Raw genomic sequence first — 65,218 nt, 5'->3', positions numbered from 1 at the left:
CGTGTACGTGTCAGTCCCAAACTCCCCATCTGTCCTTCCCCCCACCCTTCCTCCCTGGTAACCAAAAGTTCGTTCTCTAAGTCTGAGTCTGTTTCTGGTTTGTAAATAAGTTCATTTGTATTAATTTTTTTTTAGATTATGCATATAAGCAATATCATATGATATTTGGCTAGACACCATTCTAATCACTTTGGATGCACAAGTCTTTAGAGACAGATGACCATAAATTTCGTTAAATTATGTAACATGTTAGAAGTGTGATAAAATCCTAGAGAATAAAGGGAAAGTAAGGATAATGGGGGTGTTGGTAGGTTTGCAGTTTTAAATAGAGCAGTCTGGGTAGAATTCATTGAAAAGATAACATTTGAGCAAAGATTTGAAGTAGGTGACAGTTAGCCACGTATATTATGTGGGGAAGAACTTTCCAAGCAGAGGACACAGTCTGTAAAGGCCTTAAAGAGGGGGTTGCACCTGGCATATTTGAGAAATAGCAAGGAGATTGGAATGGAATGAGTGAGTAGTAGGAGGTCAGAGAGGTAATGACAGTGGGAATGGGGAGATCACAGGCTTCCTAGGCCATTGTAAAGATTTTGACCTTACTCTGACGTGGAAAACCGTGGTGGGGTTCTGAGCAAAGGAGTGGAAAGATCTGGTTCTTTTAAAAGGATTATTCTGGCTGTGTGTTGAGAACAGAAGAGGGAAGCAAAGATTGGAAGGCCAGTCAGAAGGCTGTTTTAATCATTTTCACAAGAGATGATGGTGGTGACGTAAGTATCAAGAAGTGGGTGAGGGACTTTCCTGGTGGTCCAGTGGGTAAGACTTCACGCTCCCAATGCAGGGGGCCCAGGTTCGATCCCTGGTCGGGGAACTAGAACGCACATGCATGCCGCAACTAAGAGTTCACGTGCCACAACTAGGAGTCCGCATGCTGCAATTAAAGCCCACACGCTGCGACCAAGTAGCCTGCATGCTGCAGTGCAGATCCTGGATGCCACAACTAAAACCCAGTGTGGCATGCATAAATAAATAAATAATAAATATTTAAAAAAAGAAGTGGGTGACTTGTGGAAGGATGGAGATATATATAATTATGAACCAACTAGATATGATCCCTGCTAATTAGGAGCTTACATTTCTAACTTACCCAGGAATTGTTCTTGATAGTAACCCTTGAATTTTCCTCAAAAGATTTTATTATGTTCTTTTTCAAAGTATAGCGGCCAGGGTGGGGAAAAACACTAAAAAATGTTTTACAAAAGTATACAGATATACAACCATAATGAGAGAAATAATTTATTTGACTCTGGAATTAATAATATATTTCCTAATAGCTTTTCTGGGTATACTTAATTGTGCAGTGCTAAATAAGTGACTTTGGAACAAATCTGCAGAATGCACCTATATTGTTCCTGAGTTTAGTCCTGCCTTGTGCTAGATCAGTTTTTAGATAGGTTTTTATTTCTTTTTTTTTAGGTTTTTATTTCTTTGAAGAGGTAGTATTTCCTAATGATTAAGAGCCTGGGCTCTGGAGTCAGACCATCTAGACTGAATTCTGGTTCTATACCTATAGAACTAGCAAGTATATATAACTTAGACTAATTACTTATCCTCTTTGAGCCTTGATTTATTTTGCTTTTCTAAAAAATGAGAATAAACATAGTACCTATCTTAGGGGGGCTATTTTGAGAGTTAAGTGAGTTGATACTAGACATATTTAAAAGGTAGAGTCAATAGAATTTCCTAACAAAATTTTCAGCCTGAGCAGCTGGAAGGCTGGAGTTGGCATTAACTGAGGTGGAAAGGTGCTAGTAGAACAGATAAGGGGGAGAGGATCAGTAGATCAGTTTTAACATGTAAGTTGTCCAAATGAAGATGGCAGACAAATATGAAATATTCCTCTCTCTGCTCTTGTTTATGCAGTGTATGGTCCAGCTTGCATTTAAGACATTGCATTTACATTTCTAACTGGTAAGTTACTGTGTTTAAACAAGAATATGTATCAAATGCATAAATTAGCATTAGAAAGTGATTTTGAAGATAAACTGCTCAACATGTATGTATGAGCTCCAACCTTTCTTAATTTCAGTAATATATGTTTCTTCACAAGTGGTTCTGTCTCCCAGTTCATCACTGGATATCCTCTCCCCTTCAGTTTGCTCTGATTTGTGTAAGTTTTATTTTTTTGTAAGTTTTATTTATTTCTTTATAAATTTATTTATTTTTGGCTGCGTTGGATCTTCGTTGCTGCGTGCGGGCTTTCTCCTTTTGCGGTGAGCGGGGGCCACTCTTCGATGCAGTGCGCGGGCTTCTCACTGCGGTGGCTTCTCTTGTTGCGGAGCATGGGCTCTGGGCACGCTGGCTTCAGTAGTTGTGGCAGACGGGCTCAGTAGTTGTGGCCCACGGGCTCTAGAGCGCAGCCTCTGTAGTTGTGGCGCACAGGCTTAGTTGATCCGTGGCATGTGGGATCTTCCTGGACCAGGGATCGAACCCATGTCCCCTGCATTGGCAGACGGATTCTTTACCACTGCACCACCAGGGAAGTCCCATAAGTTTTATTTTTATCTTCCAACGCAATCTCTTAGCCTCTTCCTAATCAGGGCTCAGAGTCTTTGCCCTGGTCAGTTTGCAATATTTGCTCTGAGGCAGGCAAATAGAGGCCCAGCCCCATGCGTACCCCTTACCCAAAGCATATCCACCTTAGAGGGCTCAGAGAAAAAACATTTAAGGATGAGGATAAGTGAACCTCACTCAAGATGTTAAGGTTGAATGGATTGTGATGGGGGCACGGTAATTGGAGTGCTTCTTCCTGCTCTATGACATTTTGGTTGGCAAGAAGAGGGTAGAGGGCACCTTTGCTTGTGAAGATGCAGACATCAGTGACAATTCTGTGCAAGGCTTTTGCCCCACCCCCAAGCCAAATGACCAATTAAATAGGCTCATGCTTTCAATTTCTACTGGAGCTCTTAACCTGAGATTCATAGGGCATCATATACAAAGGTATATGTGTATATGTATTTTTTCTCCAAAGTCCATAGGGTACATGAGGCTCTCTAAGGTGTCCATGACTCAAAAAGTTTAAGACACGTTGCTATAAAGAGTGCTAACATTCTAGTTTTTAATTAAGAGTAGCTATGCAAATAAGCCTTTGTTTTATTTTTCTGTAATTGGTTTTAAGTCCAGTAGACAAGCCCTCTCAGTAAAGACATTAACAAAGGTTAGAAGGGTACTTTGACAATAAACATTCAGAGGTGAGATCTAAAACAATTGGGGCAACTTTTCCCATTGACAAAGTGGTTTGATGTTGAACAGAGGCCACTGAATCTTTTTCTGTTGGTGATGATGTTTAATTTCTATTACATAAAATAAATACAAATTTGTACCAAGAACAGTTCCAGCAAAAAAGAGAAACATGCTGAATCTCATTCTCCAGTTGAATTGAGCTCTAGAGCTGTTACCCTGTGAGTTACAAATAATGACCAGCAGTGAAGAAAGAGTCAAAAACTAGTTATAGTTACAGATAGGGCATTAGAAGGATTGTATCTAAATCTGGGTAGGAGGTTGAGTGCTTTAAAAAGCTATAGTAATCATAAAATCTGGGCAAAGAAGTCTCATTGCAGGGGGTTTAGAAGATTCTCATGTAGCAGGTTTCCAGTCAGATCACTATAAAGAGGACCCACAGCAAGCATGTTTCAGAAAACTAACAAGAAATTTAACAAAGCAAGACACACCCACTGTACAATTGATTTTTTAAAATGGATATATATTAGTATGAACTATACAAATTACAAGATTCAAAGCAGTGGTGCAAATGCACTGCAAAATATGCGCAAAGGTAGTGACTTGGATGGAAATCTGTCAGTGCTATAAAAATACATACAAACAAAATAATTTTCCTTTGCTAAATCTACAAGGTATAAAATTAAGAGTATTTACATAATTGCCTACTAGATATGTGAAAAATATACCATGCTAGAACAATCTCGTTCCAAAGTTTGAAACATAATTTCTGTCAAACAAAAATATTCTTCATACAATGTATGAACTTATCAATAACTTTCTGGGTATAAAGTTGTTCTTTATGTGACAGTCAGATGAGGATCCCTCTGAATTATATTTTGATTAGAATTTTGTTTCACTGGGTACCTGAAAGAAGACAAAGTTCTTGCTTTAAAAGACTTGTTAAGTTCTGTCCCTCTTAATAATCATATCTTGTATTTAAGAAGAGTAAATGTGGTCAATCTGATTAAAATTGGGAGCTAGAACTTACCAGAGTCACCAACAAGTTTTTTGTCTTCAATTTTAATGATCAAATAATACCTTCCACGACTACTTGGTTAACGTAGAACCATGTGATACCATGTTGTAATAGAAATGTATCTTTCAAAGGCCTAATTTAACTTAACCAAAATAAGAATATAATGTGTTGTAGTAATATATTTCTTCACATTTGTTACAGGGGCCATACAACTCAAAGGGGCCAAGTGTGCTGGTCAGGGACACTCAGCTTTTACATGAATCACCACTGGTGGCCTAACCACGACTGCTGATTTATCTTCCTCTAAGTAATGCAAAGAGCTCGTGTTAAATATTTCTTTTTTTTAAATATAGGGAAACAGGTACAGGATGGTATTGACTACATTCTGTTTGACAGTTGGTTCTAAAGCTATGATTGGACATCAGATTTAAATTCTGTTCCTATACTTGATCCTTTAAAACTTGGTGACAATTCTGAATCCAACAACTGGGCAGAGGGTTTCTGGTAAGGCTGTCTTTGTGGGGGCCTCGGGCAAGGTGCTAGATGTAGGGTTTTCTGGAAAACAGCCCTGGGAAACAGAATCATGGCTCTCCTCTCCCCCACCAGGTCTAATTTTCTGGAATGGCTTTTTCATCTAACCTTTTTCTGTTTGATAAAACTCTTAATAATCATCCAGGCTTATCTTATGCTATACAGTGCTTCATTTCTAATTTAAATTCTTTTTTGCTATTCTTCTTAGACCTTTCTTCAAATAAGAGAAATACCACCAGCCACTTCCCGTACTTGAAGACAATCATTAGATTCTTTCCCAGGACCCTCACATCCATTAGTTTTTCACCAAAGGAAACAGCCAGTATAACATAATGTGCAGAACATAGATCTTGACATCAGACAGATCTTGCTTCAAATCCTGTTGTCAGTTTAGTGTGTGACCTTAAGCAAATTAGTTAAGCTCTCTGAGCCCTTCTAATTTCCTCATTTGTGAAATGAAGATATCTTCTTTGCATATTGTTGTAAAGATTGAGATCATGAATGTAATGCACCTACCATATACTTGCCTTACAGCAGATACCCATTTTGATTTGTAGTTCTGCTTTTCCTAAACTAGAGACAGTCCCTTATAGGAGTGAATATTCTAGAAATGAATGTTCTAGAATGAAACGGCACTATCCAGTTAAATGATGATTTGGCAACTCTTTCAAGTAAGGAAGTAAAGGAACCTAACTTTCAGTGCTGGGCTAGGCACTGTCTAGGGGCTTCCCATGCATCTGGGGGTCAGGAGGTGTACACTAGCTTCTCAGCTCCATCACAAATTCATCTGTAGGTGGAAACAGTAATTCCTTCCCTGCCTCATGGATTGACAAGACCAGAATAAGATCTTTGTTGTAAGTACTTTGAAAACAAAACGTTCTCTCTCTCTATGCTCAATATTGCGCTACGAGATCAAGTATCACTATTTTCCATCCTTTTTTTGTACTGGTCTGAGCTTATTTCCCCCCCAGAGTCCCTATGAGATTGACGTTGCTTCAGTTTTCTTTCTTTCTTTTTTTTTTTTTTTTTTTATTGCTTCAGTTTTGTAGGGATGAGGCACAGAGGCTCAAACAGGTGCTGGACTTTCTGCAGTGTGCTGGAAGAGGCCTCACTATTTTTAAAAGTGTTTTGTCCTAATGTCTAGATACAGGTAAACCTGCTGAGGAATCTTACCTGACATTCCCGATTACGTAATGCTCCATTTGTGTTTACGGTGAAATCAAATTTTGCTTCTTTTTCCTGAAAAACCAGGATGGAAATATGGATTAGGAATATATTTTTTTAATGTTGAAAAATAAAGGGAAATTTAAGAAGCACAGGTGGTTGGTTATACAAATGTGAAAGTCGCCAAAAAGCTGGTACCTGACTGGGATTAAACTTCGAAGTACTGTAATCTTTCTTCATCAAAATATGCAAAACAGCATCATGGATTGTTAAGAAGAATATTGAGTCCTTGACTTCATCATCAAAAAATTCACACCGTGCCAGCTTCTCAATGAAGTCATCTGAAGAGAAGAAAGAAAGAATAACAGGAAGAAGTAATTGTTTGGCTATGGGTTTCTCCTTGAGGTTGGGGATTTGAACTTACATTTGCAAATGTGCATTTCACTGATGTTTGGTTAAGTGTTTGGGGGTTGCAATGGTACGAAACCAGTGTACCATTAGTACATTGTCTTCTGGAACTAAAGGACACCTTTCTAAGAAAATTACACATATAATGTGTTCATGTAAAAACAAAGAAGGAAAAGGTTCAAATGAGAAAAACTTTTAGGCAGGAGACTTGTGAGTTAATCTCCCTCGTTAATGACTGGAGCATCAAATGTAGCTTATTACTAAAAGCTGAGATTCTGCCAAAATAGAACGTATACTCATGGACCAGTGCCATGGTTCTGGATTTACTAGTTACTGCTTTAGTCCATTTTCCCAAAGGTGCTGGGTACTATCAGAAAACATCTTCCTTGGCACCGTACATTACCTCTCCAGTCATCTTTGAGGAATTCTATTCTTGTAGGCACTAACCAGCATTGTTTGCACAGATAACCAAATATTACATCATGTCTACTACATGCAAAGCTCTGGCTGGGTAATATGAAGGATCAAAACCTAAGTTAGACATGAATCTTGTCCTGGAGTGAAGGTAGAGCTCTTATATACTATCTTAATGAAAGGGAAATTGTTGTAGAATCATAAAGGCAGGAAGCAATCTGATTTTTTTCTTTCATGTTTTTTTTGGGGTCTTAAATAATGCCTAGCACAAGGTAGGTCCTCAGATATTTGAAGAATGAATAAGAGAGGCACAGATCATGTGCTATGGAAATTCAGAGAAAGAAGGGTAAAGGTTGTTTCCTCTTGGCAGGATTCTGGGAAAACTTGATGAAGCAGTTACCGTTTAAAAGAATGCCTAGGATCTGGAGAAAGAAGGATGAAGAGAAGGTATGAAAGGGTGGAGATGGGAAAGTCTGTTCACAGGCAAACTTTCAATATTGACAAGACCTAGCAGTGTCTGAGGGAGAGGGAGAGAGGAGGGCATTGTGGTTGCCAGAACCCAGGATGCAGGTGGGTGGTGGTGTGCAGTGAGAGGGAAGGTGATGATCTTAGTTGAGGACCAAGAGGGATGCCAGGCAGCAGAGGCAGCAGGAAAGGACAATCTCAAAACACCTGGGATGATGGAGAAAGAATAAAATTGTTTAAGAGATTAAAGGGTTACTGAGATTAAGAGAATATTTTTAATTATACGGAAGCCTTGAAACTAGAGTATATCTGTAGATTTTATGGATAGGAGCCAGTAGAGAGCAAAAAATTAAAGATGCCAATTTCACGCCTCCCTCAATTTCACTTGTCCTCCCCCTCCCTAAAATGTTTTCCCCCAAGATACTGTCAAGGTTGACTCCCTCACTTCATTCCAGTTGCTGCTCAAATGTCGCATTACTGGACATCCTTGATCACCTGTCTAATATAGCACTACCCCTGTGGCTCTATGTCTCTTAACCCTGCTCTTTTCTTCACAGTGCTTATCATTACCTGAAATATCTTTTTATTTGTTTATTATCGGGCTTTCCCACTAGACTATAAGTTTCATGAGAAAGATTAATGGGATGAGTCCGAAAATGGGATGGGAGAATATTCTAGGCATGGACAAGGACACTGATTAGTTCTTGCAGAGGACTTAGATGAGAACTGATAAGGATCTGGATTAAGGCTGTAGAAATGGAGAGGAAGAGTGATTCACTTCATATTTATGGTGACTCACTGAATATAGAGGGATGGGGAGGAGAAATTAAAGACGGCTCCAAGGTTTCTACTTTGGGCAACTGGGTGGGTATGTGGTGATGCAGTGATCAAGATAGAAAAGGAGAAGGAGTAGTTTTGGGAGGGAAGGTAATATATTTAGTTTTGAATACATGTATCTTAGGTACTTGGAGGACATCCAGATGGTTGAATACAGGGTCTGTAGCTCAGAAGAAAGGTCTGGGCTGAAGATGTAGTTAGCAGATTCATTAACCTGTAGACATACTTGCAGTCATAAGCATGCTAAGAGATTGGCTTAGAAAGAGTTGATAGAATTAGAACCATAGGGTTTAGGTTTGAACCTTGGGGAAGACCGACTGCGGTGTGGAGAGGAAACAATGTCAGACACTGTGGAGCTCTGAGAGTGGTGGGAAAGGACTCAGAAGAATGGTCTTGCAGAAGTCAGGGAGACAGAGGCTAAAGAAAGGTACCTCAATGCTAAAGTAAGCTCCAAGAGAATGAGGCTGGGCTGGGGGTGGTTGATCTTGACAACCTGGACATCATTGATGACCTTGGCAAGGGCAACCTCATCAGTGAGGTGAAGCAGAAACCAGGTAATTATGGGCCGATGAATCGAGGGAGGTGAGGAAAAGAGAAAACAAGCCTACTTTTCTAGGAAGTTTAGGGTAAACAGTGGTTACATATTCACTCCTTTGCTGCCTGTTAAACTAGGATTCAAATTGTAAAGTTAATTACATATTGACACAACTCAAATATAAATATGCTGTTCCCTAGAGATTTCTATTGGAAATCTACAAAGTAGATTTCCTTCTTGGTGATCATAAAAAGTGCCTGTTCTTTGGAGAAGCTGTCTAGATTGAGAGCAGTGAAGAAATTGTCAGAATATAAAAACAAAACAACTTACCATCAGTTCCAACAATATACACATCTACCTGAATCCTGATAAATTCTTGCAAGATCTGTTAAAAAGAAAGTAGATCTTCCTTAGGGAACAGTTTCACTTGTCAGAATCATAAAGAAAACTATCATAATTATGTCTTAGGGTGATATGTTGCTTTCAGAGCCTCTTACATTTTGAAACAAGACAATAGTATAGAGATACTAAAGTTAATAACAAGGCTCTATCACAGAAAGAAAGAAATCCAAAGGAAAGAACTCTAAGGAAGGATGATGGGAAAATGTTCTGCCTTGACTCACAAGATGAACTCTGATTTAATTTTAAAAGTTTCTTCTATGGGATGATCTTGACTTAGAGCTTTCATCTATATAAAAGTTAAAAAACCCCATGACCCGTACACATTGTTCTTTTTATTCCTGTCCACAGTGCCTGGAGGTATCTAGCACCAATGAATCTTTATCTGTTTTCCTGGTCTTTAGACTAAGAACAAAGGCCAGTAGTGATATGAGAAAGGTCATATAAGGTTAAGAAAAGTATCTTGTACTGTTGATCAGTTTAGCGATCATAAATATCACTATTATCATCAGTAAACACTTTTAGAGCCTCTACTGGGCTGAAGTAAGAATTAGGACCTTAAGGAAACCAAGGAAACCTAAGGCAGAGTCCCCATCCTTTGTGCTATACTGCCAAGATCAAAACATAAACTTTTTGTGTATTTTCTCCTCCAAAGCTAAAATAGAAGCAAAGAAAAAGAAAAGGCAAGCAGTCTCAAAAGTTATGTGATGTTTAGATTTTTTTTAAAGATAGTTTGAAGGAAATAAAATTGATCCTATTTTTGAATTTTATATCCAGTTCACCTATACTTAATAGATCTTAGGTCAGTTTTTATGTAGGCAGATTTCTATAAAAAAAATAAGCAAAAGAGGGGGACTTGGAATTCTTAAATTCTCTTGATATCTGTTTCTGCATTTCTGTTAGAAACTCATTATTTTAGAAATGCTGACGAAACTGTGCAAAGAAAACAGCCTGCAACCTGACTGTTACAAGTTCCGTTTTAAAATCACATGTGACATTTATTCTTTTGCATATCTACTTAAAAAAAACCACACATTATTATATAGTCAAGTGAAATCTCACTGGCTTATGAAAGATGAGGATAAAAACAAAAGGCCACTTTTTTGTTCCACTTTTTCCCAAGACCTCCTCTATTTCAGGACAATTTAGATACAACACCCGCAAGGATTTGAAGGCACTGCAGAATTGGAATTTAATAGAATTATGAGCATTGTTGTCTATAAGCGTACATTAGAAATTATATGCAGTCTCATGGGAAATGCACCTTTAAAGAGTTCTCTGAACATGCCCCACCTGCACTCCCTCCATGAAATATTCTAAGATTAAAATTTACTTCTACTTAAGCATGTGTTATCTAAAGGAGCATCCTTCCACAAATACACCTTTTTTACCTTTAGTGACTGATTAGCTGTTTCCATTCAGAAAAGAGAAATTACCATTTTGAGACCCCTCATTGATGAAATGTCAAGAAATGACACTGCTGAAAAGTCAAGAATGAGGCTGTGGAGGTTGATTTTAGGGACCATGATGTTGAAAGGAAGATCAGCGTTCCAGTCTATCTGGAAGGGCAGGTCTGTTGTATTGATGGGCTGATCCAGTTCTTCTATATTATCATTGTCCAGCTCTTCGTCAGAATCTTTAAAGCCATCAACAGTACATATATATCCTTTCTGCAAGAGAGGATACTAATATGCATAAGAACTGTGACCAAGAAAAACACTGTAGGCAAAGATGTCACAAAAAAAGAAAACTACAGGCCAATATCGCTGATGAACATAGATGCAAAAATCCTCAGCAAAATACTAGCAAACAGAATCCGACAGCACATTAAAAAGATCATACACCATGATCAAGTGGGGTTTATCCCAGGAATGCGAGGATATTAACAAATATTACAAATTGAAGGAGAAAAACCATATGATCATCTCAATAGATGCAGAAAAAGCTTTCGACAAAATTCAACACCGATTTATAATAAGAAACCCTCCAGAAAGTAGGCATAGAGGGAACTTACCTCAACATAATAAAGGCCATATATGACAAACCCACAGCCAACGTCATTCTGAATGGTGAAAAACTGAAACCATTTCCACTAAGATCAGGAACAAGACAAGGTTACCCACTCTCACCATGCTTATTCAGCATAGTTTTGGAAGTTTTAGCCAGAGCAATCAGAGAAGAAAAAGATATAAAAGGAATCCAAATTGGAAAAGAAGAAGTAAAACTGTCATTGTTTGCAGATGACATGATACTATACATAGAGAATCCTAAAGATGCTACCAGAAAACTACTAGAGCTAATCAATGAATTTGATGAAGTAGCAGGATACAAAATTAATGCCCAGAAATCTCTTGCATTCCTATACACTAATGATGAAAAATCTGAAAGAGAAATTAAGGAAACACTCCCATTTACCACTGCAACAAAAAGAATAAAATACCTAGGAATAAACCTACCTAAGGAGACAAAAGACCTGTATGCAGAAAACTATAAGATACTGATGAAAGAAATTAAAGATGACACAAACAGATGGAGAGCTATACCATGTTCTTGGATTGGAAGAATCAACATTGTGAAAATAACTATACTACCGAAAGCAATCTACAGATTCAATGCAATCCCTATCAAACTACCAATGGCATTTTTCACAGAACTAGAACAAAAAATTTCACAGTTTGTATGGAAACACAAAAGACCCCAAACAGCCAAAGCAATCTTGAGAAAGAAAAAGGGAGCTGGAGGAATCAGGCTCCCTGACTTCAGACTATACTACAAAGCTATAGTAATCAAGACAGTATAGTACTGGGCTTCCCTGGTAGCGCAGTGGTTAAGAATCTGCCTACCAATGCAGGGGACATGGTTCGAGCCCTGGTCCGGGAAGATCCCACATGCCACAGACCAACTAAGCCCACATGCTGCAACTACTGAAGCCTGCGCACCTAGAGCCTGTGCTCCACAACAACAGAAGCCACCACAATGAGAAGCCCGCACACTGCAATGAAGAGTAGCCCCTGCTCGCTGCAGCCGGAGAAAAGCCTGCATGCAGTAACGAAGACCCAACGCAGCCAAAAATAAATAAAAGAAAAGAAAAAAGACAGTATGGTACTGGCACAAAAACAGAAATATAGATTAATGGAACAGGATAGAAAGCCCAGAGATAAACCCATTCACATATGGTCACCTTATCTTTGATACAGGAGGCAAGAATATACAATGGAGAAAACAGAGCCTCTTCAATAAATGGTGCTGGGAAAACTGGACAGCTACATGTAAAGGAATGAAATTAGAACACTCCCTAACACCATACACAAAAATAAACTCAAAATGGATTAAAGACTTAAATGTAAGGCCAGACACTATAAAACTGTTAGAGGAAAACATAGGCAGAACACTCTGTGACATAAATCACAGCAAGATCCTTTTTGACCCATCTCCTAGAGAAATGGAAATAAAAACAAAAATAAACAAATGGGACCTAATGAAACTTAAAAGCTTTTACACAGCAAAGGAAACCATAAACAAGATGAAAAGACAACCCTCAGAATGGGAGAAAATATTCGCAAATGAAGCAACTGACAAAGGATTATTAATCTCCAAAATATACAAGCAGCTCATGCAGCTCAATATCAAAAAAACCAACAACCCAATCCAAATATGGGCAGAAGACCTAAATAGACATTTCTCCAAAGAAGATATACAGACTGCCAACAAACACATGAAAGGATGCTCAACATCACTAATCATTAGAGAAATGCAAATGAAAACTACAATGAGGTTATCACCTCACACCAGTCAGAATGGGGTTCATCAGAAAATCTACAAACAATAAATGCTGGAGAGGGTGTGGAGAAAAGGGAACCCTCTTGCACTTTGGTGAGAATGTAAATTAATACATTCACTATGGAGAACAGTATGGAGGTTCCTTAAAAAACTAAAAATAGACCTACCATATGACCCAGCAATCGCACTACTGGGCATATACCCTGAATAAACCATAATTCAAAAAGAGTCATGTACCACAATGTTCATTGCAGCTCTATTTACAATAGCCAGGACATGGAAGCAACCTAAGTGTCCATCGACAGATGAATGGCTAAAGAAGATGTGACACATATATACAATGAAATATTACTCAGCCATAAAAAGAAAGGAAATTGAGTTATTTGTAGTGAGGTGGATGGACCTAGAGACTGTCATACAGAGTGAAGTAAATCAGAAAGAGAAAAACAAATACTGTATGCTAACACATATATATGGAATCTAAAAAAAAGTTCTGAAGAACCTAGGGGCAGGACAGGAATAAAGATGCAGACATAGAGAATGGACTTGAGGACACGGGGAGGGGGAAGGGTAAGCTGGGAAGAAGTGAGAGAGTGGCATGGACATACATAGACTACCAAGTGTAAAATAGATAGCTAGTGGGAAGCAGCCGCATAGCACAGGGAGATCAGCTTGGTGCTTTGTGTCCACCTTGGGGGGGTGGATAGGGAGGGTGGGAGGATAGGGAGGGTGGGATGGAGACGCAAGAGGGAAGGGGATATGGGGATGTATGTATACGTATAGCTGATTCACTTTGTTATAAAGCAACAACTTACACACCATTGTAAAGCAAATATACTCCACTAAAGATGTTAAACAAAACACTGTATGTCAAGGATAAGTAGTGAATTTCTGAAGCATAGATTCAGAGTTGGGTCAATTGATGGGATTGTAAACTGTTTTATTTGGAGAATAAAAAATTTCTTAGAGGCTTCCCTGGTGGCGCAGTGGTTGAAAGTCCGCCTGCCGATGCAGGGTACACGGGTTCGTTCATACCCCGGTCTGGGAAGATCCCACATGCTGCGGAGCGGCTGGGCCTGTGAGCCATGGCTGTTGAGCCTGCGCGTCCGGAGCCTGTGCTCCGCAACGGGAGAGGCCACAACAGTGAGAGGCCCACATACCGTAAAAAAAAAATTTCTTAGGAGAATACAATTTTAAGGAGACCCTTAAAAACATGACACTAATTGACACACAAAGTACCTTGTTTATCCGGCATTTCATTTAAAGGAATGGAACCAACCTCTTGAACTACATTTTACTAAGCTTTTAGGTATAATATGCAGAAATGTGGGCAAGAAGCTTACCAGTGTCACTTGCAACAGACCTTTCTTCTGCAGTTTTCGGATTTTCTTCAAAGCTTTGTTGCGCTTGCGAAGAATTCGAAGTGGACTAAAGCCAACCTGAAAAGCCCATTGCTGTGTTACAAGAATGCTGAATATTCTGCTACTTATATAGCATAATTCTAGTTAATGGCATAATTCTACTTATACAGCATAATTAAGCGGGGTGGGTTGAGGGATTGGGGCACATAAAGCAGATATTTGAAATAAAATTTACAAGTGGTCCAAACATCATCATTGAGAGCATTGTATCAGACCTATGGTCTGCTCAGCCTGTATGCAGTTAACATTCAAAAACCTCTGTACCATCCAGGTTTTATCCCTAAAGTATCCATTAATGGGTCTAAATTCTATTTGAAGTTTTTGTTTTTGTTTTTGGCTCACACAACCCTTAGGGAATTTTATTTTATTTTATTTTTTCTATTTGTTGAATATGAGTGGCATCTAATTAGTATCCTGCTTCTAGATACTTTTTATTCTATTAAAATTTGTATGATTATATTTTATAATATCTACTATTATATGTCTTATTTTATACTTTTAGTGTTAGATCTGAGGGTAACGTTCATTTTTCCCCTTTTCAAAACAAATGTGTTCTTATTGTGGTAATATTTAGCTCCAGAGTAATAAGTAAGGAGGATCAAATTATGTAATAAAAAAATCATTGACAAAAAAATGTAGTGAGATGGAAAGATAAGTGAAAAGGACAGTATCTAAAGGCAGATAGACAGTATGATCCCATTTTTGTAAAAAAAAAAACTTGTTGGGTAGAAAGATATTTGATGCATAACAAATGAGTAAAAATAGTTAGGGTTTAAGGCAGAAGCTCTGTGCAAGGTACAGAGTGGACCAGAAGGCATGTGAAAGAGTGAGTGCTGAGCTTTTGTTTCTTAACCTTAAAGTCTGCTTCTTTGTCAGCTTCTCTCCAGTCCACCAGGGACACTAGTTGTTATTTAGTGTTAAATATTCATTTATATTATATTTATTCATTTCACTTATAAGTATTCATTTGCTATCCTGAATCTCTTCAAGGATGCAGTCAAATATTAAGGACTCGTGTTGTTTCTGAAGTTGATTCCCAAAGAAAATCTGTAGGAGATCATCTATTGAAAACCAGCAGCCCAAAGTCTTGTGGTAAATCTTTTTACTTTACAGCAGAATTTAATAAAAAGGGTCTCTATATTGGACCTTATACAAAAAGTCTCAGGCTTCCTTGGTGGCGCAGTGGTTGAGAGTCCACCTGCCGATGCAGGGGACACGGGTTCATGCCCCGGTCTGGGAAGATCCCACATGCCGCGGAGCGGCTGGGCCCGTGAGCCATGGCCGCTGAGCCTGCGCGTCCGGAGCCTGTGCTCCGCAACGGGAGAGGCCACAACAGTGAGAGGCCTGCGTACGGCAAAAAAAAAAAAAAAAAAAGGTCTCATTTCCCAACATGTTAATGGACCCCTTATAATGTAGTTCCACCTGCCCTGGGACACAGGATACAAAAACACAAACACAACCCAGCCTCAACATATGTGAAATGAATGACACTCCTGTTACAGAACAAGCATTTCTTCCCTAGATATTCAGTGGAATTAAAAAAAATTAATAACCCCAAACCTTACAGCATCGATAAGTTTCTGCTTAAAGAAACTAATGTTTGCAAAGTAAATAGGAGATGGACATCTGAAAATCTTCACACCGTCTGGTTCATACATCTGTAAGGCAGAGAAGTCATAGTAGATGGTGCCCATTAGATTTATATTAATATCATTTAGCCAATCAAAGAGAAAAATGAGTTTTCCTTACTTCAGAGTAATCTTTTCTATTCTTATAGATGTTGCTCCTGCCAACGTTAGCCAGCGTGCTACACTTGGGACTGTAGGAAAAATCAAAACCAAGTGAATCATTCATGCATATACGTTAGGCCTATGAGGCTAACGTCGATGTTTTCCGAGCATCCCAAAGCAGGCTCACTTTTCCAAATTTTAAAGGTTGGGGAATCCTCACGCCATCATGCCCTGGAGGGCATACACCTTCTTTGACTGACCCTCCCACAGCTCCTGGAACCGTGCCTCTCCTCCCATTTACCACATCCAGTTTACAAAGCACTTCCATATGCTTTGCCATTTTGATTCTGAATATCAGTTAGTGGGTGAAATAAGGCAGATACAGTCACCTCGTTGTATAGATAAGGACATGGAGAAGTATCATGATTTGCCTATGACCACCCAGTTTGTCTCTCTGTTTGATGGGCCCCCAAGAAATGAATGAAAATATAAGTGAATAAACAAGTGCAGGAACATTTCAATGTAAATGTGTTCCGTCAGTTCAGGATCAACCTTAACTATGATAACACCTTCTGTTCTAGAACACCTTAGATCCCAACAAGCCTTATCTCTCTGTCACGCCATGTGATCCAACATAGGCTGAGTGACCACACGGTGGTGACATTACACGGCAGAGATTTAAGAATCCAAAGATGTTTGGACTGGAATTCTGTTTGGAATTCTGTTAAAAATCAAGAATTCTAAGTAGCTTTTGTGGCATTTCGGGATGAGAGGGGCCTTTGAGAAGTTTTCTAATCCAGCTCCTTGATTTTCAGGTGGGAGTCCAATCTAACAACCCATCCAGAAGAACAACAATGCTCCCCCAGACACGGAGAATCTCAGAATCTTCTCAGAAATGCTTTCCCATGTTTAACAAGTCTGAGACAAAGACAGTAAACCTGCTCAGAATAGAATTACCACCAGTTTACAACTGGGCAAACAGACTCAGAGATTTATGATTTCTTTGAATTGGTGTCAAAGCAGGGAGCAGACCAATAACTGGTGGGATCTGGCTGATGCTCTAAGGTTGGGCCATTCTTTCACCCTCAGGCCTTGGGGTGAGGCAGAACAGATTGGCCAATCTTCTCTTCCTTTTTTTTTTTTTTTCCTCTCGCTACACGGCATAGCATGTGGGATCTTAGTTACCCACCAGGGATAAACCCTCGCCCCCTGCAGTGGAAATGCGGAGTCTTAACCACTGGACCACCAGGGAAATCCCAGGCTTAGCCAATCTTGATAGATTTGCATACCTATCAACTAAACTGCTTTTCCCTTAACAAGTGACAGGTTTTTTTCTCCTCTGACCTGGGCAGGTCAAAGCCTGCAAGGATGCAGACCACAATGAGCACTTACAACTGGGTCCTGAAGACGATAGTCAGGAGCTGAAGCGCCACACTAGCAGCCAGGCCTAAACCGAGGCCCAGGACAACGGCAAAGATGAAGGTCATGACCCAAATTAGCTGTCAAAAGAAGGCAACACATACACCACCGTTTACTCTCATTTAAGTACAGTGTCCTAGGTCCAGAGCTATAAGAAAGCATGAACTTCTAGGGCCCAAAGCAGAAGTTGGGAGTGCACAGCAGAAGGGACCTGCCTTGAGGTCATTTCTGCTAGCTCAGGTTCTGAGCTGCAGAAACACAAGCAAATCTTTTCAAAAATCCCAAGAGAGTGTATCCATTTCTAATCCCATCCCTGGGCCAGTTAAGGAAATGATCGAATCTGTCACAGCGAAAATTCCAGAACCAGCTGCTCTTTGTCAAAATCAGCAAATTAATTGGTAGAGCCTGGACTAATCTCTTACTTTTGGTCCTCTGATTTAATTAAAGGCTACTGTCTCTACCAGACTCCTAGCATGCCAAAAAAGTGTTAAAATCCCTAACACTGATCTATCAGCAGCAAAACTAAACCAAGTGTGGTTTATTACTTTATGCTTGTTAAGTACCATAAGCTATGTTAACAAGCCTTTTTACACCACAGACTTTGACCCTGATATAATTAGAGACATGGGCTTCTCATTGTAAGGCATGCTGAGAGCGAGGGGAGCCTTTATAGAGTGTTTCCAAAAGGAACGTTCAGAATTTTTCTTCACAGATTCTCTGGAAACTAACATATGATGCAATGAAGAACAGAAGCAATGCATACCCTAAGATTCAGAGAGTTTCTGTGGTGTTAGAGGTGACTTCAAGAAGTTTTAGAACAGATCTAAGAAGTTCTCTCCTTGTGTTTCATGGACCATTGCCTACTTGTAAGTAGCTCATCCTTTTACATTAAAATCCCAGAGAATAATCATTAGAGTATGTAGTTTCAGGATAGCAAATAAAACAAACTCAGGTTATTTAAACAGACAGATAGAAACAAAATTTCACTTTGTTTGCAATATAAATATGCATTTTACATCAGCATTAAAATGTCATTCTGATTCCTCTCAAATACCATCGCCTCTACTTACACAATCATACTTATCCTTTCGCCACAATCTTCGTATTTCTGTGAACTGCATCAGCATTCCTTTCAAGTTTCCAAGGGCTAAAGCTGCCAGGACAGACTGTGAAAAACATAAAGAGCAGATGTACTTTGAGATAATCCAATAACCATAGAGAAGCAAAGGTGAAGGTTGTAAATAAGTGAGTCCTTTCCAGGGCCTCAAGGCCTATCAAAGGATACACCCTTTTCTGGTGTGCAATGCCATGCACGATACACCAGACCCGGGACTGTGAGCTGTCCCCAGCCATGATTTTGTCCCCACCACAGTGACAGGGACATGCCATAGATGATCTGATAGCATTTACTCACCTGTACCTTGGGTCAGAGAAAGGCAGATCTGAAGACCTATGACCAAAAGAAATTCTTCCCAAGCAGAGGTGGTCTAGTGTATGTCTATTTACTGTAGGTAGGGAGAGGGGGTTGCTCTTTGTTTAAAAATAAAACTTGGGGGGACTTCCCTGGTGGTCCAGTGGTTAAGACTTTGCCTTCCAATGCAGGGGGTGCGGGTTCCATCCCTGGTCGGGGAGACAAGATCATGTCTCGCGGCCAAAAATCCGAAATGTAAAACATAAGCAATATTGTAACGAATTCAATAAAGACTTTAAAAATGGTCCCCATCAAAAATATCTTTAAAAAAAAAAAGAAACTTGGGGAGCTTGGGGTCTTGGAATCAGAATTCAAACCTTGGATGATGATCAGTGATCATGTCATTTAGTAAGAGGAAGCCGAAGATCACAGAGAGGTTCGCAAAGATTTGACGCCGACTCTCTGGGACAGTGTGAACCCTATCTGTCTTGTTCCCTACTAGATCCCCAGAACCTACTGTGGTAAATGCACGTGGGAGGGGCTTCATAATTATTCAGCGAATGAGTGGGTGAACTAGTGAGTGGAAGAGGCAGTAGCACAGCCTCCTTTAAGAAGCCTGATGGTGATACTGCTGAACAGTAGAGTCACGAAGAGGGGTCTGGGTGGTCAGCTAAGCTCAAGTTTTTGTTTCATGGCATGCCAAAATGAGATAATTTGTCTTGCAGGAATGATGATAATTAAGGTGAAAAATGCTGAATGGCACCCTCTCTTCCTTATTTGGGTTTTAACACAATGGTAGGAACAGGCCCCCAACCCCTGCCCCCAATTCAGCTGTTCGATTCTGAATGGACTATGGAATTTGTATACTGACTACTTTCACACCATAAAAGAAATGTACAAAGAAAAACCAAACACAGTTGGTGTTTTCCTATCTCAAATATAGTTTAACTGATCTAGACATTTTTAATTTTCACAAGTTATGTTTATAATTTAATGCCTGACTAGTTCATTTACTCACTGTGAGAATACAGGTTGTTGTTTAGAAGACTAAATATTGTCTTAAGTGACTTTAAAAAGGAAATTACACACAAATGCACACCAGTTAAAAAATGGGGGAAACTGGATAAAGTCTGTAATCTGGTTAACAGTACTGTACTGATGTCAATGTACTCGTTTTGATATTGTAGTGTAGCTATGTAGTTGCCCTGCCCCCCTGCCATGGTAGCTGCGTGAAAGGTTCACAGTACTCTGTACAATAAGCCTGCTGCTTTGGGGGACTTTACTATAAAACACGTCAAGTACCACCTGCAGAAGAGACATATTTTTTCTTTTCATTAGGCATTATTTACCACCTGGTCAGTATTCCATGGAAAAACAACTTGAAAATGGGTAAACAACATATATATGTATAACCGAATCACTTTGCTGTACACTTGAAACTAATACAACGTTATAAATTAACTATACTTCAATTTAAATTTTTTTTAAAATTAAAAAAAATTGAAACATTTACAGTGAAATACATACACAATAGAGCACTTTAAAGAAAAATAAAGATTACAGAGCCCTGAGAAGCCATAGACAGGAAAAGGGGAATCATTTTACCAGGAACCAGGTATCCATACTGTAATTGATATAAAGGATTAATTGTAAACAAAATGCTTAGAACTCTGCTGATGCTTAGTAAGCGCTCAAGGGACGTTCATTCTTAGCTATCATGAAGGGTTATTTTGTCCTTATATGATAAAAAGAAGTAGACCAGTTATTCAGATGAAACAAAAACATTACAGACACAGTGGTCTAAGAAGGAATTGTCACATGGTTCCTTTACAAAGTAGGGCCTTTGATTAGCATCCTGGACAGTGTCACTGGTGTGGTTTATTCACAAAAGAGATAGGATTTTAAACAGCAATTGTTTTTTTAGTTTCTCCCAATTGAAGTGGGTGAGGTATAGCCCAGGGATACACATGGGAGGAAGCACACAGGGCAGAATTCTCTATTTCGGGGAGCTGTGTGTGCATTTATTTTTATTGAGATATACATTCTTATACACATTATTTCTTTGGTGGTGACTTTTTGACCCATTTTATGCCATTCCTCTGGAAATCAGTAGGTTAGCATAGGAAGAATGCATAATTTTAGCAAAGAGTACTGTGCACTGCTTGGCCACATTCGGGATAACTGCACTGGGACTCCAGAAACCTTGGACAAAACTCGTGTTCCAGCTACTAATCAACAAGGGAAAAGGCCTAGATAACAACCAACAGACTTTGGTGGGCTGTGTCCTATCTCTATGTCCTTTGTAGTCAGAGGTAGAATAGAATGTTTGTAGAATAAGAATAACAACAATAATAATCTTTACAATAAAGGCTAGCATTGGGACTTCCCTGGTGGCGCAGTGGATAGGAATCTGCCTGCCAATGAGGGGAACACGGGTACGATCTTTGGACCGGGAAGATCCCACATGCCGCAGAGCAACTAGGCCTGTGCGCCACAACTACTGAGCCTGCGCTCTAGAGCCTGCGAGCCACAACTACTGAGCCCGTATGCCACAACTACTGAAGCCCACGTGCCTAGATCCCGTGCTCCACAAGAGAAGCCACCACAAGAAGAAGCCCATGCAAGGAGAAGCCCACGCACCACAACAAAGAATAGCCCCTGCTCACCACAACTAGAGAAAGCCCCTGCACCGCAACGAAGACTCAACGCAGCCAAAAATAACTAAAATGTAAAAAAAGGCTATTATTTATTAAGTGTTTATCATGTGCCGCACCCTGGGCTAAATATTTCACGTGCATTATTTCATTCAATTTTTGCAACAACTCTGTGAGGTGGGGACTATTTCCCTCCCTATTTTACAAATGGGCAACTTGAGGTTCAGAGAGGTTAAGTAATCTGCCCAAAACACACAGGTAATAAGCGGCAGAGCCACTTAGAAGTACATCTACAGGACTAGAGCCAGTGCCCCCGTACTCCCTCAAAGTCAAATTAACACCACAAAGAACAAGGTATTGACCATCATCTGGTTTCCTACAGATCCTGTATTTTCTAGGGCCTGCTGTTATTTTTGTAACCTGGATGCTGCCACGGTGGACAAAGCATTAAACTACGCCCTCGAAAATTACAGTTCAGGAGAGATGGAGAGAGGAGCATGAGGTAAAGGTACAAGGTCAAAGTCTAGCTGTTGGCTCCCATCCAGCAATCTGACAGCTTTGGTCTTGGAGTCAAACCAAACTCTGGGAGCTGCAGGGCGTATTCCTAAGAACAGGTTGTGTGGATGATAGCACCATTCTCTGAATTCGATAGAGGCCCTGATGACCTCAACCTTTAAGAAAATCTTCACTTTAGTCAATCCATATCGAAGCTGCAGTGCCAGGATGCCTTCCTATGTAAACATTAATTATATCTGGGGCTACAAACATAGCGGTTGAAGAGGAGAGTTGATAAGGCAGAGTATGAGTTGCAAGGGTAGAGCTGTTGGATATTTGCATTCCTAACATTCATAAGATAGTGCCAGGAGAAAAAGAAATAGTTTTGGCCCATAGAGTATTGGCTAAGAAGAGGACCTGAGAGTTTGTAGATACTCATTTTCCCTAGTTTAGTTTGTGCTTCCTCAGTTTAAGAACCAGGGTCCTTGATTCATCACCCAAAGGAGAGAGATGTCAGTCCGAGAGAGGAGTGCTACCTTTTGCAGAGGCTCCAGGAGAAATCCAATGGCTAGGATGACAATCAGCACAATGACAGCAGAGAGAAGGCCAGCAACCTGTGAAGATGAGAACATTCTCATCACAGACTCAACTTTCCTCCCCGGATCCGCATCCCCAGTGACTCAAGCTAGGACGACCCTCACAGCAAAGATCCTCCAGTACCTGGGTTTTGCCTCCTGTACTCTCCTGGACCCCTGATCTGGAGAGGGCTGTACTTGCTGCAAATCCTCTGAACGATCCACCGAATATGTTACTCACTCCCAAGGCGATTAACTCCTGATGGGAGAACAAGGAAGAATCTTCTTTAGATGCGGCACCATTGATATTATGCATGTAGAATAGTATATAATGTTGCCTAATTAGACCCAGCGTCGGTTTATACTTACCTGATTGCCGTCAATGGGATAATCGTATTTGAGGGAATAGACGCTGGCCACAGAGAAGGCCACTGCAAAGCCAACAATGGCAATGCCAAAGCAGTCTCCGATGGTATCTCGGAAAGTCTGCACATTAGGTGTGATAGGGGCCTGAAACCTGAAATTGAAATTAAACAAGTCAGAATGTCACCAACCTGCTTATAAACCTTCCACGGTATCCATTTGTTCTCAGGAAAAGTGCAAATTCCTTAGCAAGGTCCCAATTACCCCTCCTCCACATCTTGCTTAATTACTACCATTTTCCCAGAATTTATACTCCAGCTATACCAAGCTTTCTTTGTTTCTCATCACCCATCATCTCTCACCTTGACAGCTTCTAATTTGCTGTTGCCTTTCCCTGAACCATTCCCCTCATCCCTATCCTTCCCTCCAGAAAGTCTTCTCTCACCCACAAGGCCAGGGTTAGGCAAGATTCTCTATGCTTCCCCATTTCTTGATGACTCCTGTTTCCATCCCTGCCCCTCTCTCCATCCAGACCCAGAGCAGGGACTGTAACTTGTTCATTATTCTATGACCAGGACCAACAATGGTCCTTCACAGCATATATCAGGTGGTCAGCAATTGTTGGGCAAGTCAGTGAATGAATGAATGCAATCTAGGCTGAGTTGTGCCTTTGGAGTATGACTAGCAAGAATTTAGCACCACTGAAAGCCTTGGAATCTGTTATCTTACTGTTGAAAAGCAATGCCGCCTGTATTTGATATGAGTGTAAATCTAGTCCAGTGATAGTGATAAATCTGATATGATTTTGCTAGCATAGCCACACTATAGTGTACACTTAGATCAATATAAGCTTTGTGCAAAATGTCTCAGATCCCACTTGTATTGTTACATTGGGTTGCAAAGTATCACCCATTATGCCTCCAATAGCTATCCGTGGATGAAGGCTCTTTGAGCAAACACAATTCTGAGAGAAGGAAAGCAAGAAATTCTTCCCTTCATTGATAATGATAACCTTTCATGGAAAACCCTTAGCAAACAGATGGGCGTTAGACTCTGCCCCGCACTCCACAGAACTTCTAGAGCCAACCGTGGCCCTGACAGAGGGGGGGTTTCCATTTAAAGTGAGATAGTGTCAGGGAAACATTCAAGTCACAGAGGATACTCCTGTGCCTGTGTCTCATGAACTTAGAGCAGTTAAATAATATTTACTAATTGCATTATAAAGTCCAAATATCCCAAAGTCAACATCAATTTACTAAAATGCTCAGCTCCTATAAACATCTGTTTCTGACCTAAAACTTATTGGAGGTAAGTTAATTGGGTCCATTCAACTCTTTTTTAATTGCTATTCATGTTTTGTGAATGTTAATAAATTTTTAGCTCTAATTTTGAAGAAGTACTATTATTTCATATTCTGCAGCTTTCATAAATCAGAAAGTTAGCTTGGAATATTATATATAATCTAAAACCAGTGGTACAATTATAATCTGCATTTTATACCAAAATAACCAGAAGCCTGCTATCATTCTTTTTTTCTAGCCTCTAATCACCATAGGCAGAGTGGTGTGATGGAGATTCACAGTCTGAAAACTTGATTCATTTCCTGGCTCTGCTACTTACCCAGGTTCCTCATTTGTAAAGTGATGATAATAACACTTGTTCTCTTTTCTTCATAATTTTTGTGGGAGGGTCAAATAAATAATGAATGTGACTACTGCTGACACACTGTAAAGTACAAAGTACCTGTAAGCTACTATTACAGGGCCCCACTGGAATCTGAATATATCCTTTGTGTTTCCTTTACTATTTCAATGATCTCTTTCCTTCAGCCAAGTTATTTGCATTCAGTGTATGTAGCTTCACAAAGTCACTTCTAAGGTGTCATATTCATTAATAACAGATTAGCAATAATTAGCAATCGTTACCTTCCGGTTATCTTCTATTTGCAATCATCAGAAATCTAAAATGCTCACTCGATTATCACTCAGAAAAAATGGGACTGTAAAAAGCATGTAGGGGCTTCCCTGGTGGTACAGTGGTTAAGAATCTGCCTGCCAATGCAGGGGACACTGGTTCGCGCCCTGGTCCGAGAAGATCCCACATGCTGTGGAGCAACTAAGCCCGTGCGCCACAACTACTGAAGCCCACGCTCTAGAGCCCGCGAGCCACAACTACTGAGCCTGCGTGCCTAAAAGCCCGTGCTCCGCAACAAGAGAAGCCACCGCAATGAGAAGCCCGCACACCGCAAAGAAGAGTAGCACCCGTTTGCTGCAACTAGAGAAAGCCCAGGCGCAGCAACAAAGACCCAACACAGCCAAAAATAAAATAAATAAATCAATTAATTTTTAAAAAAAGCTTGTAAAGTGCCTAGTACCTAATTTAGGTGCTAAATTAGGAACAGCAGTAATGCAGTTTGAACACTTACAGTAGGCCAGGCACTTCAGGACATCACACATATTAACTCACTTAATCCTTACAAGAACCCTATGTAATAACCTATGCTATTTTTAGCCCCATTTTTACAGCCAAAGACATTAAGGCACAGAGTTCATTTGCCCAAGATGAGGAAGTGAGTCTGAAGTAAATCCTAGGCACTCTGCCTCTAGAAAGCATGAGTTTGCTTACTGGGCTACACTGCCTCTCTGTAGAGTGTAATGACCTATAATGTGAGTTACCCCTTTCCCCACCCACACACACGATGGAAGGAGGTCCATTGACATTTAAAATATATTTACTAAGTAATGTCTCTAAGATTGTAACTCAGAATCCTTACCTTTTATTTCAAAACCTTTCTGGCAAGATCCTCTTTAATTTTGTATCTACTTATCTATCTAGTTTGTGTCTCCCAAGATGTTTAAATAAAGCATAATCGGGCTTCCCTGGTGGCGCAGTGGTTGAGAGTCCACTTGCTGATGCAGGGGACAAGGGTTCATGCCCTGGTCCGGGAAGGTCCCACATGCCGCGGAGCGGCTGGGCCCGTGAGCCATGGCCGCTGAGCCTGCGCGTTCGGAGCCTGTGCTCCGCAACGGGAGAGGCCACAGCAGTGAGAGGCCCACGTACCGCAAAAAAAAAAAAAAAAAAAAAAAAAAAGCATAATCACTTGAAAGTTGCAGAGTGGAGAGAAACACTAGAAATAGTCTTTCAGCTTCAGCCTAATTTCTCCCATTTAAGTTAAAAGTGATATTTGTGATCCAAATATTACAAGTGGTAACACAATTTTATCTGATGATAAAAATATTTTTTGCTTAAAAATATATATTTGCTTTTAATAGAATTTAGTTAGTTTTAAGTCAACAATGCAATGCATATACATGCTGATTCCTGGAATAATTCTCAAATACTCCTAAGCATGGGGAGGGAGGGAGGGTTTTTTTGTTTTTGTTTTTTTACAGGAATACCACCTTTCCTTGGTAAGCAAGTTGAAAGAAATTGATGCTATGGCCAGAGGGCAGAGAGAGGAAAGAGCACAAAACTGGATCTCCCTCCTCAATCCAATAAATGCAATGGAATACGTTTTCAAATTCCTTGTACAAGCTGCGCCTCCCATCCTTCTGCAGCGCTAAGAGTTGCTCTGGGCTTGTCTTGAATTTGATCTTCAGAGGGGACAGAGTGTGCCCATCTGGATTGCTCAAGCAGCGTGTGGCAGGTATTCCTTCAGTGTCTCCTTTGAACTGTTGGAACTTGGCTCCAGTAACCTCAAACAAAACATTACGTATTGTTTATAGTAATTTATGGCCAAGGAAATCTGGTTTCCCTCGGTTCCTTTTAAGGGAAGGAGCAAGTTTACTTTGCCTATTTTTCTATTTTCACTATCTCACTTTTCTTGCGTGTGAGCCCCTTCTGGTTTGTGAGTTCTTCCACACAGAGAAACTTTCTGATGTTAAGAACTGCACACCCTATGTCCTTTGTGACTCCCTCCTAGAAGGAGAGTAGTGAGCCCTCCTCCTGGGTGCATGATGGATGCCAGATACAGGGAGGGTTCTGAGCTGGATTCATGCATTTCAGCTTGAAGTCGTTCGTCACTACTGCTTACTCTCTAATTAGAGCTTGGAGATGCCATAATAAGAGAGACACTTACCCACTTTCCATCTCCCCAACCACGGCCACGTTAAACCTGTTTTTGAAGTCAAAGCCATATGACACAGCTGTTGCGATCACAGTCTGCAAAGTTGCAAATTGCCCAAGTTAGAAATGGGAGATGTAACTAAGAGTCTTGCTTTGAAAAAAAAAAATACCATTGCCAAAAGCCACCCCTTGACTTATTGAATAAGAATCTCAGCTCAGGTTTGGCTACTTTTTGAAAAGTCCCGAGGCAATTCTAATGTACCACCAAAGCTGAGAACCACAGCTCCATTCCAATGGGTCTCTCACTAGGATTCTCAGAGGTCTGCTCTCTGCCCCATCCTTGTCTTACATGGAAAGAATAAACCCCAAGTCATCAAAGCAAGTTATTAAATTCTGAATAAAGAGAAAACCATACTAAATATGATACCCAGAAACTGCAGAGAGGTCACCGGTCCCACTAAAGCCTCCTGATCTACAGACGGTGAAGGGCTTTAGACATAAAAACACAAGACTAACGAATTATGAAAGAAAGTCTTGAGACGATCAGTTACCATGATGAGTTCAATTGGAATGGGCACTGGAAGTTTGGCTTTGTAGCGCTGATTTATTTCTTTAACCACAAATACCACCAACAGGATAACCAAGGATGTCACAAGGTCTGCAATATTAGTCTTCTCTATTTGTGAGAATATGGAAGTTAGTACCTAGAGTATAAAAGTAAAAAACACCCAAGTGCTACATTAATGTGTAATTTGGATATAACAATTAATTCCAAATAGATAAAAATAAACATAGACGTGAAACGACTGACAGATTGATAGCAATTCCCTGTTCTGCTGTGTTAGCCACGAGTAATTGTAGAGACTAGCATGGAGATATGAGAAGCGTAAGTCAGCACAGCATTGTCACCACACTGGTTTAGGGATGCTCTTCGTCTAGTGCTGAATTTTCTTGCACGTTTTTCACATTTTTATAACTGGTCTCTTCTGCTCTTAGGTGTCGTTGCCATCTTTTTTATTTCACAATCAACACTACTGCTCTGTCCAGGGAATAACCTTTGACCTCTGGTAGTTTTTCTTAGCATGTATCCTCTTAATTCCTGGCTTTTTTGTTTTAATGTTCAGACCCCTCATAGTTCTTCGTTGACTCTGTCACTTTTGGAAACTACTTTCCTGGCTAGCTGTGCAGTTCTCTAAGCCAGTTGGGTGCCGTATCTGTGGGATCCAGACAGCTCAAGCAGGTCCAAACTGGATCCCAAATGGCTCCCAAAAGACTCCACTTCTGGAATAGCTCTGGATGGGAGTGAGAGAGGGCTGGTTCCAATTTGGAGGGAGTTTGTCTCTGATTCCCAAAGACTGTCTTGACAGAAGCACTAACAAGCCCAAAGTCAGTAAAAGGAAGGAAATAACAAAGATCAGAGTGGAAAGAAATGAAACACAGACTAAAAAGACAATAGAAAAGATCGATGGAACTAAAAGCTGGATTTTTGAAAAGATAAAAGAGACAAACCTGTAGCTAGCCTCAGAAAGGAACAAAGAATGAGGACAAAAATACATAAATTCAGAGGCACTAAGAATGCTCTCTGTTCTACAGAACATCCTTTAGAGGAGAGAAGAAAGAACCACTGTTCTATTTACATATTGGCCAATTTCCTTTTGTTTTATAAACAGGGATGCATAAGAGGCAGAACTTCAATTCTAAAAGAACAAGACCTGCTTTTTAGAAATAGGGAAGCACTTCCACTCAATCAGCACATTTCTTTCAAAATAAGATTTTGAGAAAGATTTTAAAGCTTGGGACAAACTTTTAATAATGGGCATCGATGTTTTTTCTTTTTAAAAATACTGAAGACTCAGATCTAAGAGAAGTGGTAGTTAATTTCTGTTATTCAAATCAGCTGATGTGGTATATGGTAGCTGTGGTAGATTTTCAGCATTGTTCTCCTTGCCACTTTTTCTTAATGTGAATACATTTCACAGCCCGTTGATTTCTTGGAAGTTATAGGTAAGTCCTGCAGCAAAGGCACAAAAGGAAAGTTCTCCTGGAAACATGATAGTGAATTTCGTGTATTTCCATATTTTTTAAGCAAAAGGAATACTTACTTTGAAAATTGAAAATGGATCAGCATGTGCTGGGACTGTCAGCTGAAGAATAAATTTGAGCTGGGAAACCAAAACGTGAACAGCGGCAGCTGTGGTGAAGCCACTGATTAAGGATTCGGACAGATAAATCACCACGAAGCCCAGCTGCAGAACCCCCATGAGCAACTGCAAAGAGAGAGAGCAGAGCCTTTGTTAGTGTAGATTCAGAGAACACCTCGGCAGACTGAAGAATCAGCTACTGTAATGATGCAAAATGTGGAGGTCAGCCTCCACCCCTGTGTCTTGAAGAAGCAAGTGTTGTTGACTCCTGGAAAACCTTCCATGCAAGGTACCACCCTCTGCTTCCCTCCCCCATCCCAACACCCCCCACCCCAAGGTGGAATGTTACATGGTGTTCCAATAGCACATCAGTCCAGTATACTCCCAAGAACTAACAGGTTTCTTCTCTTCCCTCTTTTGAAGGTGCGGTATCTTTAGGAGACTCACCCATAAACCTTTCATAGCAGAATCTTATCTAGCATTAGCCCTCATAAATTTTCCCGGGGAATTTTCAGTTACCCTTTACAGCTGCTGTCGCATGCATGGGCGAACGTCCATTCAGATTCCCTCAAACAAGTTGCTTGATTTTTGTTAGGAAATACGTAACTGTTCATGACATCAAAAGTGCTTGATTTTAAATGAGGGCAAAAGCGGTTCATTCCCCCAAAGCTTCAGGATTTTGCAAGAAAGTAAATGGATAGATGCTTGGCCTACCTCTCCACTCCTGACCCCGGAATGCAAACTGAGCTGTGAGTTTGCAAATGCACTAGGATCAGAGATGCACTCGGACTCCATTGTTGAACTGACCCCACTGTTGGTCAAGAAGACCCACCACTTATGTCTTGGTTTGAATTGACTCTTTTTTTCTTTTTCTTTAAGGAATGGTCTTAACTAATAATATCATTAGCCATAAACTTAGGCAACATCTTGAGGAGTCTGACATTTTCACTATCTAACATCTTGAGGATAGGGACATTTTCATAATCCAGGCATGGTGACAGGGGTGTGGCTTGGGAGTGAGGCTTTAAACCCCTCCATAATCCTTTTCAGCTTTCTCCAAATCTTTGACATGGACAATTCAAAGCGCAAACGCCCATCCCTTCGAAATAGACTGTAGTCAATGAGGAATTAGAAAGAAAAAGTTCCCAAGCTGCCAGTTTCTCTATTGCATAGAGTTCTGTTTAGTGAGTATATAAATTCCCAGGTATATTATTGAATTCAGCATTTCACCTGTCACCACATGTGCCTCCCCACTCTTATTTTTTCCTTCTCTCTAGACCCATGTTCAATCATCTTTGCAAAGTAGACCTGCCCTTCCACTTCTGGCTGTGGTAGGTGACTCTTAAATTATTTCCAATGGGCTATTGAAGGAGGCATGTAAACTAACAGGAAGAGTCGGGAGGGGTGGCAGGAAGGAGAAAAACCACAAAGATGTGTACCAGTCAGGACACATAAATTGGGGAGGGTAGATTCTGTGACAGAGTACTCACCTGGATGATTCCAGAAAGAATTGTGACCGTTGCAGCCACCATCACCTTATGATCATCTAGTGATGAATCATTAGCCACTGAGCTATTAGTGACTGTCGGATCAGCTGTATCAGCTATTGGGGTTAATCTCACAACTACTGCTCCCACCATCATACTGAGAACTGGAAATGGACCTAATAAAAGAGAGGGCGAGTTGTAGTCATTATGTCTCCCTATAACACAGTTGTCTTTCAGCCATAATGTAGCATATGAAGAGACTGCTGTCTGGAGTTCTGGTCTACTTCCCCAAGCCCCAGTCCTAATTCTTACAAGAAACTATGACTCCTCTCCTGGATTCTGCACAATTTGGAATTGATGCAATGCGTGGCTAATGGCATTCATAAAGAAAAGCAGTGTAAGGATCAATTAGCCCAGTAGTTCACTTACCCACTGATATGTGTCTAGAAGTGCCCAAGAAAAAGTAGATTATGACTGGGAAAAAGGCTGCATACAACCCATAGCTTGGGGGGATGGTGACCAGCAGAGCAAATGCTAAACCTGTAAATACACAAGCATCAGGGTCCTTATTTCATGCAAAGGGATCATAGAAGTTTTCATTAGGCTCTTCAAGTATTTAAGATTGTACCTTAAAAATTATTTTATTAACTCAAATGTATCAACGATGTAAATGTAAGAGCTAAAGCTATAAAACTCTCAGAAGAAAACTTAGGTGTAAACCTTTGTGACCTTGGATCAGGCATGGGTTTCTTAGAAGTGACACCTATAGCATAAGCAACCAAATTAAAAACAGATAAACAGGGCCCCATCAAAATGTAAAAATGTGTGCTTCAAAGGATACTATCAAAAAAGTGAAATGACAACCTACAGAAAGGGAGAAATTATTTGCAAATCGTATCTTGGATAAGGGTCTATTATCCAGAATTATATAATTAACTTTTGCAATTCAACAATAAAAAGACACATAACCTAATTTTAAAATGTGCAAAAGATTTACACAGACATTTCTCCAAAGATGTACAAATGGTCAGTAAGGACATGAAAAGATGCTCAACGTCATTAATCATTGGGAGAATGCAAATCAAAACCACAAAGAGAGTCCATTTCATGCTCACTAGGATAGCTAAAATAACAAAGGCAGACAATAACAAGGGTTCACAAGGATGTGGAGAAATTTGAACCCTCACCATTGCTAGTGGGTTATTAATGACACAGCAATTACACTCCTAGGTATATACCCAAGAGAAATGAAACATGTTCACACAAAAACTTGTGTACAAGTGTTCATAATAGTATTATTCATAAAAGCCACAGCATGGAAACAACCCAAATGTCCATCAACTCATGAATGGACAAAATGTGGTATATCTATACAGTAGAATATTATTCATCCATAAAACGGAATGAAGTACCTGTACATCATGGATGAAACTTGCAAACATTATGCTAAGTGAAAGAAACCAGACACAAAAGACGACATATTCTGTGACTCTGTTTGCACGAAATGCTCAGAATAGGTAAATCCATTGAGACAGAAAGTTGTTGCCGAGGGATGGATGGAGAGGGGATGGGAAGCGATTGCAAGAGATTTTGGGGGATGGTTGTAGTGAAAATGTCTTGCAGTTAGTGGTGATAGTTGCACAACCTCGTGAATACACAAAAAACACTGAATTGTGCACATTAAAAGGGTGAATTTGGGCTTCCCTGGTGGCGCAGTGGTTGAGAGTCCGCCTGCCGATGCAGGGGACGCGGGTTCGTGCCCCGGTCTGGCCAGATCCCACATGCCTTGCAGCGGCGGGGCCCGTGAGCCACGGCCGCTGAGTTTGCGCGTCCGGAGCCTGTGCTCCGCAACGGGAGAGGCCACAACAGTGAGAGGCCCGCGTACCGCAAAAAAAAAAAAAGGGTGAATTTTATGATACATGAATTATATCTCAAAAAAAAAAAAGAAGTTACCTTGCAGTACAGCCACCAGCCCTGTGCTGATTCCAGAAACAATGTCACTGAGGAGCCATTCCTTTATGCGGTACGCTGGCAACCAAGATGCTATGGGGAACAAAGAGAGGGCAATTCTCTTGGCCTTTTGTGCAGAACAGCTGAAAACATTGAAAGCCACCGTTCAGTTATTAATATCCAATTTTAAGTTTAGTACCTATTGTACATGGAAAATTGGTAAAGATAATATTATTATTTCACTAACTTTCCCACTAACATTCACCTCCTTACCCATATCAACTGCCCCCAAAGGATTGACCACCACCAAAGGATTTTTTGTTTTAAGAAAAATGTTGCTTTTCTTTAGCCACGATAGAAATTATCTGTCATCCTCAGCTTGACTTTACAACACTTTGATGGAGAATTTTCCTCTGTCCTCATCTATCAGTTCTCTGGTATGGAGAGATTGTGTTGAGAGCCAAGATTGGTGTTCAGTTTCAGAGACTACTTTTCTAGCCCTGGCAGGAAGTAGGAGGTTTGGAAACCAAAGATAAAAAGACTTTGGAGAGGGGGGAAAAATATTTGAAAAAAGAAACATTTTAAATCTTTAATAAGTAGCCAATTACAAATATCTGTTTGAAAAAAAAAAAAAAACTTTGGAGACTGTGGGCTATAGCCGAAAGAAGAGCTTGGAAGCTTAAAAATTTCAGAGAAAGTGTTTCATTTACTCCTAATGCCAGTACCTTAAAAAAAATATCTTACCGGAACCACGTTTTGAGATGATCCAGAAGTGTCTTATGATGTCTGTGTTTCTTCTTATGTTCTTCGTCAAAAGCCTTTGTGGAATACACTGGCCTGGCCACGACGTACTGATTCCCGATGGGTTCAATCATTGTGCTTTCTCTGACCGTTGTGGTAAGTGGAAGACCTTTGGAACTATGTGGCAAACCCTTCTTGCCTTTAGCAGGTTAAAAATGCCTGAAACCAAACAGAGCTTGCTTCTTAAATAACTCGGAGATAATGTGATGCAATTTACAGATGAGTGAGCTCTGAACTGAATGTTACCACCTTTTGAGATCAAAAGAGGCTGGATTAAGGGACCTAGATTGTATTTTGCGACTGTGATAATCGCTTTTTACTGCAAGAAGCTGGACACAGCTCCTCTGGGTAAGTAAACAAGGGCTTTGATTGATTTATTTTTAAAAGATTGCCAAAAAGCAATAGAAATTGACTCAGTTTACTAACCAGTGAGTGCATTTTTGACTTGTAAAGCGAGATCTCAAGAAAGGAATTTATTAAAAAAAATTTTTTTCAGCAATGTTTCCAAAGTTATGGCACTGGAGGTACTGGGACAGGTTAGATTTAAAGTCTGTTCATTGCCCCTAACTCTAGTCAAGCCTGTTCCATTTGACCCATCAGAATTTTTGTAATACATTATAAAATGTTTTTAATTTGTGAAATTCAAGGATATTGCCCATTTAAGGTATTTTCTTATTATTTCTGGGAATTAAATAGAGTTTTATCATTTGTAGTTGAGGAAACTACTCAATTTACTTAACCTTTTTGAGCTTCATTTGTATACTTGGAATAATAATACTCGTTACAAGGGGATGATGAAAATTAAATGAGAATGTTTTCACAGCATCTAGCCTTGCTTCAAAGCACCTAGCACACGACAAGCATTCACTAAATGGTAGTTCTTATTCTAACTATTTGCATTTTCTGCACAAGACTGTTAATTTCTTGGTTCTTATCTCAATCCTTTTTACTACAGTTAAAAGACCAGTTTTGCAAAAGTTTTTTTATGCACATTATCTATTTAGCCCTCACAATTCTTTGAGGCAGTTACTATTATTATTCTTGTCATCTTCTTACAAATGAGAAGATAATAAATAGCATATGAAAGTCTCCATAAAAATCTAAGAATCTTTTCCTCAGGTCATACAGCTAGTACACTGTCAAAAATACGACTTCTGTTTTCAGACTTTGCTGTTTCTTCTACAACGCGCAGCTTCTCTTTTGTCCAGTGTGAACAGAATTGAAGAACCTTCCAACTAACTGTTAGCATTTTGCCCACTAATCTTGGTTCTGTATCATAGTTATTAATTGAATTATCTCAAACTAGATTGTACCTTGTTACATGGTGCTTTTCCAAAGCTCAAGGGATTTTTAGCATGTTTGCAGAGCTCAAGTTATAACCAGGAATCAGATGCTGGCCTCAATTTCTGACCCCACCTGATCTCTCTTTGGCACCCATTTCTTTCCCCACCCCATTCCCTAGCTTCCTCCAACGTCCTTTCTACTGACCTTCTCTGACCACAGTGTGGTGTTTCTGCCCCAGCCTCTGGCTTGACCTCCAGCATTTGAGACCCCGTGAACCTTGTTATGACTGTGAGACCGCCTTTGCTATTTTTCTGAGCCTCCTCCAACCCCAAGCTGCTTGTCCCCCTTGCTTCTCATTTCTATTCCCGCTCCCACCTCTCCACACTCAATTCCAGGTGTTATATCCCACTAACTATATAGTACTTTCCATTATCAAAAGAACTTGTACGTGAAGGTGGGGGTTGGCTTACTCATTGCTGTGCATAGCAAGGATTTTTGTCCTTGTTTGCCAACTACCAACCATATGGTTGGGACGTTTACACGAGATCTATCCCACCTTAGTGACTCTTGACACCTTAGGTCTCTTGCAAAGGCTGTCTTCAAGAAGAGCTTTAATCCTTGAGGTATGCAACCTAGCCAACGTTATTATTATTATTAGGCCGTGCTGAGCAGCTTGCGGGATCTTATTTCCCCAGCCAGGGATTGAACCCTGGCCCCCATATCAGTGAAAGCATGGAGTCCTAACCACTGGACCGACAGGGAATTCCCCAACCTAGCCAATTTAGGATGAAGATGACTCGGGTACTGTGCATTCTATTTCTGGCGGATGCTGCCGTGGACAGAAAAAAAAAAAAGATGCTGCTATTTTGTTACTTTACTCATATTTTCATCAAGTTGTTCACGGAAACTCATTAGTTCTCTTCCTTAAGAAAAATCCTGAAAGTGCTTTTTTTTCTTCCTTTTCTGCTGCACATTTTCTCTCTGCTAAGTCACAGCCTAATTTTTTTGGCCAGTGACAATGATGGCAGATATAACTATATCTCTATGAAGCTTCCTTCCCTGAGGATGACCATGCCCTGGTTCTTCAGTGGATCAAAGGCCTGAGCCCTGGCCATCCTGCCACAGCCTGGGAAATGCCACCACCTCATGCCCAAGCGCTGACTACAAGGGGAGTGCTCGAGGGCCGGCGTCAGGGTGGCTTAAGAAGTCTTTCCAGAATTTAGAGCGAGAGAGCTTGAGGGCCACCATTCCAATCTTGTGGTTTTCCCCTAGCTGCCATCACTTCTCCCAAAAGCTACTGCCTCATATTCCACATGTAACCAGGGACTTCCCTGGTGGCCCAGTAGTTAAGACTCCATGCTTCCAAAGCAGAGGGAACTTAAGATCCCACGTGCCATGTGGCACAGCAAAAAAAAAAAGCTTTTAAGAAAAAATATTCCACATGTAACCAACCATCTGAGCCACTAAATCAACCACCCCAATGGTGCCTGTGCTGAGAAAAGCTCCATGTACTCATAAATTAATGTCATTCTCCAGTTCATCATTTCTGGGATTCTTGAGAATGACCTACTTTAGTTAGGAATTCAAACGTGATTTTTCTTAACTTAAAAAAAAAAAAAAACCTGAACATGTTACCTTTTCCCCAGAAATTCTTGGAAAACGTTTTCTTGGTTCCTAGAATGAATTCCACTTTCAAATATTACACCCTCATTAATGTACACCTTTTCATGTTCTGTTTTATCTTCATGCCTCAAATTTTTTCTGGGTTTCTTAGGGCATCAGTGGCTTTTGGGGGATTGAAATTCATTCCCAGGCACTTTTCCTCCTAATAATTTTTGAACTTTAAGCCTTGTTTGTGTACATTTCCAGTCTTGCTTCCTTTCCTATGATGTGTTCTTTTAAATTTTTTGGCCTTTATTACATATAAATTACATACATAGACACATGCACATACATACATATACCTACATATCTTGGTCCTGTGACTTAGTCATACACGTTTGTCTTTCTCTGCTTTTTTTTTTTTTTCTGAGCAGAAATTTAGTCCTGGGATTAATTCCTGAAGTTCAGTTTTTTCTATTTTAACTATTCTGATTTATTAATAACATTTTGATACTTCTAGGAATTAGGGATAGTCATGCGCATTACCCATCCCCCTAACCCCTCTGAGCTCCACCCATCTGCACCCTGCAGCACAGCACTGAGTGTCACCACCTGGCTTCCAGCTACCTGGGCACCTCCATTCTGCCTGCCCCACTCCCCTGAGAAGTGTCGATGGCCATGACCTTTGCATGTCTCAGCATTTATCCATTCAGTGTTCTAGTCTTTCAGGGGTCTGCCCCTTCTGTGGGAAACTAATATGAACCAAGATGCTCATAAGCAATGCTAGTATTTTTCTTTAATTGGTGGTAACTTGAAACCAGGAGGGAAGCAGGTGTGCAGAATATTTCCCAGCCCCTCCCCAGTCACGGTAGGTAACCTCTACCACCCTGGCACAAGGTTGGCTCTCAGTGACTCCACCCCTCCATCAGACCTCAAAATACCCCTGTGCCAGTCGGTGGAAAACCAGAGGTAAGCCAGACCTATTTCACGAATTGGTCCTTGGACAATGGGAAAAACAGCCGTGTCTTGATAGCTACATCTGGGGGAGAGATGGGAGAACAAGCAGACTAACGGCTCTGGTGAGCACCTTCAGAGGTACCCCACTCCACAGCCAAAAAGAAACCAGAAATCAAGGGCACGTAGATCCACATTCTGGATGATGTCAAGCTGAATGGAAGCGGGGAGATAATGGCAGCAAAATCGTAGAGGGACAGAGCGGTGGTTAGGAGTCACTGGGCTGGGGATGAGTGGGAAGGATGCAGGTGAAGAGAGCTCAGGGCGGAGGCTGATCCTGAGGAAGAAAGGTCAGAAGGGTCAGAGGTGGGGCAGGCTGTACTTTCTAGCTAAATGCTGTGGTTCTTGTGTGCTTCAGCCACTTTGGAAACACAGTAAGGTAATTAATTAAGCTATGGTATAGATGTGAAGTTGAATCTGGTAGCTCTTTGGGAGAAATAAATGTGTCCATTATCATTTAGAACATAAAAAGCACTCCTGTTTTCCTTCCACCCTTGAGTCATGATCCTTGGAAAGCTATGAGCATCTCACAAACCCTTCCAGATTGCTTTTGAAGCCAGAGTCTTCCCCTGAAGAGGGAATATGGTGACGTAGAAGGCAATTAAAGGTGGTGGGACTAGAATGAGAATCCTGAGGGTGTGGGGCAGTATCTCCAAAGAGTCCCAAAGGTTTTTTTTTGCCACAATAATATGGATGATTCACACAGCTCTAGTTCAGTGTCCATAGTGGGCGAGAACATAACAGGTATTTTGTATTGCTTATTCAAGAAATTTGCGTATGTGACACAGATTTATAGTGGTCTTCTAGGAACTTAACTCAGTTTTATCTTAATCTTAGTTCAGGCACTATAGTTATTATTGACAATTCTTTTTATTGGCAATTATTATTCTTGACCATCTGCTGAAAAACTCAGTCAAACCTAACTGAGTTGGGAGATGCAACAGAAAAGAGTGGGAATTGGGCAGCTAAGTAGACCTGCCTTCACATCCTTGCTTTGCCATTGCTTCGTTGTGTTGCTGTGGGCAAGTGCTCCAAGCCTTAGTTTTTCTCATGGTGAAAGGGGATGTCATTACCTCCCTGGTAGGACTGTTGTCCAGACTGAAAGTGAGGTACGTAAGGAGAGACTTCTTAGCTTTAATTGCACAGATAATAGTTTCAGGATGGAGTTTAATAACTGGGTAGACCTTACATGACAGTCAGCTGGAAGCTGTCTGAAAATGTTAGTGCCGCCATCTTTTCTATAATTTTGTGTTTATTCTGGACTTCTCCAGAATTCGAGCTTTTCCATTCCCACCCATTTATTTTAACATCATGTTAAAGCATCTCCTATCTAAGCTTCTTAGCATGGTATACAAGGCCCCGCATATCTTGGCTCCGGCCTACCTCAAGACCCTTCACTCCTCCTTCATAATTACAGCAGTTTCTTAACAAACCATGATATTTAACACCCCCTCCCCTCATTCCTTTGCATGCATTGTTTTCTTTATCTGTGTTCTCCTCCAACACCTGGTAAATTCCAACTCATCCTTAAAAATACTCAGCTGTCCCTGACCATTGATTTGTTCCTTTGTTCCTTCAACAAGCGTTTATCATCCTATTGTTTGTTAGGAACCCTGCTCCTAAGACAATGCTGTAAAGCCTTCATGGAATCTCCTAAAAAGAGTTAATCATTTCCTTATTGTACACACCTGGTGTGTATTTCTCTCCCATAGTGTACTGTATTGTCATTATTTGTTGATAAGTTTCTCTTTCCAATAAGACTCAGTTCCTCAAGGACAAGGTCTAAATCTTAATCATTTTTTCCGTTTTGCATAGTACCTATACCATAGTAATTACTCAGAAAGGCCTGTTGAAATAAACTGAACTATAAGCAAAAGATATAGAAATGATGTAGTCCTAAATTCCAAAGTTTACTTGCATAGAAGGAGGGCCCCAAACGATTGGTACGGATAACAAATTGTAAGCAGAAGGGATGTGAGTGTGGGTTGGTGTTGAGGAAGATTTCATCAAGGGACTGTGGGTCTTGAGTTAGACCTTAAAGAACAGGTAAGTTTGAAAGAGATGATGAGAAAGCAGTGGGGGATGAACACATCATGTTCAAAGGCTAGCGGCCAAATACTGGGACAGAAGACTTTGTTGGCCAAAAGGCTGAACTGCTAGAGAAATGTTAAGGTGTGCCATAGGAAGGAATCTCAGACCCACAAGGCTCTCAAAATAATAAAGAGAATCCTTTGACTTTCTCTAAGGCCTTGCATCTTCCTAAGCACTTTCACTTTTCTCTCTTGACTGTTATCCTGTGAAGTAGGCAGAGAAGGTAGGCGTTATTATCACCAATTTACAGAGCAGGAAATTGAGGTCAGAAAAGATATAAGACTTCCCAAGTCTCACAGCTAGCAAGCGACAGGGCCAGGACAAGAAGCCAGGTCTTGTAAATGATTCTCTCCAATCCACACTCTTCTCTGCCTTTTGATGTGGGGATGCCCATAAGCCGTGATCCCCAAGAGAGACAAGAGAACAGAGCTCCAGACGAGGTACCTACAGTGTGCCCTTGTGCAGAAGAGCCCCTCCTGCAAGGCTCCTGCTCTCAATATCACGTACACAAAATGTGAGCCTGGGTAGCCTGGAGTTCAATCTCACTGAAGTGAACCGGTTTATTCTCCCTTTACTACTCAACAAAGTGAAACAGAGGCTAGAGGAAGGCTCTTTTCTCCTTGTTTGGAGAACCAAGGACCTCCATCATGGAGAGAAGCTGGACCAAGTTATTACTCATTTATTCTAGTAGTTAAAAAACATCCATTCTCATTTTGTGAACTGTTTTGTTCCTTAGTGAAGTATAAGCTATTTAGTAGCTATTGAGACATTTGTTCATTTATTTATATACCTACTCATTCATTTTTCCAGGTGGAGGAGGCAACGTGTGTGTTAACCCCCTGTAAACTATTTAATACTTTTGTCTGAAATCAAATAGTTGCTTCCTTATTTCTTAGTAGGAATGATCTTCATGTGGCCAATTTTCACTACACTGTTTCTCTGAGTGACACATTTTCTTTGGAAAAGAGAACTATCTAATCCAAAGATTTAATAAGTTGTTTTTCACACTCACGTTTAAAGAATATTGTGTAATCTTGTTTTTTTGGCCCCACTGCATGGCATCTGGGATCTTAGTTCCCCTACCAGGGATCAAACCCGTGTCCCTTGCAGTGGAAGCACAGAGTCCTAACCACTAGACTGCCAGGGAATTCCCTATAATCTTCTGACATTTTAAAGAATGAAATAAATTTTCCTGTTAGGACTGGTAATCCATAGGAAAAGTACTCCTGCTGGTATGATATTACTCATGGCATGTGATATTCTGCTACTTTCCAGTGGCAACTTTTTTCTCTTTCTTTTTTACTGTCTGTCCTACTTGTTTCTATTCCCTTTTCTCCCTGCTGCCACCCCGCCCCCGCATTCCCTTCTTGGACTTTCTGGAGTGTCTGGCAGTTAAATCCCTCACTTTTGGACCAAAAGTCTTTTCTCAATACCTTCTAACAGATCATTCTATCTCCTGGAAAAAACCTTTCCTAAAATGTTGCTTTATTTGCCAAACTTCAGAACAGATGGTCTACTAATAAAGTCAGGTTCGAGTGCAGAATTAAAGGAATATGTGAATAATGAATGCAAAAAACCCTGCTATCATTGAAAGGGCTATTTAAGCCCTAACAGTGCATACAAACATTTACTTGGTCATATCAAAATCTACTCAGGTATTTACATCACATTCTAGGGCTCCAGACTAACATTTTTAGCCTACTGTTAGTGGTATCATTCAAAATTTCCTGCTCATGGAATACACTCAAGAATGCAACCCTAACTTTTGAATCGGCTTTGATCAAAAAATATAACATTTGCAAGAGAAAACCAGTTTGAGTAAAATGATCATACATTTGTTTCCTACCTGATACACACTCATTGAGGTCCTTCAGCGATGGTGGAAAATAGCCCAGTTCTAAGAGGCAGTGTCCATCCACTTAGGTCTATAGGTTCTGCACGCATCCATATGTATAGAGACATCTATATATAGGTTATGTAAAGCAGTGGGGAAATCACCTTTCTGTCAGCTTTAATAATTAACTTTCATTAACTTTTACAACAATGGAAAGACTCCAGTGTGGTCTTGACCTTTGAGACTCTGATCAGCAGATGGGATGATGACAACAGCTTCCTCAAGTTCCTTGTGGGATTATACCTCTCATTGCACTTGTATGTGTGTGTGTGTATTTCACTGGTCTGCAGAGATTTGCACAGACTATGTGTACATAGAAGTAAAAAAAATATCTCGGGCTTCCCTGGTGGCGCATTGGTTGAGAGTCCGCCTGCCGATGCAGGGGACACGGGAAGATCCCACATGCCGCGGAGCGGCTAAGGCCCGTGAGCCGTGGCCGGTGAGCCTGCGCGTCCGGAACCTGTGCTCCGCAACGGGAGAGGCCATAGCAGTGAGAGGCCCGCGTACCGCAAAAAAAAAAAAATCTCAGCAAGGGTTATCTTCCTGACATTTTACCTACTAGTTTAGATGGGAGTTGAGAGGTGTTATTTCTTCGCTGGATCACTCCAAAGAACGCTCATGAGATGCAAAAGAGCGGTGCACAGCCTAACTCATGGTGTGATAAACGCCCTTCTTAGGAAGCTCTCCTAACTCCAGGCCACAGACCTCTGTTTTCCCTCTAATTTCTGCCCCGACCACAGCTCCTGCTAAGGGCAGCAAACCCTACGTTGCTAACTCCAATGAGTGTTTTTTTTTCCTTTTTTTAACATCTTTATTGGAGTATAATTGCTTTACAATGGTGTGTTAGTTTCTGCTTTATAACAAAGTGAATCAGTTATACATATGTTCCCATATCTCTTCCTTCTTGCGTCTCCCTCCCTCCCACCCTCCCTATCCCACCCCTCTAGGTGGTCACAAAGCACCCAGCTGATCTCCCTGTGTTATGCGGCTGCTTCCCACTACCTATTTTACGTTTGGTAGTGTATATATGTCCATGCCACTCTCTCACTTTGTCACAGCTTACCCTTCCCCCTCCCCATATCCTCAAGTCCATTCTCTAGTAGGTCTGTGTCTTTATTCCTGTCTTACCCCTAGGTTCTTCATGACATTTTTTTTTTTCATCTTACTTAACCTCTTAGCATTTGACTGTGCTGACTACTCATCCTGGAAAACCTCTCTTTTAAAAATGTTAATTTTTTAAATCATACCTCTCCCCATTTTCACCTCATGCTTCTTTGCCAACTCCTCCTCTATCCAGCTCTTTTTTTTTTAGGCATTCCCCTCTGTCCTGGACTCCCTTCTTTTCTGGTACCAGCTTGAGTCCTCGGACTCTTTATTCAATAGAAACTGATGAGGCCAGACGAGAAATTCAGGCAAGGCTTTACTGGGGCCCCTGCTGCAGCAGTGTGAGGGAGCAAAAACAAGCAACAGGTTCCTTTGCTCGCTCCCTGAGGAGGGTGGGCTGGGTCCTTAAGCGGGGCGAGGACAGGGCTCAGTTGGTGAGTCTGGGTCGGACGGGAGCGGCGGCTTGGGTGGTCAGCCCATCCCCATGGGGGTGCTGTGTGCAGGGATCGTGTGCAGTACCCTGCTTTTATTCCCGGCACCTCAGAAGTGGCAGTTGGTTTGTGGCCTTTTTGTAACTTATTGTTCATAATTTACCCCAACTGCGCATGAACGCAGTTATTTTTAGTCCCTTATGTTTGCATTCTATTGCTGGAGGAGACGTTCATCTGGGTGCAAATGCAAGCACTCTGGTAGATACGGGTCCCAGGTCCCAGCCTATCTTATTCTCTCTCTTTATCTTCTTGCTCTAAGAGTCCCGTGGCTCCCAGGGACTTTCAGGTTTCTAAGTCCAGCCCTCCAGATCCACATATTTAACTGTGTACCCAATATCTCTGCTTAGAGGCCCCACAGGCCTCTCAATCTTGACACGTCCGGATCTGAACTCTTGAGGTTTCCTCCCAAATCTGCTTCATCTCTAGTTTTCCCCATTCTAGTAAAGAACCCCACCCCCCAACTCATGTCAGAAATCTGAGAGTCATTTTGCCACCTTCTCTTACAAACAATCGCCCCACCCCCAGCCAATGCGTCATCACCAAGTCCTGCTGAATCTACCTCCAAAATATATCACAAATTTTCATCGTACTTTTGCCTCCCTAGCCTAAGTCACCACCATCCCCCGCAAGAGCTTCTTGCCGCACTTCTCGCTTCCTCTCTTAGCCCTCCCAGTCTCTTTACCACCCAATAGTTAGAATGATCTTTTCGTGCTGGGACTCTTCAGGGAACTAATGATGGTACTTAGGAAAAAAGAACTCCGAAGTCTTGCATGATAACCTCTTGCCCAACTCTCCAACCTCATCTGGCTCTGCTTTGCCTGTTGTTTTCTTCCTTCCAACCATAGTGGCATCTTCAGTGCCCTGAATTTGCCCGCCCCTTCCAGGCATATTTTCCTCTGCTTTAATGCTCTCTTCCCTCCCTGTCTGGCTGTTCAATATCACTTCCTCAGAGAGAAGCACTTTGACTCCCAAATCTAAGTGAATTCCTCTTGTGGTATTTCTCTCATAGCGTCCTGTACTTTCCTAAAGTATCATCATAATTAAAAAATAAACTGTTATTTTTGCAAGTACTTGTTTAATGTTTGGCTCCCTCATTCGAATAAAAGCTCCATACAGGCAGTGACCTTGACTGCCTTATTCACTACTCTGTCCCCAGTACCTAGAATGAATCTACCACAGAACTGGTTGAATGACGGTTAAATAAGAGAATTATATTTGGTACAACAAAATTCCAAAACAATTTGGACCAGTCACCAGAGTTTATTCTAAATTAATCTAACCTGTATTTTTAAATTTGGCTCAAACATATACTAACTGTGTAACTGAATTAGTTGTGTCATCATTTAAAGTACATAATACTGCTGTTTTTAAAGAAAAATGTACAGTGTACAAACTACTATATATGAAATAAATAAGCTACAATATATTTTACAATACATATATTGTATGTATATGAAATATAGCCAATATTTTATAGCTATACATGGAATACAGCCTTTAAAAATTGTGAATTACTAAGTTGTACACCTGAAACATATAATATTGTACATCAATTATACCTCAATAAAGAAAAGTACAGCATTTATTCAGACCTACTGTGCATTGATCAAATTGTGTTTTTAGGTTTCTTGCTGAGAGAACTGGAAAACGTTGCATATAAAGATACAATTTCAGAACCATTGATCAGATGAAAAATTATTTATTTTAGAACAAATAAGAGAGTTTTGAAAGGTTTATGGATACAAGCTGAAAAAAGGCAAATCAAAAGCATTCCTGTATACCAACAATAACCAAATTTAAAAATGTAATAGAAAGATACCATTGGTAATAGCAACAAAAGATACAGAGATAAGTAGAAATAAATTGTTTTTTTGAATTTTATTTTATTTATTTTTTATACAGCACGTTCTTATTAGTTATCCATTTTATACATATTAGTGTATATATGTCAATCCCAATCTCCCAATTCATCCCACCACCACCACCCCTGCCACTTTCCCCCCTTGGTGTCCATACGTTTGTTCTCTACGTCTGTGTCTCAATTTCTGCCCTGCAAACCAGTTCATCGGTGCCATTTTTCTAGGTTCCACATACATGCGTTAATATACGATATTTGTTTTTCTCTTTCTGACTTACTTCACTCTGTATGACAGTCTTTAGATCCATCCATGTCTCTACAAATGACCCAATTTCGTTCCTTTTTATGGCTGAGTAATATTCCATTGTATATATGTACCACATCTTCTTTATCCATTCGTCTGTCAATGGGCATTTAGGTTGCTTCCATGACCTGGCTATTGTAAATAGCGTGGCAATGAACATTGGGGTGCATGTGTCTTTTTGAATTATGGTTTTCTCTGGGTATATGCCCCATAGTGGGATTGCTGGGTCATATGGTAGGTCTATTTTTAGTTTTTTAAGGAACCTCCATACTGTCCTCCGTAGTGGCTGTATCAATTTACATTCCCACCAGCAGTGCAAGAGCGTTCCCTTTCCTCCACACCCTCTCCACCATTTGTTGTTTGTAGATTTTCTGATGACGCCCATCCTAACTGGTGTGAGGTGATACCTCATTGTAGTTTTGATTTGCATTCTCTAATAATTAGTGATGTTGAGCAGCTTTTCATGTGCTTCTTGGCCATCTGTATGTCTTCTTTGGTGAAATGTCTATTTAGGTCTTCTGACCATTTTTTGATTGGGTTGTTTGTATTTTTAATATTGAGCTGCATGAGCTGTTTATATATTTTGAAGATTAATCCTTTGTCTGTTGATTTGTTTGCAAATATTTTCTCCCATTCTGAGGGTCGTCCTTTTGTCTTGTTTGTAGTTTCCTTTGCTTTGCAAAATCTTTTACATTTCATTGGGTCCCATTTGTTTATTTTTGTTTTTATTTCCATTACTCTAGGAGGTGGATCAAAAAAGATCTTGCTGTGGTTTATGTCAAAGAGTGTTCTTCTTATGTTTTCCTCTAAGAGTTTTATAGTGTCTGGTCTTACATTTAGGTCTTTAATCCATTTTGAGTTTATTTTTGTGTATGGTGTTAGGAAGTGTTCTAATTTCATTCTTTTATGTGTAGCTATCCAGTTTTCCCAGCACCACTTATTGAAGAGACTGTCTTCTCTCCATTGTATATCCCTGCCTCCTTTGTCATAGATTAGTTGACCATAGGTGCGTGGGTTTACCTCTGGGCTTTCTATCTTGTTCCACTGATCTATGTTTCTGTTTATGTGCCAGTACCATATTGTCTTGATTACTGTAGCTTTGTAGTATAGTCTGAAGTCAGGGAGTCTGATTCCTCCAGCTCCGTTTTTTTCCCTCAAGACTGCTTTGGTTATTCGGGGTCTTTTGTGTCTCCATACAAATTAAAAAAAATTTTGTTCTCGTTCTGTAAAAAATGCCACTGGTAATTTGATAGGGATTGCATTGAATCTGTAGATTGCTTTGGGTAGTATAGTCATTTTCACAATATTGATTCTTCCCATCCAAGAACATGGTATATCTCTCCATCTGCTTGTTTCATCTTTGATTTCTTCATCAGTGTCTTATAGTTTTCTGCATACAGGTCTTTTACCTCCTTAGGTAGGTTTATTCCTAGGTATTTTATTCTGTTTGGTGCAATGGTGAATGGGATTGTTTCCTTAATTTTTCTTTCTGATCTTTCGTTTTTAGTGTATAGGAATGCAAGAGATTTCTGTGTATTAATTTTGTATCCTGCAACTTATCAAATTCATTGACTAGCTCTAGTAATTTTCTGGTGGCATCTTTAGGATTCTCTATGTATATTATCATGTCATCTGCAAACAGTGACAGTTTTACTTCTTCTTTTCGGATTTGAATTCCTTTTATTTTTTTTTCTTCTCTGATTCCCGTGGTTAGGACTTCCAAAACTATGTTGAATAACAGTGGTGAGGGTGGGCAACCTTGTCTTTTTCCTGATCTTAGAAGAAATGCTTTCAGTTTTTCACCATTGAGAATGATGTTGGCTGTGGGTTTGTCCTATATGGCCTTTATTATGTTGAGGTAGGCTCCCTGTATGTCCACTTTCTGGAGAATTTTCATCATAAATGGGTGTTGAATTTTGTCAAAAGCTTTTTCTGCATCTATTGAGATGATCATATGGTTTTTATTCTTCAGTTTCTTAATATGGTGTATCACATTGATTGATTTGCATATATTGAAGAACCCTTGTATCCCTGGGATAAATCCCACTTGATCATGGTGTATGATCCTTTTTTTTTTTTTTTTTTTTTTTTTTTGCGGTACGCGGACCTCTCACTGTTGTGGTCTCTCCTGCTGTGGAGCACAGGCTCTGGATGTGCAGGCTCAGCAGCCATGGCTCATGGACCCAGCCACTCCACGGCATGTGGGATCCTCCCAGACCAGGGCACGAACCCGTGTCCCCTGCATCAGCAGGCAGACTCTCAACCACTGCGCCACCAGGGAAGCCCAGTGTGTGATCCTTTTAATGTGTTGTTGGATTTTGTTTGCTAGTATTTTGTTGAGGATTTTTGCATCTATATTCATCAGTGATATTCGTCTGTAATTTCCTTTCTTTGTAGTATCTTTGTCTCGTTTTAGTATCAGGGTGATGGTGGCCTCATAGAATGAGTTTGGGAGTGTTCCTTCTCTGCAGTTTTTTGGAAGAGTTTGAGATGGATGGGTGTTAGCTCTTCTCTAAATGTTTGATAGAATTCATCTGTGAAGCCATCTGGTCCTGGACTTTTGTTTGTTGGAAGATTTTTAATCACAGTTTCAATTTCATTACTTGTGAATAGTCTGTTCATATTTCCTATTTCTTCCTGGTTCAGTCTTGGAAAGTTATACCTTTCTAAGAATTTGTCCATTTCTTCCAGGTTGTCCATTTTATTGGCATAGAGTCGCTTGTAGTAGTCTCTTAGGATGCTTTGTATTTCTGTGGTGTCTGTTGTAATTTTTCCTTTTTCATTTCTAATTTTATTGATTTGAGTCCTCTCCCTCTTTTTCTTGATGAGTCTGGCTAAAAGTTTGTCAGTTTTGTTTATCTTCTCAAAGAACCAGCTTTTATTTTTATTGATCTTTGCTATTGTTTTCTTTGTTTCTATTTCATTTATTTCTGCTCTGATGTTTATGATTTCTTTCCTTCTCCTAAATTTGGGTTTTCTTTGTTCTTCTTGCTTTAGTTCCTTTAGGTGTAAGGTAGATGGTTTATTTGAGATTTTTCTTGTTTCTTGACGTAGGCTTGTGTTGCTATAAACTTCCCTCTTAGAACTGCTTTTGCTGCATCCCCTAGGTTTGGATCATCATGTTTTTGTTGTAATCTGTCTCTTGGTATTTTTTGATTTCTTCTTTGATTTCTTCAGTGATCTCTTGGTTATTTAGTAGTATATTGTTTAGCCTTCATATGTTTGTGTTTTTTACGTTTTTTTCCCCTGTAATTGGTTTCTAATCTCATAGCTCTGTGGTCAGAAAAGATTCTTGTATGATTTCAGTTTTCTTTCATTTACTGAGATTTGATTTGTGACCCAAGATGTGATCTATCCTGGAGAATGTTCCATGTGCACTTGAGAAGAAAGTGTAATCTGCTGTTTTTGGATGGAATATCCTATAAATATCAATTGAATTTATCTTGTCTATTGTGTCATTGAAAGCTTGCATTTCCTTATGAATTTTCTGTCTGGATGATCTGTCCATTGGTGTAAGTGAGGTGTTAAAGTCCCCCACTATTATTGTGTTACTGTTGATTTCCTCTTTTATAGCTGTTAGCAGTTGCCTTATGTATTGAGGTGCTCCTATGTTGGGTGCATATATATTTATAATTGTTATATCTTCTTGGATTGATCCCTTGATCATTATGTAGTGTCTTTCCTTGTCTCTTGTAACATTCTCTATTTTAAAGTCTATTTTATCTGATATGAGTATTGCTACTCCAGCTTTCCTTTGATTTCCATTTGCATGGAATATCTATTTCCATCCCCTCACTTTCAGTCTGTATGTGTCCCTAGGTCTGAAGTGGGTCTCTTGTAGACAGCATATATATGGGTCTTGTTTTTGTATCCATTCAGCAAGATTGTGTCTTTTGGTTGGAGCATTTAATCCATTCACATTTAAGGTAATTATTGATATGTATGTTCCTCTTGCCATTTTCTTAATTTTTTTTTTTGCGGTATGCAGGCCTCTCCCTGTTGTGGCCTCTCCCGTTGCAGAGCACAGGCTCCGGATGCGCAGGCTCAGCGGCCATGGCTCACGGGCCTAGCTGCTCCATGGCATGTGGAATCTTCCCGGACCAGGGCACGAGCCTGTGTCCCCTGCATCAGCAGGCAGACTCTCAACCACTGAGCCACCAGGGAAGCCCTGGGTTTGTTTTTGTAGGTCCTTTTCTTCTCTTGTTTCCCACTTAGAGAAGTTCCTTTAGCATTTGTTGTAGAGCTGGTTTAGTGGTGCTGAATTCTCTTACCTTTTGCTTGTCTGTAAAGCTCTTGATTTCTCTGTCGAATCTGAATGAGATCCTTGCCGGGTAGAGTAATCTTGGTTGTGGGTTCTTCCCTTTCATTACTTTAAATATATTGTGCCACTCCCTTCTGGCTTGTAGAGTTTCTGCTGAGAAATCAGCTGTTAACCTTATGGGAGTTCCCTTGTATGTTGTTTTTCCCTTGTTGCTTTCAATAATTTTCTTTGTCTTTAATTTTTGTCAATTTGATTACTATGTGTCTTGGCATGTTTATCCTTGGGTTTATCCTGCTGGTACTCTCTGTGCTTCCTGCACTTGGGTGGCTATTTCCTTTCCCATGTTAGGGAAGTTTTTGACTATAATCTCTTCAAATATTTTCTTGGGTCTTTTTTGTCTCTCTTCTCCTTCTTGGACCCTTATAATGTGAACGTTGTTGCGTTTAATGTTGTCCCAGAGGTCTCTTAGCCTGTCTTCATTTCTTTTAATATTTTTTTCTTTATTCTGTTCTGTGGCAGTGAATTCATCCATTCTGTCTTCCACTTCACTTATCCGTTCTTCTGCCTCAGTTATTCTGCTATTGATTCCTTCTAGTGTATCTTTCATTTCAGTTATTGTATTGTTCATCTCTGTTTGTTTGTTCTTTAATTCTTCTAGGTCTTTGTTAAACATTTCTTGCGTATTCTCGATCTTTGCCTCCATTCTTTTTCCGAGGCCCTGGATCATCTTCATTATGATTATTATGAATTCTTTTTCTGGAAGGTTGCCTATCTCCACTTCATTTATTTGTTTTTCTGGGGTTTTATCTTGTTCCTTCATCTGGTATAAAGTCCTCTGCCTTTTCATTTTGTTTGTCTTTCTGTGAATGTGGTTTTCCTTCCACAGGCTGCAGAATTGTAGTTCTTCTTGCTTCTGCTTTCTGCCCTCTGCTAGTGTTAGAGGGTGTCCTGCAGAGGCAGGGGGGTGGCTGTGGTTCACCATAGGGACAAGGTCACTAGGAATAAATTTTAATCTAAAGACATATAAGAACTTTATGGAGAAAATGGCAAAACATCATTAGGGGATGAAAAGGAAATCTGAGAAAAATATGAAGCCATACATCTTCATGGATGTGAGGACTCAGTGTCATGCAGATGTTTTCCCCAAATTAATTTATTACATTAAATGTTATTGCAATAAAAATCTGAAAGTTTTTTTTATAGGACTGGAAATACTTATCATAAATAAAACATGTATGGAAATACTTGTATGGAAGCACAAAGAACCAAGAAAGTCAAGACAATTTTGAAGATGGAAAAGTGGGGAGACTTACTCTGCCAGATGTAAAGCTTTATTACAAAGTTTTAGTACTTATGACAGTGCTTTATTTGTGCTATGGGAGACAAATATACCAATGGAACAGAACAGAAGGCCCAGAAACATATTGAAATTTGAGATATGATTGATGTTGCATTACAGCTGTGAAAGGATGGACTATTCAGTAACTGGTACTGAAAGAACTGGTGATCCACATGGAACAAATCAAACAGATACAATTTCATACCATACACACACAAAAATTTTCAAGTTTCCTAAAGATCTCAATGTAAAAAGCAAAATTTTTAGAAGACAAAGTAATACCATTATAACCTTAGGCTAACAGTATTTCTTAAACAAGTCACAAAAAATGTGCTCATCATAAAGAAAAAGATTGATAAATCCTGCTCCATTAAAATTGAAACATGAAATACACCTATAACAATAGTGAAGACCAGCTCCAAACTGGATATTTGCCCCAATTAAGTCTTAAAGGATTAATGTCCAGAGTATATAAAGAACTCCTACAAGTCTATAAGACAAAAGGCAAAAACTCAATACAAACTGTCAACCTACAGAAAACTTGAAGTGCCAACTAACATCTGAAAAGATGTTCACTAGTAATTTCACTAGTAATCAGACTATTTTTTTATGCAATCACATTTTTAATAACAAAGATATTGTTTTTAATATGGTCACATATACTTGGCTAAGTCCAGATCTTAAAAAACAAAAGTATCTAGCCCAACAGTACAACCATACAGCTTTGTACAGAACATTCCATAAATCAACAGAAAACACATTTGAGTACAAAAATAAATATTTAAAGAGAATCTCTAAGCAGCATTTTATTTCTGCAAAACAGGCATATAGTACTGATTAAAAATCTACAAGTGCTTTTACTTTACAAAAATACATATAGACTAATTCATTAACAATGACCTGGTAAACCTTCTTAATAGACTAAGTCATTAACAATGACCTGGTAAACCTTCACTTCAATCTGAATGATTTATAAGCTAAATCTTACAACCACAAAAAGGTTTTTATTTGTATTAAGATGTTACCACTTTTGACCAAAAACAAAAAAAAAAGCTTAAAATATTTTATATTTCAAAGGAAAATTAGCAACATAACTGCACAATATAGTCTATGATGGTTTTATTTAATGTGAGGGCTACTCTATTAAAAACTGGTGCTTGCTGTTGTGTTGCCAGAGGCAGGAACACAGCAGAACACTGGTGCTTCTCCCACAAACTCTTGTCGACCACAGCTTCATAAGGACACCTGGGCCCCCATCCTCATTCAAAAAAATACAGCAAAAGAAAACCGACCCCAAACAATGTTAGGCTGATCCTATTCCATTCCTAATGTGCAGAACTCCAACTCTGCTGGACTGATGTGAAGTCCACGGATACATAATTTATTCACTATCTCTGCATTGCCCGGAAATATTTAATCTTCCGTTTGTACTAGATTAGTTTCTTATTCCATGAAGCTCTGAAAGATGGAAGAAAACTGGACCCAGCATTTAATATGTTTCACTTGATTCTAGATTTAAAGATAATTAAAATTAAAAAGCATTTCTGAATAATGACTCAAGTTTTGATTCCTAGAAAAAGGAGCATAACAAGTATTCATTCTAATGAGCATTTAAAATTATTTTTGTTTAGTTTCATAACTTTCTTTTTTTTCTGTTTTTTAATAATATCTTTATTGGGGTATAACTGCTTTACAATGGTGTGTTAGTTTCTGCTTTATAACAAAGTGAATCAGTTATACATATATATATGTTCCCATATCTCTTCCCTCTTGCATCTCCCTCCCTCCCACCCTCCCCATCCCACCCCTCTAGGTGGTCACAAAGCACCGAGCTGATCTCCCTGTGCTATGCGGCTGCTTCCCACTAGCTATCTACCTTATGTTTGGTAGTGTGTATATGTCCATGCCTCTCTCTCGCTTTGTCACAGCTCACCCTTCCCCCTCCCAATATCATCAAGTCCATTCTCTAGTAGGTCTGTGAAGAGTCATGTACCAAAATGTTCATTGCAGCTCTATTTACAATAGTTTCATACCTTTCTGAAAAGGATGTGCTCAAACATTTTAATTCTATTTGGAAATATAGTAAGGATAGCAAATAAACACACTACTTGTGAAAACTACATTACATTAGGAAGAGGATCACTTTTAAATTATTTGGGGAAATGTCACTGCTTTAAGAAAAAACTATAGGGGCTTCCCTGGTGGCACAGTGGTTGAGAGTCCGCCTACCCATGCAGGGGACATGGGTTCGTGCCCCGGTCCGGGAAGATCCCACTTGCCGCGGAGCGGCTGGGCCCGGGAGTCATGGCCGCTGAGCCTGCACGTCCGAAGCCTGTGCTCCGCAACGGGAGAGACCACAACAGTGAGAGGCCCGGATACCGCAAAAAAAAAAAAAAAAGAAAAAGAAAAAACTATGAAAACCCTGTAATGTATATTTGAGTACATTTTAATGAACATTCAATGTTAACTTTTTTCAACAAAATACTACTGAACTAGGTATATCAAGTAAATCCAGAATTAGTTGGTTATTTTGTGCTTTCCAAGGGTTAGACTTTCTAGTATATTTAATATTTTTCTATTTTTATAAACTGGATCTGGCAGACATGTTATATTCCTTATTGTAGGGATAGGTATATCTCTTAAAATAATAGCATTTCATGTTTCTAACCCAGAAAATTAAAGTTATGGCAAACTCATTTTTTTAATTCCCACAACCAATATCCATATCTTACTGGTATAAAGCATAGCCTGCTGGAAAATTCCTTATGGTAAACCAGAGTATGTAATGGAGTGCATCCATATTTATCCTATCCAAGGAGGTTTACCAGGTGGCCTGTCAGGAAGACTTCATCATGTGAGCTTTACTTGAGGTGACCCACAGCATGGGCTCCCCAAAAGTCGGTATGAGAGCAGGGCTTAACTTGGTGTATATGCTCTTCATACGGGGCTTATCTTGCTGCATTTGGCTATATGGCTAGATTCTAAAATACAAAGTAATTGCTGAGAAACAAGACAAAGAGTTACTTTAAAAAAAACCCACAGGCCTTTAGGAAAATTTTGCTTTTGAATACAGAAAAAGCATTTACTTATGTGAGTCCAGTAGAAGGTACTGTTTTCTATACAAGTAAGCATGTCCGCACTTTTACCCAAGTAATTTCACTAGTGATTTCACTAGTAATCAGGGAAAAGTAAATTAAAACCACAATGAGATCCATTTCACACCTGTCAGCAGGTATGAACCTATAACTAGATTTGGTGGACCCTGAGCTTATGCAATTGGTAGGGCTCATTTTAAGAAAAAGAATACAAAATTACAAACACAAAGTTAGCTATGGGCCTTTTGAAGGGGCCCAAGCTAATGAAAGGTCCTTAAGCTTCATTTGCTTCATGGTAAATCTCTTTTGCCTGAAAATGCCAAAGGTCACAGAGGAACATATGCAGCAATTGGAGCTCATACTATTGGTGTGAGTGTGAATTGGGGCATCACTTCAGAGAGATGCTTGGCACTGTCTTGTCAAGTTGAAGATACACGTTTTCTAAGACTTGGCAATTCTACTCTTAGGAATACATCCTTAAGAAACGTTGACTTGTGTTCCAAGATGTTCATAGCAGCAATGTTTGTAATAGTGGTTAAAAAAAAAAAAAGGGTGTGTGTGTGTGGGGAATATCCTAAAAGCCCACTTACAAAACAGTGAATAAAGAAATTATGCTTTGTTCATACAATGGAATTCCGTACAATGATGAAAATTAATGTATCAGAGCTGCACGTAACAACACGAACTCATCTGACAAGCACAAATCAAGTGAAAAATATTATGAAAGAAAACTTACACATGATTCTGTTTATATAAGGTTTAAAAACATGCGAAATGCTTATGATTCATACATACACAGCAAATGTATAAAAACAAGCAATAGAATGATAAACAAGAAATTAAGGATAGTGGTTACCTCTATGGTGAGAGGGAGCAAATTAGCTGGGGGGTGGGGACTGTGAAGAGGGCTTCAACTATATCTGTAATATTTTTTTCTTTCTTACTGCAGATTTCTTTCTTTTTTTCTTTTAAAATATGTATTAGTTTTCCAGCACCACCTTAACGAAGTACCACAAACTAGGTGAACTAAAACAACAGAAATTTATTCTCGCACAGTTTTGGAGGCAAAAAGTCCAAAATTAAGGTGTTACAGGGTTGTGTTCTGTGTGAAACTCTGGTGGATTGCCTCTTCCAGCTTCTGGTGGATGGCAATCCTTGGCATTCCTTGTCTTGCAGCTGCTTCACTCCAGTCTCTGCCTCTGTCATCACATGGTGTTCTCACTGTGTGTCTCGGTCTTCTCCTCTTTTTTTTTTTTTTTTTGCATTACGCGGGCCTCTCACTGTTGTGGCCTCTCCCATTGCGGAGCACAGGCTCCAGATGCACAGGCTCAGCGGCCATGGCTCACGGGCCCAGCCGCTCCGCGGCATGTGGGATCCTCCCTGGCCGGGGCATGAACCCGCGTCCCCTGCATCGGCAGGCGGACTCTCAACCACTGCGCCACCAGGGAAGCCCTCTTCTCCTCTTTTTTAAGGATGCTTGTCATTTTGGATTAAGGGCTCATCCTATTTTCTATGACCTCATCATAACTAATTACATCTGCAATAATCCTATTTTCAAATACTGGTCATTCTAAAGTACTGGGAGCTAGGACTTGAACATATCTTTTCAGGAGGCGTGATTCAATCCATCACAAGATATCATTTCCATGCAGTGAAACATAGAGATCTAAAATGTATATTTTGATGTGTTTTGACAAATGCGTATACCCATTAGTATTAGTTTTCGACTGATCCTGTAACAAGTTACCACAAACTTAGTAGCTTAAACAGCACAAACTTATTATCTTATACTTCTATAGGTCAGAAGTGTGAGATAGATCTCACTGAACTAAAATCAAGGTGTTGATTGGTCTGTGGTCCTTTCTGGGGCTCTAGAGGAGAATCTATTTCCTTACCTATTCCAGCTTCTAGAGACCACCCACATTCCTTAGCTCATAACTCTTCCCTTCTTCTTCAAAGCCAGCAATGTTACATCTCTCTGCACTTTCTTCTGTTGTCAATCCCAGCCAACAACCAGAGGCAACCTCTGTTCTGATTTCTATCATCTTCAATTAGTTTGGCCTGTTCTAGAACCTCATATAAGTGGTACATACAGTATCTTCTCTTTTGTGTGTAGCTTGTGTCTCATTGCATAATATTTTTAAGGTTCATCTATGTTGTACATGTATCAGTCACCCATTCTTTCTTCTTGTTCAGTAGTATCCCATTGTATGACTATACCAGCATTTGGTTGTGCATTCTCTTTCTGATAAACATTTGGGTTTTTCCCGTGTGGGACAATTATAAACTTTCTCACACAAGTCTTTTTTGGAAACATGTTTTTAATTTCTATCAGGTAAAAATCTAGGCAAATTGGTGACTCAGGGGATAGAAATATATTTAACTTTATATTAAACTGCCAAATTGTTTTCCACAAGTGGTTTGACCAATTTAAATTCCCATCATAAATGTATGAGAATTCCAGTTACTCCTCACCTTTGCCAACATTTGGTATTATTGATCTTTTCAGTTTTAGGTGGGTATTTGTTTTATTTCTTAAAAAAAAAAAAAGAAGCAAAATTTTTTTTCCCCTCAAACAACAAAATAAGGAATATTCCTCAAAAGGTTTGCCCAAGTTTAGAGTGAAGCTCTGTTGGTATATATTAGCAAATTATTTGTATGACCACCCTATGATTATAACTTAGAGGCACTCTTAAAAAATTAATAACAGTTGATCCTGAATATAACAAATGTATTGATATTTACATATACCTTAGGAAACCAATCTTTTACCTCCCATCAGGTTTTATCCTCATAACGGACCTGATGCCTTGAATTAAATACTTCTCTTGGTTTTTCAACATTCTCCCACTTTCTGAAGACGGGCTGTGTTTTATTTATTTGCCTTTCTATCCCTAGTACCTAGCACAGTGCTGGGAACATAGCCAGTGCTCAGTTAAGGCTGCTGAATGCATAAACAAATAAGCATACTGATATAAAGCATAAATATGAAAGACTAGAGCTACTTATCTCTCTTTTAATAGAAAACCAATTTCAGATTTGTGCTTAAGTCATAATTTGGCCACAGTTACATATTTGGGTTGAGATAAAATCTTTTTTTATTCTAGTTCTAAGTTAAAGTGAAAGAAATTTGCTTAAGAAGAAAATTAGCATTTGTAAAAAAAAAAAAGCAGTGATTTGTTGTTTCTGTTCTCTGAAACCACCAATTTTCTAGCCACAAGGTTGTTTCAGGTGTGATACCTCATGACTCATAACGCTTTTGAGATGGCTATTTTTATATTTAGTAGCCCTGTATCACCCTATTCTACAACACCAGAAGGCATGGCCTTCCAGCTGTATTGAATTCTACTAGAGGTAAAAGCCTCTGGATAAAATTTTCATGAGTCAAACTCAACCTAAATGAAACCAGCAGTGCCTGTCTGATACCTCTAGATCTGTGGTTGGGATTCAGGGACTCTGTTAAAGTTCTGCAAAAATGTGTATGCATGTGTGAGTGTACAAGTGTGAATTTTTCAGGGAAGATGGTCCAGTTTTCATCAGATTTTCAAAAGCCAAGAAATATGAAAAAGTATAGAGCAGAGTTCACAGATTTAATAATGTGGCTACATTGATTTGTCAGTTATATCAATTTGTGCATAACAGTAAGTTGATTCATTAAATTAAATAATTAACTTGATTTTTCTTCTTCTAAGTTGACCAATCAAGTGTTTGCCTGAATAAATCAAACAAATTCCTTGGCATAATGCAGGTGCATCCTCAGTTATCACTGACAAAGTGGGAAGAAATTACACCAGGAGGCAAATCTCTTGGTCATGGAGAGAACAACAAAAGTTCACCTCCCTGAGATTTACCATTATGTGTAGATGTCAAATCATACTGATTTTTCTAATAGAACCCAGGCTGCCTTTCCAAAGGTCCAACTGGCCCATCTAGATCATCTTTTTCTGTTTCCTTGAGGAGTTAGGAAATGAGACAGTTATTCTTTTGTATTTCATAGAGACTGACCCCCAAAGGATTCCAATACATCAAAGAAAATAATTTCTAATTTAATATGAATCAATATATTAATCCCTCTTAGAGTCAAGATGAGACCAGACCCCAGAGGGAAATTCAAATTTTAGAACAGAGAGAAAAGAGTAAAGCAAACTAGTAATTACCAATCAGATTTAGAAAAGAGTACAAAGGGAAAGAAGAAGCCATCCTATAGAATATACTCCTTTGGAAGAGTTTGGATTAGAGTGACCTAGAAGAGGCAAGGTCATCCTCAGATATAAATGGGGGGTGGAGGGTGGTTGAGAAAGGGAGTGGGAGGTGATTTTGAGACATTTGCAGGAAGTACACTTTGTACAAACTTGAAAACAGTCACCTAGGGTTCATGACTCTCATTCCAAGCATAAGTCGCATTTCCTTTATTGTTTGTTATTTCAACTCGTTTTATTATGTGTAGTAGTATAAGATTTCTTATAGCAATATTGGAATGGAGGATTGCATTTTATGTGTTTAAATATAACATTACAACCTTCTGTCCTCATCATTCTCTGCCTCCCTCCCAGTCCTGGTCTTCATTTCAGAGGTGGGACTCCAGGAAAAGAATGAGTGTGCAGAGTATACTGGAATGGGATGAGCGTACTGGTCATTTGGAAACTACATTCTACTTTATTATCAAGATTATATAACATTTTGGAAGTGAGCCAACTTCATCTTTGGGGGAGTTTAAAGAGCTGGCTGGGTTTTGTACCAGCTTCATCATGGTGATGGTTTTCTAGTAAACAGTCAACGTTTCTAACATGGATGTTGTCCACAAGAGTCCTAACACCTGAATAATAATAAGACTGAATTAATCCATTTTCATTTCTCTGCCAAATCAGAGGCCTCCTACTTGGCCATCTCCCTTGTTCTTCATGTAACATGTTATACTTTTCACTTCCCTCCTGGAACTCTCCTCCTTTGCTGTCTATCATCTTAAATTCTCTTGATTCTCTTGTCTCTTATTAGTCTCCTTATAGCCAGTTCTTCTTTCTGCCACCTTCTTTCTGGTTCCCCAGGGTTTAGTTTTGTTCCTCTTCTTTTCTAACTCTGCCTTCACTCTTTGTTTTTGTGTGTGTGTGTGTGGGGGGTCTTCCAAATAGTCATTTATTTATTTGTTTATTTATTTAAATAAACCCTAAATATCCATTATATTTTGTTAAACCACATATACAGTTGTCCCTCAGTATCCACGGAGGATTAGTACCCCTACCTCCCCTCCAGATACTAAAATCTGTGGATGCTCAAGTCTCTTATATAAAATGATGTAGAATTTGCATATAAGCTATGCACATTTTCCTGTATACTTTATTTTTTAAATTTAATTTTGTTATAATAATAAAGAAACAGACTCGCAGACAGAGAGAAAAAACTAGTGGTTACCAGTGAGGAAGAGGGAAGGGGAGAGGGAAAAGATAAGGCTAAAGTATTAAGAGGTACTATGTATAAATAAATAAGCTACCAGGATACACTGTGCAGCACAGGGAATATAGCTGATATTTTATAATAACTATAAATAGAGTAAAACTTTAAAAATTGTGTATCAGTATGCTCTGCATCTGAAACATATAATCTTGTACATCAGCTATACTTCAATACAGTCACTCTTTGAGAGACATTTATTCTTTTTTTGTTGTTTTTGTTGTTGTTTGCTGTTTTTTAAAATTGAAGTATACTTGATTTACAATGTTGTACTAATTTCTGATGTATAGCAAAGTGATTCCGTTATACAAATATGTACATTCTTTTTCATATTCTTTTCCTTTATGGTTTATCACAGAATATTGAAAATAATTCCTTGCGCTATACAGTAGGACCTTGTTGTTTATCCATTCTCTATATGACAGTTTGCCTCTGCTAATCCCAAAATCCCAATCCATCTCTCCCCCACTCCCTCTCCCCCTTGGCAACTACAAGTCTGGAGAGAACTTTATTCTTTCCATGCTTGTGATTCCAAAATCAGCATTTATGCTCCCCACTCAAATGCAGATCCTATACTTGTAGCTGCCTACATGAATGCTCCCTTTAAGTGAGCCTGCAGTTCCCCAAACTCAGAATGTCTAAAATTGCATGCAGCAACTTAAAACTATAATAGTCATATTATTCATGTGTCAGTCTGCCAAGACAAAAAGTTTGAAAATATTCATTCTAATGAGAGTGTGGAGAATCAAGGCCGTCTGTGCTCCGTGAGTACAAGATGTTTATTAGTGCATGTGATTTATTTGGCAATATTTATCAACATTTAAAAGATATTTATTAAAATTTTAAAAACATATTATTGGACCTAACTTTTCTAGTCAAAAAATTTAGCTTAGCAATACATGTCCATAAATATGTAAAAATAATTGCATATAAGAATTTGCATTGCAGGAATGTTTTGTAGTTGTAAACAATAATAGCAGCAATGGGGAGGGTGGGGGAGGGATGGTTGGGAGTTTGGGATTAGCAGATGCAAACTGTCATATAGAGAATGGATAAACAACAAGGTCCTGCTGTATAACACAGGGAACTATTTTCAATATCCTGTGATAAACCACAGTGGAAAGGAATATGAAAAAGAATATATATATGTATAACTGAATTACTTTGCTGTACAGCAGAAATTAACACAACATTGTAAATCAACTATACTTCAATAAAATAAATTTTTAAAAAATAGCAGCAACAACACCCTACCAAAACAATCCCAATAAATACAGCCAAAATACTTATCAGGAAAGACTTGTTAAACATAGTATGTCCAGGGCTTCCCTGGTGACGCAATGGTTGAGAGTCCTCCTGCCGATGCAGGGGACTTGGGTTCGTGCCCCTGTCCGGGAAGATCCCACATTCCACGGAGCGGCTGGGCCCGTGAGCCATGGCCGCTGAGCCTGCGCGTCTGGAGCCTGTGCTCCGCAACGGGAGAGGCCACAGCAGTGAGAGGCCCACGTACAGCAAAAAAAAAAAAAAAAAAACAAAACAGTATGTCCATACAGTGTAATACTATGTAGCTTTTACAAAGAATAAGGCATCTTTGGAAAGCTCTGTCTTAAAAATATACTATTCAATGTAATGTAAATAAGAATTGATAGCGTATGGTCATATTTGTGGGAAAAAAAACTTTCAAGAAAGAACACACAAGAAGCAGCTAATAGTCACTATGTTCTGAGGCTATGAGATGGGGAAGAGGAGGAAGAGGATTGTACTTTTCCTTTTTTCTCTTTTTTATAAATTTCTTTATTTTTTGGCTGCGTTGGGTTTTTGTTGCTGGGCGCGGGCTTACTCTTCACTGTGGTGTGTGGGCTTCTCATTGTGGTGGCTTCTCTTGTTGCAGAGCACAGGCTCTAGGTGCGGAGGCTTCAGTAGTTGTGGCACACAGGCTCAGTAGTTGTGGCTCGCAGGCCCTAGAGTGCAGGCTCAGTAGTTGTGGCACACAGGCTTAGTTGCTCTGCAGCATGTGGGATCTTCCTGGGCCAGGGCTCGAACCCGTGTCCCCTGCATTGGAAGGTGGATTCTTAACCACTGCACCACCAGGGAAGTCCTGAGGATTGTACTTTTCAATATACACCATACTGTTTTGCCGGTTTTTTGAAAATACTTACAGTTTTATTGATAACAAAAATAAAATGACTTCATTCTTTCTTACAAATTCATCTCCTGGTTTCCCCAACTTTGTCCACATCACTCTCCTTATCAACCTAGCTTGAGGGTTCGGAATCAGCCTTGATTTCTCTTTCATTTTTAACTGTGTTGTAGTGTCTCCAAATCCCCTTCTTTCTCTTCAGTGTCTCAGCTTCATCTTTTCCCATCCGTAAGGCAACCTCTGCCCTGGTCCTGATTCTTCACCACTTATTTCCCATGAGGACCTGGGCAAGCCACTTAATCACTCTTTAATTTCCTCATATGTAAAATGGAAATAATAACCCATATACTGGAGGGGAGGGAATATTTTAGTTCTAGGCCAAGCATCTAGCTGGGTGAGGACACAGCCCCACCCACCACCAGGCCAGCCACCTGGCCTCATGGGAATCTGACTTTGCCCACCTGAGGGCCCAGGTCCCAGCCCCACCCACTAGTAGGCCAGCACTAGCCCTGGGACCCCTGGGTCCCCCACAGCCAGCTATCTGACCCAGCCTCTCCCATCACCATTAGTGATGCTCAACATCACTGATCATCGGGAAATGCAAATCAAAACCACAAAGAGATATCACGTCACACCTGTCAGAATGGCTATCATCAAAATGACAACAAATAAAAAGTGTTGGCAAAGATATGGAGAAAAGGGAACCCTCAGGCCCTCTTCCTGAGAATGTAAATTGGTACAGCCACTATGGGAAAACATTATGGAGATTGCTCAAAAAACTAAAAATAGAACTACCACACGATCCAGGATTCCATTCCTGGGTATTTATCTGAACAAAATGAAAACACTAATTTGAAAAGATATATGCACCACTATGTTCATTGCAGCATTATTTACAATAGCCAAGATATAGAAGCAACCTAAGTGGCCATCAGTAGATGAATGGATAAAGAAGATGTGGTACATATATACAATGGAATATTCTTCAGCCATTAAAAAAATGAAATCTTGACATTGTAACAACATGAAATAAGTCAGACAGAGAAAGACAAATACTGTATGATTTGACTTATATATGGAATCTAAAAAAACAAAACAAATGAATAAACACAACTAAACAGAAACAGTCAGAGATACAGAGAACAAACAGGTGTTTGCTGGAAGGGAGAGAATTGGTAAGGGGAGAGAAACAGGTGAGGGAGATTAAGAGGTACAAATTTTCAGTTACACAATAAATGAATCACAGGTTTGAAATGTGGGGAATTTAGTCAATAATTATGTAATATTTTTGTATGGTGACAGATGACAACTAGACTTATCATGGTGATCATTTTGAAATGTACATAAATATCAAATTACTATATTATATACCAGAAACTAACATTGTGTTGTAGGTCAATTATGCTTCAAAAACAAACAAGCAAACTCATAGGAAAAGAGATCAGATTTGTGATTACCAGAGGTGGGAGTGGGAGGAGAGTGAATTGGATGAAAGCATGTAAAATGTACAAACTTTAATTTGTATGAAAAACTTTCATAATGTATGACAAGATAAATATAATTAACACTTCTGTCCATTATATATGAGTTTTTTAGAGAGTAAATCATAATAGTTCTCATCACAAGGAAAAAAAATTTTTCTATTTCTTTCATGTTGTATCTACATGAGATGATGAATGTTCACTAAACTTAATGTGGTAATAATTTCATGATGTATGTAAGTGACATCATTTTGCTGCACACCTTAAACTTACACAGTGCTGTATGTCAATTACATCTCAATAAAACTAGAAGGAAAAAAAGAAAAAAAGATCTTGCTCTATCATAACTACCTCATGTTCTTTTAATTTTCCCTTAATTTGGCCCAAGTTTCTATACTCTCCTTCCCATGTTCATTTTCTATTTTTATTTCTTTTGGCACAAAAGTTACACATGCTCATTGTAAAAAAAAGATATTACATTTTATGGAAATACGCACAATAAAAATGCAAGTTGCATTTCACTACACCAATTTTACTTGTCAATGAGCAAAGCCAATCAAGAGATAGTAAAGAGGGAATTTTTGGTTTTGTCAATAGATTTAGATAAGAAGAGAAACTATAATAACCTTTTACCTTTTGTATCTGTTTAAATAGCACTGACCTTTGAAGATCTTTAAAGGGTTTCGTGGACGTGATGCAAACATTCCATTTTTCCTCCGCATATGCTCGTGGGACAGGCAGACGTTGCTATTCCTATCGCCCAACAGAGGACCCAGCGAAAACGAGTGAAGCAGAGAAGCCTTGGAGGAGGTTCCCAGAACCAACCAATGCTTGTGTGAAAGGAGATACCATCTGGTGGGACCAGGTATTTATGACCTCAGGTTCTCTCTCCCTTCCTCATGCCCCCCTCACTGGGCACTCCCCATTCTACTGTGTGAGGCTTACCTCACTGGACACAGCTCATTTCCCAGGAGCCTCTTTTCCTCCTGAATCCCAAGCACAATCATTTCTAGGCGTGCTCAACTGTTCCATCAGAGCCTCCCTGCTCATCTTGCCAAAATTCTCCATAGGGCTTTGTGAATAAACACAATTCTTATACTTTGGTTATTGGACTTCATTGGCAATTGATTTATGTACACATTAAAAAGTGTATATTGTGTACCATATAGGCATATAATTCAGAATTGACTACATGCGATACTGTGGTCATTTCTAAAAAAAAAATAGTGTATAACATGAGGCATTTGGTTACAAACATAACCCTGCTCTTGCAGCATTGTTCCTATGAGAAAATCAGATTTGATTCACAATCTGCTGATTTATTATACTGTTTTGAATAATGCAACCCATTGTAAGTTTAAGAACTTCTGCTTCTAGTATTATTAGTATTTATAATGATTGGATGTTTTTTGAGTTCATTATGAAGCAATTGAATAGGCAAGTACTGCCAACTTTACTGTGTTCTTTACCATGTAATCAACGTGTTAGAACCAGAGAGGGAAAGAACACATAAATCATGGGCAACTGGGTATGAAAGGGAAGGAAAAATGACTTCCTTTATTGAAAATGGAGGCGTTTTCTTGACAAAATTCACTAGTACTAATTAATAATTGACTTTGCTGCATTGCTCTATTTCTAAAAATAGGAAACAGGATTCCTGTAGGCTTTTCTCTTTTGTTCCAGTAACATTAAAATCTATTTTACTGTTGCACTTTTCTGATCCAAGCTAACCCAGCACGTAATGCAACCCCAATCAGAGGACAGGCTATTGTGAACAATAGAGACATAACTGTTGGCTCAAAAATTCATTACCTTACATTTTTTTAATGATATAATTCCATTAATGAAGCAGATCAAAAACAAGACCAAACAATGTATTGTGTAGTTTACATATTTGGTAAAACTGTAGGGAGAACAAGGGGATGATAAACACAAAATCCAGGAGAATGGCTGCCTCTGTGGGTGGAAAGGATGGAGAGGTGGCCATGGAGGCTGACACAGAGGCCTCCAATAGTGTTGGGAATGCTTCAGCAAGGTGGTGGGTCACAGGGGTTTTACTCTGACATCAGAGTGTCTTACAATTGCTGTCAGCAGGTGGCAATGATGACATAGTTGTTGTTGCCTGGAACGTACCTTTTTTTTTTTCACATTTTAATTTATTTTTTGGCTGTGCCACACGGCTTGCAGGATCTTAGTTCCCTGACCAGGGGTAGAACCTGTGGCCCCTGCAGTGGAAGTGCAGAGTCTTAACCACTGGACTGCCAGAGAAGTCCTCCTGCCTGGAACATACCTTAATGATTTGTTTTCACTTACATTTTCCTTTTGATGTATGCACAGTTACACATGCCATAAATCTAAGCCTGAAAGACCTCTTCCAGCGAGTATAAAAATTAAAAGTCTAAGTGACAAGAAGAACACAAAACAGAGATGAGAAGAGGGGAGCAAAAGCCAGATGGGCTGGGTGAGAGTAGAGGCCCCGGTGGGGGTGATAAACGCAGAGCCCAGGAAAATC

At 39.6% G+C, this 65,218-nt stretch overlaps 1 protein-coding gene across 1 annotated transcript; it reads right to left on the bottom strand.

The window, feature by feature from the left end:
• Positions 1-5,599: 5,599 nt before the first annotated feature.
• SLC26A3 (solute carrier family 26 member 3) lies at positions 5,600-33,374 on the bottom strand (the record flags this gene model as incomplete). The annotated part of the gene is made up of 19 exons (XM_082846903.1): positions 5,600-6,025; positions 6,149-6,291; positions 8,940-8,994; positions 10,445-10,678; positions 14,132-14,227; positions 15,775-15,867; positions 15,959-16,028; positions 17,332-17,438; positions 18,429-18,524; positions 22,455-22,532; positions 22,639-22,752; positions 22,863-23,010; positions 26,935-27,017; positions 27,473-27,625; positions 29,024-29,188; positions 30,553-30,725; positions 30,979-31,089; positions 32,503-32,642; positions 33,244-33,374. The coding sequence occupies 19 exons, from the start codon at positions 33,372-33,374 to the stop codon at positions 5,927-5,929; spliced, it is 2,289 nt and encodes a 762-aa protein (XP_082703029.1). The 3' UTR covers positions 5,600-5,926.
• Positions 33,375-65,218: the final 31,844 nt, after the last annotated feature.

The sequence above is a fragment of the Leucopleurus acutus genome (genome assembly GCF_964270905.1).
Source record: "Leucopleurus acutus genome assembly, chromosome: 9".
NCBI lineage: Eukaryota > Metazoa > Chordata > Mammalia > Artiodactyla > Delphinidae > Leucopleurus > Leucopleurus acutus.
The sequence above is the reverse complement of the archived record's forward strand: the minus strand, read 5'-3'. Positions and strand labels throughout refer to the sequence as shown.